Source organism: Stylophora pistillata, chromosome 1 (genome assembly GCF_964205215.1).
Source record: "Stylophora pistillata chromosome 1, jaStyPist1.2, whole genome shotgun sequence".
Classification (NCBI taxonomy): Eukaryota; Metazoa; Cnidaria; class Anthozoa; order Scleractinia; family Pocilloporidae; genus Stylophora; species Stylophora pistillata.
Window position 1 is genome coordinate 19,591,860 of NC_142519.1, and position 60,948 is coordinate 19,652,807.

The 60,948-nt window shown below is 37.9% G+C and overlaps 7 protein-coding genes, 2 long non-coding RNA genes and 1 pseudogene across 17 annotated transcripts; 5 read left to right on the forward strand and 5 right to left on the reverse strand.

Annotated features, from left to right (window-relative positions):
• The window catches only part of LOC148741577 (uncharacterized), a 1,351-nt pseudogene extending 948 nt beyond the window's left edge, over window positions 1–403 (forward strand).
• Window positions 404–423: 20 nt separating this feature from the next.
• Window positions 424–1,409, forward strand: LOC148741578 (uncharacterized). Its single transcript, XR_015994499.1, has 2 exons — window positions 424–736; window positions 975–1,409. It is a non-coding gene; the product is annotated as an uncharacterized LOC148741578 (long non-coding RNA).
• Window positions 1,410–3,456: 2,047 nt separating this feature from the next.
• Window positions 3,457–5,561, reverse strand: LOC148741579 (dopamine receptor D1-like). Its single transcript, XM_088742530.1, has one exon. It carries the CDS (start codon window positions 5,250–5,252, stop codon window positions 4,236–4,238), a length of 1,017 nt encoding a protein of 338 aa, XP_088598656.1. The 5' UTR covers window positions 5,253–5,561; the 3' UTR covers window positions 3,457–4,235.
• Window positions 5,562–6,767: 1,206 nt separating this feature from the next.
• LOC111337565 (dopamine receptor D1) lies at window positions 6,768–19,963 on the reverse strand. 9 transcript variants are annotated; one of them, XM_088742493.1, is made up of 3 exons: window positions 16,710–16,814; window positions 12,099–12,198; window positions 6,768–8,330 (listed from the first exon to the last, which is right to left on the reverse strand). In XM_088742493.1, exon 3 carries the CDS (start codon window positions 8,031–8,033, stop codon window positions 7,017–7,019), a length of 1,017 nt encoding a protein of 338 aa, XP_088598619.1. In that variant the 5' UTR covers window positions 8,034–8,330; window positions 12,099–12,198; window positions 16,710–16,814; the 3' UTR covers window positions 6,768–7,016. The 9 variants fall into 9 exon arrangements, with proteins under 9 accessions (XP_088598619.1, XP_088598628.1, XP_022799638.2 ...); XM_088742502.1 differs by lacking the exon at window positions 16,710–16,814 and adding an exon at window positions 12,920–13,015; XM_022943903.2 differs by lacking the exons at window positions 12,099–12,198; window positions 16,710–16,814 and adding an exon at window positions 19,865–19,963.
• A 4,390-nt stretch (window positions 19,964–24,353) lies between these two features.
• On the reverse strand, window positions 24,354–27,107 carry LOC111337554 (uncharacterized). The gene is made up of 2 exons (XM_022943893.2): window positions 26,939–27,107; window positions 24,354–26,053 (listed from the first exon to the last, which is right to left on the reverse strand). The coding sequence occupies exons 1-2, from the start codon at window positions 27,025–27,027 to the stop codon at window positions 25,153–25,155; spliced, it is 990 nt and encodes a 329-aa protein (XP_022799628.1). The 5' UTR covers window positions 27,028–27,107; the 3' UTR covers window positions 24,354–25,152.
• Window positions 27,108–32,889: 5,782 nt separating this feature from the next.
• Window positions 32,890–37,238, reverse strand: LOC111337547 (cystinosin homolog). Its single transcript, XM_022943884.2, has 2 exons — window positions 36,056–37,238; window positions 32,890–35,418 (listed from the first exon to the last, which is right to left on the reverse strand). The coding sequence occupies exons 1-2, from the start codon at window positions 36,536–36,538 to the stop codon at window positions 35,008–35,010; spliced, it is 894 nt and encodes a 297-aa protein (XP_022799619.1). The 5' UTR covers window positions 36,539–37,238; the 3' UTR covers window positions 32,890–35,007.
• A 152-nt stretch (window positions 37,239–37,390) lies between these two features.
• LOC111337546 (deoxyribose-phosphate aldolase) lies at window positions 37,391–47,712 on the reverse strand. Its single transcript, XM_022943883.2, has 5 exons — window positions 47,279–47,712; window positions 45,312–45,497; window positions 39,759–39,913; window positions 38,683–38,870; window positions 37,391–37,610 (listed from the first exon to the last, which is right to left on the reverse strand). The coding sequence occupies exons 1-5, from the start codon at window positions 47,679–47,681 to the stop codon at window positions 37,577–37,579; spliced, it is 966 nt and encodes a 321-aa protein (XP_022799618.2). The 5' UTR covers window positions 47,682–47,712; the 3' UTR covers window positions 37,391–37,576.
• On the forward strand, window positions 40,777–42,349 carry LOC148741580 (uncharacterized). Its single transcript, XR_015994497.1, has 3 exons — window positions 40,777–40,853; window positions 40,963–41,078; window positions 41,709–42,349. It is a non-coding gene; the product is annotated as an uncharacterized LOC148741580 (long non-coding RNA).
• A 136-nt stretch (window positions 47,713–47,848) lies between the features above and the next one.
• LOC111337549 (protein AMN1 homolog) lies at window positions 47,849–52,251 on the forward strand. The gene is made up of 5 exons (XM_022943887.2): window positions 47,849–48,158; window positions 48,894–49,038; window positions 49,250–49,467; window positions 49,935–49,991; window positions 51,980–52,251. The coding sequence occupies exons 1-5, from the start codon at window positions 47,988–47,990 to the stop codon at window positions 52,166–52,168; spliced, it is 780 nt and encodes a 259-aa protein (XP_022799622.2). The 5' UTR covers window positions 47,849–47,987; the 3' UTR covers window positions 52,169–52,251.
• Window positions 52,252–58,311: 6,060 nt separating this feature from the next.
• LOC111337548 (uncharacterized) lies at window positions 58,312–60,731 on the forward strand. The gene has a single exon (XM_022943886.2). It carries the CDS (start codon window positions 58,518–58,520, stop codon window positions 59,724–59,726), a length of 1,209 nt encoding a protein of 402 aa, XP_022799621.2. The 5' UTR covers window positions 58,312–58,517; the 3' UTR covers window positions 59,727–60,731.
• The last annotated feature ends 217 nt before the right edge of the window (window positions 60,732–60,948 follow it).

Below are 60,948 nucleotides of genomic sequence, written 5' to 3' on the forward strand. Positions count from 1 at the left end.
GAAAGTTTGAAAAGTTAAAATAGTTGAATAAGAAATAAAAAGACTCTTTGATTAGGGCATCTCAGTTCTTTGTCTTTATCCCATACTAGTAAAATTATTCCCTGTTTCAAACAATTCTTCAGTGAGGTGGGTTTCACCGACACTAAGGTGATACACTCCTTGACATCAAAAAGCGTTTACAATGAACTACGAGACCTATGGGCTTTATGGGTCAGATGTACATGATAACCACCATGATGGAAACTATGGAAGCTTTCGACTCTGAAACAAAATTATCATCATAAAAAGAGATTTCCCATGAATAATGAGAAAAGTAAATTTTTGATTATCTGTGCGAACATTTCCCATAAGGCCGTCGAGTGTCATCTTTCATGGATCATGCTTTTAAACTTTAAAATTTAAACTTTAACGATAAATACTCCCAAAAAAAGGTTTTTCAGTACCTATTTACAAATATGAATGCGAACTATATCTGACAAGCTATTGTTAAATTCTAAATTCTAACTGTCACTCGATCATTCGTTCATGGCAAGTCTCAGGACTTTCTTAAAGGCCTTTACAGATGTAACGTTTCTCAGGTCTTCGTCTAACATGTTCCACAGAGATACTGCTCTATAGGCAAAGGAACTTTGGCCGGTAGCTGATCTGAATAATGGAATGTCAATCTTCTCATTATTACGTGTTATGCGATTATGTACAGAAGATCGTTTTTTAAACTTAGCACATAGATATTCATGTAAAGATGAAACAATTTTTAGTGCAATAGAATTAATCCGAGCCCCAGATGGGACTTGAACCCACGACCCTCCGTGATCTAGTCGGATGCGGTTCCAGTCGAGGCCCACAAATTGACCCTTGCTCACCATAGAGTCTCCAGTAGCTCAGTGGTTAGAGCATCCGACTAGATCACGGAGGGTCGTGGGTTCAAGTCCCATCTGGGGCTCGGATTTTTTCTATTACACATAGATATTCAGGAGCTAAATTGTTGACACGCTTATGAGCTATAACAGCGTCTCTGAATTTGAGTATTTTGTCAACTGGAAGCCAGTTGAGTTCATCCAGTAATGGCGTTACATGGTCAAATTTCCGAGCGCCGCAGATGATTTTGCAGGCGAAATTCTGGATGAGTTTGCAGCTTTTGTATGTTCTTAGATGAGGTATTAGACCACACAGACGAACAGTAGAACATTTTGCTAAAGACAAGAGATGTAATAATTAAAACTAAAGTCTATCTATCGAAACAGTATTTCACGCAGTTGATCTGAACCAGTTTAGTCAAGCAAGAAGAGACTAGGTGGGAGATATGAGTGTCATAGGTCAGATGTGAATCTATGTATACTCCTGGATCTCTTGCCGATTCGACGGCCGTGAGAGTCCTTCCAATAAATGAAACAGTAAAATTAACAGAATGTTTACTTATCATTTGCTTAGTGCCGATCAACATGAACTTCGTTTTCCCAGGGTTTATTAACAAATCATTTGCGCAACACCAGTTGGCAACATTACGCAAATCATCTTCGAGCTTGAACTTAGCGTCAGTGACGTCGGCTGCGGGAAAAGAAAGCAAAACTTTAGAGTCATCGACGTATGACTCGAGGTGGCAGAATTGAGTAGCGTTTGGCAGATCATTTAAATAAATACAGAAGAGGAGCGGCGAAAGAATCGCTCCCTAGAGGACTCCGTGTGTGATTGGTAATGGATCTGATAACACAGAATCTATACGCACTGATTGGATCCGATCTGAAAGGTAGCTACGGAACCACTGAACTACGGCGGGTGAGGCACCTACAGCGGAGAGCTTCTGGAGTAACTTATGATGGCAAATACTGTCAAAAGCTTTTGAGAGGTCGAGTAAGACTAATGCGCTGATTTCCTTTTTGTCCATCGCCTCTAAAATTAGATCAGTAGTATAAATATTCAAGGTCTCAGTTGAAAGGAATGACTTATTGCCGCTTTGATGGACTAACAAACGGTTACGTGACGTTAGGTAGGTGATAAATTGTTCTAGAACAATTTTCTCACAAATTTCAGACATAACATTAAGTAGTGACAATGGCCGATTGTTCAGAGGTTCTTCGTGATCTCCCTTTTTTTAGGAGTGGGATGACCTCAGCGATCTTCCAGTCTGATGGAAAAGTAGAGGTAATGAGTGAGCAGTTAATTATCTCAGTAATAGGCCCGAGTATTACTTGTAGGGCGTCTTTGAAAACTCTAGCTTTGGTTTTGTCGGGTCCTGGTGCTCTGTTTAATGGAAAGGACAAGATGACACGCCTCACAATTTCGATGCTCACGGGAGTGAACTCGAAGCAATCATCGGAAGATGATATAAGATCTGGTGTAAATGAGTTTGAAGGGATGATATTATTTCCTAATGCCAACTTTGCAACAGCTTCAGCCGTGCGACTTCCTACGGATGAAAAATATCAATTAAACTCATTTGCCACGGTCTTGAGGTCTTTAGAATAGACAAGTTTCTCTTGTGTTTTCGATGGAATGATGTTGTTGATCACTTTCCAAAGGGATCTCGAATCATTCTTATCGTTTTGGACTTCTTGATATGTATGATGTTTTTCAGCTTCAAAGAGAGTTTTTTCACAATATTGCGGGAGGTTTTGTATTCTGCCCAGTCGAATTCATTGCGCGTTAAGAAAAAGCGACGATGAAGACGGTTTCTTATTTTCATAAGATCCTTGATCTCTTCGGTGACAAATGGGCATGGGCGGCTGCGAATTTTGACTGTCTTTACCGGAGCGTGTGCATCAAGTACTTGGCGACAAGCGTTATTAAAAATGTCTAACTTGCTGTTTACATCAGGTGCAGCAAACACTGAAAGTAAGGAGTCAGAATGAGACGCCAAGTCGAAGGTGAAATTTTCGGGATCATAGTTCTTATAGCTGCGCACCGTTATATAATGATCTTGGGAGATTTCAGTTTCAATACAACGTAAACTGGAAGGTGGTCACTAATTGGAAAATTAATGACACCACTCTTACGAACATAAGAAGGATCTGAAACTAAGATGACATCTAATAGTGACTCGGTAGTGGTCGTAATCCTGGTCGGTTCCTTTATTAACTGCTGTAGGTTCATTTCACGTGTGAAACTATTGATAGCTGCATACTCGTGACAAGAGCTGTCAAGCCCGTCGCAATTTAAGTCCCCAAGGATGATTATTGGCTTGTTCAACAACAAGGCTTGGGTGTAGATCGGTTTCAATATATCTTCTCATACCGGGCGGTATGCTACACAAAGCACGATCGACTTGGATTTTTTAAACTGAACACTAAGCCATAGTTGATGGAAATTGCGATCTGAAATACTTGAAAAATCTTTAAGTACCTTGGAAGCTCACAACGTACATAAGCACATACTCAACCTCCTCTTTTATGCAGCTTTTTACTCGTTGACAACGTTTTTACAGTTGCTTGCATACAAAACAAGCTGAACAATCAGCCCTGAGACCCAAAATTTGCTTTAATAAGTCAAATGTCGAATGTGTTAAGAATTTCTCGCGAAGGCAATGTAAGTGTTGCTAAAGGGTCTTGGGTAACAATGGGTCATGTAGCTGTTCAGTGATTCTTCCATCTAAGTCTGGTTAGGTTTGTTTGAATTTCATTTGGCAGCACTTGCGTCAAACATATGGAGTTAATTTAGGTTTTGACGTTGAGATCATGTCCTAAGAGATTAAATTTTGGCACGAATTACTGGCTTCACTCTTCTCTTACCTCGCCAGCGATGCCTTAACAAACAGCGACCTTACCATGGCTTCTGCTATTGTCTCGCAGTTTTCATTTACAAATGATCATCCCGTCTTGTTATGATTCAAAGAATAATCTGGGTTTTACAGCCACAAAAGTTGACAATGGTTGAGATGTCTCGTTGATACAGGAAGCATGGGAAGTTACTAGGAACGGAAAAAAGCTGACTGGCAACTTTGTGCGACATTCTAATCGTAGAGATACGTTTCACGAGCTTGAATAATATTATTATAGTTTGGAAAGGATGCTTTATTTTTTTCAACTCAGACATCATGCAGAAATGATTAAAGATGGAGTATACTTCTGCTTTACACTGATGTAAATCACGAATGTCTCTTAAAAGAAATAATGACTTTGTGATAATGATAATAATATCAATGTCACTATCAAATTTCTATCATATTATTCTTACTTCTTCACATTTTCAAGTGTTAATTACAATCAATGTCGTCTCCATCATTCTTCGAGTCTGTTTTGTTAGACGTCGCTCTCGATAGGATCGCTCCCTTTGCAAAATGCACCATTATGAACCAGAGATTCCTTTGCCTTCCTCGACACAATTGGTGTGGTGTTTGTTGCTCCAATGCTTGGCATTGACGATCTCTGAGATCTTCTCGCGTTCAGATAGGCTCGTTTTCCTCTTAGAATTTTCTTCAGGGCTCTACGAAAATCCGGTTTCATGAACGAGTACAAAATGGGATTAACAAGAGATCCAAACACCACGCAGAAAGGTGAGAAGTCTAGTAAAAGCATGGGAACCACTTCTTTATGGCCCACGGCATTCGCTGCCGACCAAAATAAAGTTGGAAAATAGCTCAACACAAACATCAACGATGCTACAGCGAAGACCCTTGCCACTTTAGCTTCAGAGGAAATCTTCCTCGGCGTGCATTTTTTTTTCGTATCCGCCTTCGAATTCGAAGCATGCAAGGAGATGCTCAGTTCTCGCTCGCGTCGCACACATTGCCTTACTAATCGAAAGATCTTATAATTTGCATAGACTATCAAGACGTAAGGAAGAGCTATGTAAATGGTAAGAAAGAAGACGATGTAAATTCTGGTGTGGAGAATAGTCGTATTTCCTTCCCACGTAAGCGGTATACATGCGACCACCACCGAGAAAATCCAAATTATTGGCACGACGATTTTGAAAACTTTCGTTATTGTTTCAGCGTATGAGAATGGGTGCAAAATGGCCAAATACCTGTCATAAGTCACTGCGCAGAGATTTGATGCCCCCACGAAAAGCACAATGGCGTACAAGACGTTAAGTGCTGCTCGAGACCATTCGTGGAGCTTGGCGTTGTATTGGATGAGGTAAGCAACACCTGTCACAATATCAGAAATGGCGAGCGATACTACAAATCCATTGGTATAGTTCCGCATTGATTTGACCTTGTACACCAACAAGCAGACAAGTGTGTTCGTTACTATAACACTCAGTGACAAAATGCTGAGTGGAATAACCAGTTTGAGAGAGTATGCTTGAGACATCTTGCGTTCTGAAAAGCTCAGTCGAGAGTCGCACTTTTGGCGTTGATGGTGGTTGAAGTGATATTCTCAACCGTCAGTCAGCGCTGATTATCCGACAGGCTGTTTAATGAAAAGTCTTCCTCTTATCTCGAAAATTTGCTTACTCTTGCGGTTTCGTAGACCCCAAGTCGAAAGTGAAATTTTTGGGATCATAGTTCTTATAGCTGCGTACTGTTATATAATGATCTTGGGAGATTTCAGTTTCAACACAACGTAAACTGGAAGGTGGTCACTAATTGGACAATTAATGACACCACTCTTACGAACATAAGAAGGGTCTGAAACTAAGATGACATCTAATAGTGACTCGGTGGTGGTCGCAATCCTGGTCGGTTCCTTATTAAATGCTGTAGGTTCATTTCACGTGTGAAACTATTGATAGCTGCATACTCGTGACAAGAGCTGTCAAGCCCGTCGCAATTTAAGTCCCCAAGGATGATTATTGGCTTGTTCAACAACAAGGCTTGGGTGTAGATCGGTTTCAATATATCTCCTCATACCGGGTGGTATGCTACACAAAGCACGATCAACTTGGATTTTTTAACCTGAACACTAAGCCATAGTTGATGGAAATTGCGATCTGAAATACTTGAAAAATCTTTAAGTACCTTGGAAGCTCACACCGTACATAAGCACATACTCAACCTCCTCTTTTATGCAGCTTTTTACTAGTTGACAACGTTTTTACAGTTGCTTGCATACAAAACAAGCTGAACAATCAGCAGACCCAAAATTTGCTTTAATAAGTCAAATGTCGAATGTGTTAAGAATTTCTCGCGAAGGCAATGTGAGTGTTGCTAAAGGGTCATGGGTAACAATGGGTCATGTAGCCGTTCAGTGATTCTTCCATCTAAGTCTGGTTAGGTTTGTTTGAATTTCATTTGGCAGCACTTGCGTCAAACATGTGGAGTTAATTTAGGTTTTGACGTTGAGATCATGTCTTAAGAGATTAAATTTTGGCACGAGTTACTGGCTTCCTTCTCTTACCTCGCCAGCGATGCCTTAACAAACAGCGACCTTACCATTTAGGCTTCTGCTATTGTCTCACAGTTTTCATTTACAAATGATCATCCCGTCTTCTTATGATTCAAAGAATAATCTGGGTTTTACAGCCACAAAAGTTGACAATGGTTGAGATGTCTCGTTGATACAGGAGGCATGGGAAGTTACTAGGAACAGTAAGAGTGAAGCCATTACTGGCTTCACTCTTCTCTTACCTCGCCAGCGATGCCTTAACAAACAGCGACCGTTTAGGCTTCTGCTATTGTCTCACAGTTTTCATTTACAAATGATCATCCCGTCTTGTTATGATTCAAAGAATAATCTGGGTTTTACAGCCACAAAAGTTGACAATGTTTGAGATGTCTCGTTGATACAGGAAGCATGGGAAGTTACTAGGAACGGAAAAAAGCTGACTGGCAACTTTGTGCGACATTCTAATCGTAGAGATACGTTTCACGAGCTTGAATAATATTATTATAGTTTGGAAAGGATGCTTTATTTTTTTCAACTCAAACATCATGCAGAAATGATTAAAGATGGAGTATACTTCTGCTTTACACAGATGTAAATCACGAATGTCTCTTAAAAGAAATAATGACTTTGTGATAATGATAATAATATCAATGTCACTATCAAATTTCTATCATATTATTCTTACTTCTTCACATTTTCAAGTGTTAATTACAATCAATGTCGTCTCCATCATTCTTCGAGTCTGTTTTGTTAGACGTTGCTCTCGATAGGATCGCTCCCTTTGCAAAATGCACCATTATGAACCAGAGTTTCCTTTGCCTTCCTCGACACAATTGGTGTGGTGTTTGTTGCTCCAATGCTTGGCATTGACGATCTCTGAGATCTTCTCGCGTTCAGATAGGCTCGTTTTCCTCTTAGAATTTTCTTCAGGGCTCTACGAAAATCCGGTTTCATGAACGAGTACAAAATGGGATTAACAAGAGATCCAAACACCACGCAGAAAGGTGAGAAGTCTAGTAAAAGCATGGGAACCACTTCTTTATGGCCCACGGCATTCGCTGCCGACCAAAATAAAGTTGGAAAATAGCTCAACACAAACATCAACGATGCTACAGCGAAGACCCTTGCCACTTTAGCTTCAGAGGAAATCTTCCTCGGCGTGCATTTTTTTTTCGTATCCGCCTTCGAATTCGAAGCATGCGAGGAGATGCTCAGTTCTCGCTCGCGTCGCACACATTGCCTTACTAATCGAAAGATCTTATAATTTGCATAGACTATCAAGACGTAAGGAAGAGCTATGCAAATGGTAAGAAAGAAGACGATGTAAATTCTGGTGTGGAGAATAGTCGTATTTCCTTCCCACGTAAGCGGTATACATGCGACCACCACCGAGAAAATCCAAATTATTGGCACGACGATTTTGAAAACTTTCGTTATTGTTTCAGCGTATGAGAATGGGTGCAAAATGGCCAAATACCTGTCATAAGTCACTGCGCAGAGATTTGATGCCCCCACGAAAAGCACAATGGCGTACAAGACGTTAAGTGCTGCTCGAGACCATACGTGGAGCTTGGCGTTGTATTGGATGAGGAAAGCAACACCTGTCACAATATCAGAAATGGCGAGCGATACTACAAATCCATTGGTATAGTTCCGCATTGATTTGACCTTGTACACCAACAAGCAGACAAGTGTGTTTGTTACTATAACACTCACTGACAAAATGCTGAGTGGAATAACCAGTTTGAGAGAGTATGCTTGAGACATCTTGCGTTCTGAAAAGCTCAGTCGAGAGTCGCACTTTTGGCGTTGATGGTGGTTGAAGTGATATTCTCAACCGTCAGTCAGCGCTGATTATCCGACAGGCTGTTTAATGAAAAGTCTTCCTCTTATCTCGAAAATTGCTTACTCTTGCGGTCAGTAAAATCTATTTAGTTGTAAACGAGTAAGATTGCAGTTGTTTCAACCAGTTTTAAATCAACGACTGCAGACGGTGACATCTTGATATTATTCCTGCATTTATGTAACAAAGGGTGTTTTTGTTTGCCTTGTTTCTCTGAAGCCCTGCAAATAGGAAAGAACACTTGTGAACGGATTGTAAGTAAAGAAGACTTGAAATGGAGTGTTCTTGAGAGCTCGCAATTCAAAAAAATCGCTGAATATGTTTTCGAAATGTTGTTTATGGCTGTGACAGTTTACCCAAAATCTGATATTTCTATTGTGGATATAGCAATTAGTAGTTGAATATATCAAGTTCTTCCCAGAACTGATATTTTGTTTTGCCGTATATTGGCTGTTCATAGCGGCTATATATTTTAGGTCCGATAGATTAATTTATTATCCACACGATCTCAAAACTTACCGACTGTACACATACATGAGGAGTACTTTTCCTTACATTGTGAACAGGTCACTGCACTAACAATACAACGATCCTAATGGCTCGACTATTGTGCTAAGGAACAATGTTCACTTGAAAATCGCAGTCCGTGTAGATGGTGTTTTTTTCTTTTTTCAATTATTAGTCTCTTAGAGAGACTAGCGCTATCCACCACCCGCAACGAAGAGGATTTGTTGAAGAGAAAACGCTTTTTTACGTTATTTGTGAAGTAACCAATATCCCCTAAAAGACTAAATTTACTTCCGAGAAAATTGCTTCTGACGCTCATTGTCCTATGATTTCCTTGCCAACCAAATAGGATTTCTTTCATCTTTATCAAATGCTCTTTCTTAGTCTCGCATCTTATATTTTCTTGAGTATCAGCTTTTTTGTTTTGTTTTTGTCATTTTTTATTATTATTTTCTTTTAAATTAAGTAATAGCCAAGCAAAAAAAGCAAACCACAGTACAATAACAGGAATAGATGTATGTTATGATGTTATTGTCTTGCCGGTGATGCGGATGTGGTTTTCACACTTTCGACTGAGCGCCAATCCAAATTGATCATTTTTAGGACGCAGCTGTCAAAGCAAAAAATCACGACAGACTGATCGCAAAGAAAACGGAAGAACTCAGTAGAATAACATTACCAGGAGCGTTTTGAACTCGTTCCTTACTTTCATGTGCTTCTCTAGCACATTTTGTTACTATTCAATGTTATAAAAATGGAGAGGAGGTAAATTTTACTGCTGCTCCGCAATAAGATCTGCACTTATCAATTTGGTGTTCTTATGTTCGGCGTCCGCATGATAACATGATTTTGCAAATTAATCAGGTTAATATCTTGGTTTGTTTGTTAGCATTGAATTTGCATTGACTAAGTGTCGGTTCTTTTAGACCAGTTTCTTTTATTTAACAACGAAATTAAGGACCCTCAGTTCGCGTTATTAGAAAAAAACTTCACTTGAAGGAAGTTATTCTCAACATTTACAATAAGCGGAAAATTTACAGTTCTATTTGAAATCATGTATGAATAAAAATATTTATCAAGATTTCACAGTGCAATTCTATGCTAAGCAACCACCATGAAAACCATCTTTTCTGTGTAATCTCAAAGAGATACTATCGACACGACTTTATCAAAGATTCCCCACGATTTCAAAGGAGAATGTTGCTAAATTGATATGCTGGGGAATTTTAACTGACGTTGCTCCATTTCAACATTATTCCGTTGTTTTTTTTTCTTAGCTTTAGACTCCAAATGTTTCAATGTCACGCACGACACAATTAACCCCTTAATTTACCTTCTCCTGAAAGAAAAATTGATTCTACTGAAAATATAACTATTATTTAAGTGAAACATAACTAAGCATCTAGAAGTGCCTCGTAGATATCTCCTCTCTGAAGATAGGATTGAGATGAGCCAAGATTTTCCAACTTTACAATTTGCGTTGATTTTGATACGCAATTCAGATAGATGGATTATCTTTAGTGCGTACAAAGCTGCAATCAACAAAACTTATAAGAGGACTGGACTTACACGCTAAAAACAATAATTAAAAAATGCTCTCGTTTTTTCAAAGTAGATTATCTATAATAAATAAAATATCTCCCAAAAATCTAAGTTCTGAAAATTTTTGCTGTCACCTTTTGCAATACTACACAGTAATTCAAAATGGGTAACCAAATCCGACTGTGTTAAGTTCTGGATCACGTGCTGTAGGGAATGAAATAAATCAATTTTTTGTGAGTAAGTATTACTTTAGAGAGTGACTTCACCTTAAACTTTGTGTGCCTTAATAAATTTTTACATGATATTTTTCATCCAATGAACGAGTGCAATAGTAACAACACGGATGGCAAAAGGAAACAAAATTTCTCGTAACATCAATCAGCATCCTAGCTGCCAAAAAACCCAAAACAGTTTATCGCTTTGATTTTGCAGTCAAATGTTAAAAAAGAAAAGAAGAAATGAAATGAAAAAAAAAAAAAATCCGAAGATATAAATAGATATTTTCAAAACACTGAATTGTCGGTCAAATCTAATGTCCTTCAACAAAGTAAATTTTTTGTCCATATGACAATGACAGGGATTGAAATGAAAGACTCGTTCTTACAAAGTTGCTTGAGCATAACGGTAGGTAAATTATTTTTGCTCTGTACATTTCGGACTTAAAAGATTCGAGCCATATGCCAATAAATTTGACGAAACAGATTCAGGGCAGATAATTTTGGAATCGGTCTGAATTAAAGCTACTCCTATAACTGAACTAGTTACTTACCACTGAATCGAAATCTGTCCATTCCTCTTCAGTCGTTTGAATTCATTTCTGATTACATGGTTGCGAAACACGAAAACTCATTAATTTTGAATGACTTCACCTTCTAAGCTAGCACTTTAATGTAAAATCCGAGAAAATACATGCTAAGCCAATGGATAGATGACAAAACCTTGTTACTTAGCCTCCGTTTTTTTTTGTTTTTTTTTTTTTGTTTTGTTTAGCTGCGAAATGTAATCAGGTGATAATTCATATATAGGTTACCAAAAATCATTATAGCCAGATTGGAAAAGGTTGTTTTTCTTTCCACTAAGTTAATAGGCATATTACCTTTCATTAATGTACTTTAATTCAATGATTACCAACATAACGCAACCAGTATCGAAATAAATCAGTGAAATTAGCGACAGAATCAGAGAAAGCGCTGTAAAAGAAACATTGTGCTCTAAACACTCAACGCTTAAATTGAACCACATGGATCATGAAACGGTGGAAAATCTGATCAACATTCATAAAAAGCTTTCCAACAAAAAACTCCTAAGAGCAATAAACAATTTTCCAAAAAATAATATTGGCGACCAGTAAACAATGTTTTCGAGTATACAACTAATTTTCCCACTCATGCAGAATGAAATTGGGTCCTCCGAGTTGAAAATAATATATTACATGTTAACTGCTTACAATTTTTCTTGTTGTATTCACAGCAATACTGTGAGGTGTTAATGCATCAAAATATAAACACATTGGACCGCCTGCACACGTAGCGGAAGGTAGTGGCATTAAAAGAAAGCCTACCGTAAATATATTTGTCATTTTGCTCCATAAGCTAAAGAAAGTAGCTAAGTCAAAACGATTGCATTTCCTCTTTCTTGAAGACGATTTTTTGAATTTTCTTCTTTCTAGAATCGACGTGGCCTTCATAAATCTTTAATGCGAGCGAGATTTCTACGGCTTTCTATCTTCCTAACTAAGGAGAACACTGCTAGCTGGCACAAAATTACCTTGAGAACCATCAGACGAGTAGAATAAGTGCATTTTCGTATCATTTGTTTCCTTAATATCCTGCCCTGAACTTGACGCTACATAGCTAGTAAACACTAAACTGGTCGTCGTCGCGAATCGCTGGCATTGAATAATTTAAGACAATGTCACCGTATCAAATAAAGGTAATTACCTCAAATCGGAACAAGGGTGCCCTGGATCTGATTCCGGTTTCCAGGGGAAAATCAGCTCATGTATTTTGTGACCTTCTTTCGCAAGGCCACGCAGTATTCCTGAAAGGCCGGAATAGCATGTTATTTCTGATTTGAAACATGTACAGGCCTGACTCTGGTATAAAACCGGACAAAACCATAGGAGATCAAGAAAAGAATGCTTTGCAGAGTTAAAAAACCGTGATCGATACTACTATGTTTGGCTTTTGCCGAATAACAAGAATTCTTCTGTAACCCAAGTAAACCTTTCCCATATAAAAACATTATCTCGACAATAACCAAATATATGAAACAGTTTCTTTAAAGTTAAAGGTGACCTTGGGAAACCGTACGGAGCGCAGAAACACTTCACTCTTTTTTTCCTTGAGATTGAAATAACATCTGTTTTTTTTTCTTTTTTTTTTTCGAAGAATATCACAAGACGTAATTAATTTTTGCGCTTGTGGCTGAATAGGTCAGGTATTTGGGCCTTTAATTTATGTAAGAAAATGTCATATCAAGCCTAGACGTACTCGCAGTTTTGTCATATTCCGTTCCACTTTTTACGTCATTATACAAATCTAACTATTTTACTGAAGGAAAGTCGATTTCGAGTTTTGATAAAGTCGCAGGTTGAACCAACGAATCCTCAAATTTTCCTTCACTGATATCTAGGGATATGTAAATAACTGAGCTAACCTTGATCTCTGCAAGTGGATCTCAGTCCTGGTTCCGTAATTACCAAGAAAATGATTACATAAAATATATCCGTTGTTACGTCTCAATTTAAAGATCGATTTACCTTTCTACGTTGGCTAGTTTTTGTAACCAATGATGGTAAATTTCATTCACCTCACGTACGCTGTACCGAACAAAGCCCAACAGCTAGGATAAAAACAGTGCGGTCAGCTGCTTAACACCGGACTATTAAACTTGAATCAGTCAGTGGACAATACCGGAAAAATTGAAATTTGGCAACCATCATAAAGGGACAGAAATGTCTTAGTTTTAATTTTACTACCTTGTTTGTTTTTATATGCCAGTATATTATCACCTCTTCCATGACATTGTATTTGCAATCGCCATCGTTCAAGATAAACATTTTTGAAAATACTCTCGATGCGAAGTGGCGCACAGGAAGAGTGATTACACTCATAGGTTGTGATAGATTGTTGAAATTTACGTTGCATTTTAGCTGAAGTCCTCCCATTCTTCCTTTAGAAAGGATCACATCAGGTTTCTTTTGTCTTAAATTAATTTTACAAAGGGATTTTTTAACGACCTACAAATGTCAGTTGGCCTGAATGGCTTTGTTCCACTGCCGTCAATGATCCTCTTGCAGTGGCACACAGAATATCTGTCGAGTGAATCTTTAATCAAGATACCTATCCCAAGTGAATTTTAATAATAAACTTTCTTGCCACCAACGAATAACTTATTCGCGTGATCGTCTTCCAATAGAAGTGAAAAACTTTTTCGCTTAATAAACCCTGTGATCAATTCATATTGAGCAGATGAATTTCTGTGCAAGTATTATTTTGTTTGATGGTCAGTGGCGCAAAATAATCAACATCATGACTGATTGAGCAAACTTTGAAAAGCCGGCAATAATGGAATAGACTCCAACTTTATTCATATAGGGTTAACAAGATCATTCCAAAGAAGGGACACAACAAAAGCTCAAGAATGAGACTAGACAATAGGAAAGTTAAACTTGAAATTCGGTATCTTTGCGATACCGGCGAAAGCTCTGCCGGCCATTAGGCACACGTTATATATTTTTGGATTCGAGCCGGGAAGACTGGCACATAAAATCGAGGCTCAGTGACAAACCTCCCGGCTACCCAGTTCCCGCGTAAAAAATTGCCCATGCTAGACAATTTTCTTTTGATGTTTCTTGATTGTTTTGTAACTTCTTGATTGTTTTGTAACTTCTCCGTTCTAGTTAACCTTTTAACTTCCATGGGAGGCCAAGACTGAATTTCTTCACAATATCAATATGACATCCAGCAAACAAGTGATGAGAATAATGAAAATTGTTATATACCTAGACTTTCACTCAACAAAATAAGCACCGTGATTGGTTCATTCTTCGTCACGTGCCCCTGATCAAATTCAAATGTATCCCGACCAGGAGACAATTGCGCAGTTGTTGCCCGCGTGCCGAAAACAGCAGCATTTTTTTTCCCGTAGGAATGTTTAAGGGAAAGTCTTAATATATAACAAAGCACTTAATGTATAGTCTCGAGGGAAAAAGCTAGTTTTGTTTTCCCATGAGTCCTGAAGTTTCCCGAGACTTGGTCATTAAGTGTCTAATATGGATTGGGGGATTACTAGTTGATTTAGATTCTTCTCGCTATCATCAAAAGAATTGTATGGCAGACAATAGGAAGAATTACTTATGAGATCTCGCTATCGAACGGGTTCATTCCTAAGTTTTTACTTGAGTAGTAAGGCTTTGTGAAAACAATAGTTAATAACTTTCCCCACCCATGATATTTCTCAAATTGCGAGCAATGCGAAATTTCCTAATTCGCGTCCAACTGTATTTAACGTGGCCTCTTGGCTCGGTGAAGTACAACATCTAGATTCGTCTAAGGTCTTTCAGGTAGGAAGGGCCGGTTCGCCCGTACAGGCCTGATTTTTTTCAGGTCTGATTTTCGCTATTGCATAAATAGCGCTCTCTACTGCGAGGATCGTGCATCATACGTATCTAATACCACAGTTCAAAATATATGAACTTCATATATACATTGTATCTGATTTATCATCACGGGTTTATTACGAATCAACTTAACGACCTGCTCCCAGTTGGCTTGTTAGCTCAATTGGTAGAGCGCTGCACTAGTATCGCAGAAGTCAGTGGTTCGAATCCCGTACAGGCCTAATTTTTTTTCAGGTCTGATTTTCGCTATTGCATAAATAGCGCTCTCTACTGCGAGGATCGTGCATCATACGTTTCGTTTGTTTGTTCGTACACAACGTTGACAATCTATCAGTCCCATCCCTATGCTCACACCGGGTCATAATATATGAAACGGCACGAATAACTTTATAATCGTTGTTTTGACATTTGTAGCATTTTTATATAAAGGCATTTGACGTAATTCTTTGTAAATGAGGATCTATGAGAATAAGAAATGAGACTGAAATATTTCATGTCTAACCTGTGCTTGTATCATGTAACATACATCGCTCATTTGCCTTTCCGGCACAAATAAGTTGTCGAACTCTATGACAACCTGGACGTGACTGCTATGACAGTTATTTTGGGATATGTATAACTATGTTTGTGCATTCTGGTGGGCGTGCTGTGATGAGGGGGTTTATTCACGCTGGGAAGCTTTCACTACTCTTTTTCAACAGAGAGAACAACGATGAGACCAGCCACGCGGCTTTCCACGCGCCCAGCTAACAAGGTCGAATTACCTCGTGCGTATCCACATGAGAGGCTGACCATGAAAACACAGCCTTAACCTTAACACAACAAACACGTGGCTATGACACGCGGGAAAAAAAAGTATCTTTAATCGCTAATTAGATCTTGTATCTTCTTTTTACACTTGTATCTTGTCTTATTTAAACTTTTTGGCTGTGTTACGTTTGACACTGCGAGAGACCACGATACTGTAGCATTTTTTTCTTACAAATTTATCCGTGGCGTGACGAGTTGGACAGACAAGATCCCTTATGATTTTGATGTGTATAAACAATCAGTTCGGATAACCTCAGAGCCCAAGTGAAATACCCGGTGAATCAATTTCATGCTCTACTCAACGCAATAAAACCGATAACCGTTTGTAAAATGTAAGGGCAACTTGGAGTGTAAATTGCCTTATTTCTCATTAACACTGCCCAATATGCAGAATTGATTGAATCATCTAAAACACCTGAACACACTGGAGCTTTTCGGACCAATAAACCACAACAAACACGCGATGGAAAATAAAACACCGTTATCAAACCAAACAAGAAAATTTGCAAAAGCGGTAATCCTGACTGAAGACAGCTTTAATTTAGCTGTGGTAAAACTCAATCAGTAGTAAAGCCTCAAAAAAGTACTATTTTCGGGTTGGTGTCGATTTACACACAAGGCTAGATTGAGGCAATACCTAAACCTCATAGTGATTTGGTTACAAAACATAGGAAAATAACCCCACAATACTCACCGTAAATGAGTTAAAACAAAAAAGAGAGGAGTTTGTAAGACTTACTTGCTACAATGTCTGGTTTATTAAGCCTCCTCTTCAAAGAGCTTTTGCTAAATCACGGTTCAGCTTTATTTTAGTCTCGGATTATCCAAACGGCAACTACATGTTAAAATCGACGACTTGTCGAGTCCAATATTCATTGTTTTGTTATTGCGTTTGTTCGCTATGTCCAAATAAGTAGCCAAGACGATTTTTTTTAATAACTTTCAAAACTTTTAGACAAGAATCGGAATAAACCATCTAATCTTCGGATAAATCCTTGGCCTTTTTTAGGGAGGCAGGGACGATATGACGTTACCAAAGATAAATCCTATTTGCTTATATTACAAAATTATCGACCAACGTCTTGGTTTGAGGTTTATTAATAAGAAAATTTCTTACCGCCTAGAAATCCAGAGACGTCATGGAATGATCCAGATGAAGATGATGGCGAGATGTGGGCTGCGCAGTGTTATGCAGAGAGCTCCACTGCGTGATTTCAACATGCGTAATTAGACATTTTTGTCGTGTTAAATTCTTTGACAAATAAAATCTGCTACTGATTGATTTTAATTGAATCAAGCGTCGCAGCAGGACATTTGATAATTAAATAGGACAAATATAAGCTTGACAATTAATCACTTGTGACAAAAGCAGGCATCGATAATGCTCCTTTTTTGTCAAATTCAAATAAGCCACAAGAGGAATGTCTAAGATCCTTCAAAAGTTTGAGGTGTATTGCAAGGAAATGAAAACATCTGAGATAAACTGTCTGAAGCACGATCAAACACGATCTTGCTTACGATAATTTTGATCCACTAAATGTTCAATATGCTTTAATTTTACTTTTGAAATTGATTTTGGCTTTCGATCCTCTTGGCTGTCTTCGGTTTATCTAAGCAGTTTGTATCACTGTTCACGAGGGACTTCGGACTGCGATTTCGCTTTTTAATGATTGATCAGCGTTTATTGTTTCTGAAAATATAGTATAGGAGATCCAATTGGCAAGTTTATTCCATTATTTAAAGCTGCATTAATTCACCTGTTCTAACTGTTTTTCATGTTAATCAATTTTTCACACAATTGTTGAACAAAGGTTTAACATTTCGACCGATTCCCGAAGAAAGGCGTAGAGAAGATTTGAGTTGGTGTCTTTCTATCCGTTAACATAAACAAAATAATCATGCCTTCTTTCTCTTTAGTTTGTTCATTTTGTTCCGAAACTTTTTTGGGAGTATGCTTTGTTGCACTGGCCCTCTTGTGGGCCCTTTTGTTGCAACTTGATATATGCCACGAGTAAGGATAGTAATCTTTAAATAGCATTTTTGTGAGTCAGGTCCAGGCACCTTGCCAACCAGGTTGTACACAAACGGATCAGTCGTAGAGGGTACGAAAAAGAAAGATAAAAAGCGCTCTCATCCTTATTTTACAAGTTCCTCCGAGAAAAAACATTCTTCGTCTTTTTCGAAAGAACTAGATGGACTGTAAGACAACTGCCCCAAGCTAAACAAGCCTTACTTCATCTAACAAATGAATCTAATGTATTTTACAAATGCCGATGATATATTGGCTTAGGTTGATAAGTGTATTACATTGTTTATAATGAGCGAGGTAATTGAATTTGACACCGAATAAGTCTTTGGTGACGGGAGATGACGGTGACGATCCAACTCAGACGAACGAAACACCGGTTTAGTTAGGAGGGAATTCAATGAGCCAGAACTTGCGATCAACCTTCAATTTAAAGGCTAAATATTTTGTTTGTAGATACACACGCACTTCAAGGGGAGAAACGACGGGCAAGATCTGTTAGTGTCCAAGAACCCAACGAAAAACCAACCTACATTCTGAAATTGAATTTAATAGAACCTTCCAACCCTTAAGGCGTATGATGAATTTCCAAATCATGAGGGTTAAAACAAGAGGTATCGAGGCATGCATTTGCTATTCATTCCAGAGAAGAGGACGGAAAATCTCCACAAGCCTTTTACTTCATTATCTTACTGTTTTGTTTCGTGTCACTGAGATTGGGCATAACAAAGGGCATTGCATATAAGCGATTTGACAAAGTGATATCAAGTTACTATAAAAAGAGGAACATCAGAAAGGATTGGTCATTTAAATGAATATAGAAATACTTTAATAGTTGAACCTGACAACTTATCGTTAAAAATTAAGTATTGAGGTTGCTCGACAGCTGGTTAAAATCATTAGGTTTCCGAACACTCGAGGTGAGACCACAATCAACTGACCCGGGGCGAGATGAAGATTATCGATCAGTTACAGCTAAGCTCATATTCTAACATCAGAACCAAACCAAGGCACTAAATTTAATAAATTTAAAACTATGATCACGAAAAGTGAGTAAGGCAACCCTAAAGCAACAATCTCTTGATATCATCTTGCAATGACTTAGCTGATGAAGTAGTGACTGTAACAGCAAACAATAGTATGGCTAACATCGTTAACTGAGGTACTGACTTGGATTTTCAAACAGGGGTCTGAGCGTCTTGCGAATTTACCATACGCTACCCATTGACGTTTAATTTCGGTAAGAATTGTATCATTTTTCCAGCGCGCGATTTCTATCCTTTTGTAGCCTCTTAATTTACACGGAGTACTGATATATTTTTTGAAACGGTTTAATCGCTTAATGTCATTCCTGCCAGTGAGCTCATTTTTAGCACCTTTTTTTTAGGCTCCACTTCCGTCAATAACTAAGCTGTAAGAGACCTTCTCGGCTCGTGGTCAACAAAATTAATAAACAAACTAGGAAAGAATATTCAAGAAAGGACATCGTATTGAGCTCTTTAATTTGCGGATACAACTAAAAGCTAGAACACGCCAGAGAGTCCTAGAACTATAATTTTCATCTCGAGCTGAAGACCTTTCACTTCCTTTCAAGTTTAGTGACAGCTGCAAACATGTCCGCTCGCATTAAGATCAAAGGTAGTAATCTACAATGCCTCAGTCACAGTGCCTTAGCAGAGTACATATTGACTACGATTTATAAACGCCGGAATTATGTGCTGATTAGTACAACTGTCAAAGATTACTTGACCCTATAATGAAACCATCGCTACAGAAAAACTTGGATAAGTTACTTGTCTCACGCACATGGTGTTTTACGAAAATTTGGTAGAAACTTAACCTTAAAAATATTTCAGAAAATTTATTCGGCAGCGAGCTTCATGTTTCAGATTTGATTTTCGTTTTTTGTGAAAAAAAAAGTCATAACCCTGGAGTACAAAACTCAGGGCCATTAATATTGTTGATTTTGCCACTTTCTTTTTCGTTTTATTTTTTTTTTTTAGTCAAATTCCGTTATCCATGGGGAATTATCCCCGAAACAAACGAGGTCACCTACCTTAAAGTACAAGGGACATCTCCCTTGCGTGGCTTTTCCAAATTGACGTTAGTTTTTAACTAACTGAGACCTATGCGTATTTAAACAGTTCCGATCACTTATGTAGATTCCCATTTTGAAAACTTTCTCCAATTAATATGAGCGACAAGAAACAACTTTGATTTTCACCTGTATACTGTCCATGACTCACCTTTGTACTCCAGATATCAAAAAACCTTGGACGGTCTACCGGCTTTGAATTTCTCTCGACTTAGCGTTATGGTCACAACTTTGTCTTAATGCTTTTATACGCTTCGTGAAATGATAGATGTGATAGGTACGGAAGACCGCTTGACGCCAATCTAAATTATTGATAAGTTGCTTTTGTCAATATAAGACGACGCATCTTCAAATTGATTTGTACACACATTTAGAAGATATTAGAATTATCACTTCAGTTTATGTTGTGCTTAATTGACTGGAAATTCTTAGACTTAATCACGCAAATTTCTATTTCTGCCTCAAAAACTCCAATCTACTCGCTCCTTTAGCTGTGGATTAAACACCACGAAACATCGATGTTGATTCTTGTCACACCGTAGAGAAGGATTGCGGGCGGTACTCATAACACAACTCTTACCCCTTAGCCGCCAAAGATAATTACTCCGGATTTTAAAGGTTAAGATTATGTTATCTCTTTATAAAATTAGTTTTTGGCTCTATGTTTTGCATTCTTTGCGGATGTTTTCAAAACCGTCTTAATAACATCTCAATCATTATACTCCCGAGAAAACTATATTTTGTCCAGTTTGACTTGTTATAGGTACTGATTTTAAGAGAACATATGCTAAGGAACCAACTTCCGAAGTAAAATGTCAAAATGCCGTGACCACAAGAAGTGATCTCATCAACGTTGTTCTAGAAACGATGTGTGACTGCCGTAGATAAATCGTTTCACAACATTTTACGGAACTAAGCCTTTCGATCACCCGAACCAATAATTTTCTCCGGCGTGGGCTAACGCAGTTAACTTAAGCTATTGCAATGAAGGAAAACGAAAATGAGCGAAAAATCAAATTGTTTGGCGGAAACTGCGAAAATTTATAGGGTTAGGTCATTATAACACATCGAACATATTGATTAAATAGTTTACAATCAGCTTGATAATTTTGAATGTAAAATCTGATAAAAGAAAAATCTCGAACCGTGCGACAGGCGGCCGTGGTATGAATTGATATGCGGTTAAGTGCGGATAAAGACATTATTTGTCAATGAAAAGAGAGTTCCACAGGATCATATTCCTCAAAAGGAACCTTACTAGCGACGAAACTTCACTTTTACCAGTTATGATACGATGATCTCAACAATTACTCTCTTAATGATTACCCTTTGCCCATGATTTTACATGCCACTAACGAACCGACTGAAGTCATACTATATTGCTGTCTTTGCTTTAGTCAACCTGAAAGCATAGTTTTGAAAATGTTTTCTCGATTCTTCCGAATCCTCCCCGGCTTTTGCGGACCGAGTAAAGGAAAGACCTCACTGGAAGCGAAGAGTGTTCCCGGATACCTAAAAAATTCTTAAAGAGGAAGAAATTTGAAAAAGTCATAATTGATGAAACCTATAGATAGTTATCATTTTATTATTACCTTATGACTGATTTTCCTAGTGCACCTCAATTCTCCTTAAGTTTTAAGGACATTTGTTGTTGGTTGTTCTTCGTTATCGTGCAAGTGATTGTAAATGCCACAGCCGTAATCGAAGACTTGCGTCATTGTGAGAGGTTTACATTTCCTCCCAGATATGCTGGAAGAAGAAAAATCATGATATGGTATTACAACCGTCCACTTAAGCCGAGCAATGTTTTATTTTCTCAAAGTAACTGTTTGTCATTAGTACATCCATATTTTAAATCGCTGGTATTCGAGCATTCTGACTGGTTCTCTGGAGAGGGATTTATTAACGAGTCGCACTAATTTTTGCCTTCATTCGAACCCTCTCCCCAGCGAAAAACAAATACAAACAGATTTCAGATTTCTACTGTGCGATTTATTTAGAACTCAAATCATTTTTTTCCTTTCTTATTATTGCTACTGGATCATTAAAATCTTGACAAAAGGCATGCAAGAGGCACGAGGCTAAGATATGTTTCAAGAAGGATTCATGTGTACTGAAATATGTGACACGCAATTCTAGATCTGTGTCAGTGAAGCTACCAGCTCGTTCAAATGTAATTACACCAATGATTTCTGACCACATTGGTCTACATTCCATGGAACTGTGCGCTGGACAAGTTTTGAAATCATGCGAATTATTTCAGATCACACTGAAGTAAACTTTAATAGTTAGATTTACATTCTCAATGAGACGTGAACGTATGTGGACCACATTGGTCTACATTCCATGGAACTGTGCGCTGGACAAGTTTTGAAATCGTGCGAATTATTTCAGATCACACTGAAGTAAACTTTAATAGTTAGATTTACATTCTCAATGAGACGTGAACGTATGTGGAGAGACGCGGTGACAAGGATCATTATAATCCCGAACAACTTCTATGATGGCTGAATCATAATCAGGGCACTGGCACAGCGTCAAAAGTGGTAGAAAGTTCCTTAAATTGTGAACCTCAGAAGACATGGAATTTGTGAGTTTCCTGCCAGTGACAGTTCCTATCTCCTCTTCATTGCTTGTAGATCCTGGTTTAGCTTCGAGTTTACGTGCATTTCCACATAAATTTTGGGCCCTTGCCTGTCGTGGTGTTTTAAGCAACGGTAAAGATTCACCTGTCTTCGCATTACCATTGTTTATTTTGCTCTGTACGTCCTTTGAGTGTTGAATTATTACCTTATCGTTTATAATAGTTCTGGATTTTGACTCTTCCAAAGTCTTGAGGCCTTCCCTCTTAGAGTGGGAAGAATGTGTTTCTTCCCTGTATCTTGGTAAAGCTGTTTCCATTTCCCGCGAGGAGTACTAAACCGAAAAAATTAGAGACCTCATCTTCGCTCACCTCGCGCAGATGGTTCCAGGCTTCACAAAGGACTAAATTGTTGGTTAGAAGCGATGAAAATTCAATCGTTTCGAAAGACAGTTAAGCAGTTAAGGCTTTTATACTCTGGTTATCCTTTAAGGAATCCCGGCTCTGTTGAGTCCCGAACTTTATCGGCACCCTTCTGTTTTGCATCGTCAATACCACAATTCAAGCTCATGCAGTCAAATTTATTTAATGAAGAGCGTGATCATGTTGGTTCTTAACCATCTCCAACATGGCTTGAGTTATCTTTCGATTTTTTTCTTTCAGACTCTACTTGATTTCCTTTGCCGCAAATGCCATTTTGCCGATAAAAGTTTACCTCATTTGCTACCCAACTAAAATCCGTAGATTCCATTTAGCGGGTAACTTTTCTCGCAATGGTGAAAGTGTGATAATTATTAAGGAACGTAGATGAATTAAATATTACTCTACTAATGGTGAGCTGGTCCAGAATGTTGACTAGACATGAAGCAGTCAATAACATGATTTTACCCAAGAGATAGTTTCCGAACTCATGACACCAAAGAGTATACAGGGACAGGTAGCAAGACAGTTGACACGGATTTACAAAGTTACGAATAATTCTTTGGGCCGATAGCGTATTCAAATTGAAGGTGATTTGGTTCATTAAAAATTCAAATGATTGACGAGCCTTTCTTGGCAGTGAAAAGAACGTGGACAGAAGACATGTTATTTGGCACGTTTATCGATTATCCTATGATTTCCAGAACATTCTTGATTAGTCCTTTGGGAAAGTTCTAGTGGTTTCGACATGAGTACGTGACGTCTATTTATGGAAACTCGAGTTGTTTACCGTAAATTCTGGAAAATTCTATGATGTAATGTTACTAAAAATAGTCGTATTGTAAATCTGTGAAATCTTCTAGAAAGATTGTAAGGAACTATATAAGAAGGTGCAGTAGGTTGTTGCGTTTAGAGGAAAAAGAAGAAAAAGAAGAGAAAAAGATAAAGGAAATAGAGGAGTTAGTGAAAACAATTCATTTAAGGTTTATCACGAGACCAGAACGGTTTAACGAATGAAAAAGCGAGATTAATCAGACAAAGAAAGAATGCATCTAAGGGCGGTTGGTAAAGTCCTGGGTCGCTTCTCCTGAAAGGATCGTTATTTAACCTATAAAAACTGGATGATTTTTATGTGAGAATAATTACAAAAAACCTTATCATATTGTGAGTTAACTTATGACAAATTCTCAATATGAACATAAAAAATAGTACTCGTAACATTGTCGTACAACAATGACTAACCGATCCAAGCGTTTACCAAAACTGAAACAACACAAAAAGTATAAGAAAAAGTATTTAAACTTTGTCTGAAGGAAAAAATTCTTGAACTAACTAATAAAACCTTAACTAAGAAGTATGAGGAAGTAAACTTCTCAGCTCAAAATTAGTATTATGCCCCCTTCAAAATTTTACAACTGAGATTTTGGGTCTCTTTTTAACGAGGCTGATCTCACCATAGAAAAAAAAAGATATCAGATAAAATCAACATTTAATTGTTCTCGTAAACGTAGGAGTGTTGAAGATGAAAAGAGGTCGGAATTCATAGAACAGAAATTTTATCACAATTGGCAATAATGTCGCAATCTGATTGGCCAATTTGTCGTTGTCGACATGAGTACAGACAAAGGTGTCACGCAACTTCTCAGGCACTGGAAAGAATCGTTTTATTTGATGTCGATATTGTGTTAAATAACAATCGAAAATGGTGAAGCCACACACGTACGCACCTACGCACACATGTACGCATGTACCTACGCACGTACGCAGGCACGCACGCATGTACGCACGTACGCAGGCACCTTCGCAGGCACCTTCAAACGCACGGACCTATACACCGAGTGTGCACCTTGTAATTTCGCAAAGTATTGACCACTGTGATGACGAATATCTTTGTCGATAAGAGTACACCACTGTCGATTTGTTATAAAAGGCTCTGTACCGTTCTTTATTGCACACTCCCATTAATCGCTCCGGAACAACCCCCCAATACGTTTCTATAATGAGACTTCAATAACCAAATATGGTAAGACATTACAGGCCCTTCACATTCAAATCACATGAAAGGTACTTGAAGGATGCGAAATGCAAATAGTAGTGAAAAGAAACCTTGCAGAATAAGTTTGGGAAGGATAAGGTGTAAAGAACGATAAGGTCAACTATGAGGAGCAAAAGAATCCAGAAAATACTCAACGTTATACGTTTTAAACCCAGAGACTCCCTTGTCGTTGTCATTATTCATTATTCCTCAGCAGCGTTCTTGGAAAGTTCTGTCTAGTTTTCTTTTCGAATAGCTCTGCAACCAGAAAGATTTACAACCTTGTAGATTTTCAGTATCATATACTCCAAATTTGCTTTTTGACTTTAGGGAATAACACATAAATGAATTAATCGAGCGTTTTTGCTCAGCTGACGTACCGAAACTCCAGTTTCAGTGCAAACTAGTGGACAATAACGGGAAAAGTAGTATTTCCTTTGAGTTTGAATCTACTGTAGCTAGCTTTGGACCTCTCAGTAAATTCAGTAACAAAAGTATCGTTCCTGCTGTTTCCTTGGAGACTTGGTAACTTGACGTGATCTGTGAAATAAGAATTTAACTTCGTCTGCGCAGGCTCCACATATAAAACCTCTCCCCTGGTGGGTAACAATCTTGAATGGAAAGGTTTAAATACGTCCTTTGTCGTAAAGAATGTCGCAGTTTGTCGTTTTTCTTTTTCATATTCTTGCTGTGGACAATCCCACGACCCTAAGCCGTCCAAGCAACCACACAGAGTGTGATAGGAACTGATGCGAACTAAAGGTAACTTTTCCATTCTGAAATTCCTCTCGTCTCGATAGTGGGCCAGATATTTTGATATTGGTAATAGATCGAACTTCTTCCCGTCTCGAACTCCCTTTGTTGCCCTATCTGTAGACAGCGTTTTTTCCGTGTACGGCGTTTGTGGAAGACCTCCAACCGGACTACCTTTGCAGAGTATTGGACTCTTCCTATGCGGTAAAGATTCATGAATCTTCTGATTTTCTACCCAAGACGCTTTTGTTTTTGCCATGCGAGATAAGATGTTCGTTCTAGGAACTCTATCCAGAGAAGCCTCTGAGTTGGAAAGGACAGACCGAGTGTCATCCAGTGCGCATGCGCTGGTTGGAGTGACATAATCGCGATAGTTGTTTGCGGTTTGGCGATAATCACTTGGTGCTGTCATTGAAGCATAATAATCCATCTTTGATGCTTCTGTCTCTTTTGCCAGAGTGTGCTCGATGGGCCTACATTTGCTAGGACTGTGTGGCACTTCAAAGATTTTGTTCCTGTCAAAGGCTACTGTGACAGTTTTGAGGTACACCCTGAAGAATATAAGGTTAAATTATTACACAATTGAGACGGAATTTATCTAAAGCGCAACCAAGAGAACCGGTCATGTAAGAGCTACTTTGATTGACTGAAGCGCGTCAAGGTACAGGTATTCCTTTCCTTCTGAAATTAAAATTTGATCCTAACCACGGTACAAAATAGTTTTCGCGGAAACAATGTACACATCTGCCATCCAGGTGCTTAAATTCTACGTTTTAGAAAATTCCGAAATCTTTTCTAAGAGCCACTTTAGAAGGGCACAAGTCGCTCTAATCAAGTTGTATATTCGACTTTCAGACATGATATAATGAGTTGATGAATATAGTTTCACCTTCGAACCAAATGATTACTAAATTGGTCGTTTAAGCACTCTGTTCAAGAACCCATCAATCATGGCCAACAGAAAAGATTCTTCGTTTCCGTTCCATTTCGTTTGTCTTTGAATTTTCTGAAATACTAAAACAGTTTTACCAAATTCCTCCTCAAATAAACGCATCGTCGGTCCCTGCTAATTTCTTAGTTCAACTCTGGAAGTGACAGAAACACTGGAGCACAAACACAAGACCACATACGGTGAATTATTTAACATCTTGCGCTGGCTGACCTTTTCTTTGTTTGAAATCAGTCGCAATCAGTATAGCCATATCACAATTCCAACCTGGTAAACATTTCGATCGCAAATTTCTCTCGACCCAACTTCGAACTATCTAATAACTAGTAACCTCGTTTGCTGGGACCCTGCTACCAAGTGATTGCAAACACCCGTAGGAGGACTAAGTTTTCTCCCGAGTAACAGCGACATTTTCATCAGCTTTTCGTTGATATACGATGAGAAATTTGAGTCAACACAAAACTTAACTCAATGCGTTGCCACTTACTTGTGTTGACAATCCACTTGAGAGGTACAGGGCCTCCATATGTCTTGTACATCTTGTAGCGTACACAAACGGCTACCTTTGTAGGCCATGAAAAGGAGAAAAAGATCGATCTGCGAGTGAAGTACTTTACTGTCACGACTACCGACGTGCGAATGCAACGAAGTGTTGCCGGGTAACAATACGAGTCATGGTTTGATTATGGAAAACAAATAGCCAGTCGTTGTGGCTGAGAACAATTGAATTTGATTCTTTGAATTATTTGCATATATCATTAATGGTTTGACATTAGCTTAATGAACAGTCAATGACACTTTGAGAGATCGTGTGGTTCTGGTCTCAAAAAGAGTAGGAGTAAGGACATGCCTCTGTTTGTTTCTTCAGTGGCATAGTTTCAACCTCATGAGAACTTACTAAATGAAAAAAAAGATGTGATCAAATTGAGCTTGGTCAAAGTTCATGCCTGGTCATTCAGTCTATTATTCAAACCTGGGCGGCAAAATTGACTGATTGTGTGACACTTCAAGGATTAAACGAAATATGAAATATGAGGGCTATCCAATAAAAGAGAGATAACACCAGTGCATAATTAGCAAAGAGAGTGATGTCTTCAGTAACCTTGTCAGTACAGCCATTTAACGCAAGCCGATCCCTTTTGTGAAAACTCCTGCAACTAATAGACAAACTTTTTTCTTGCGTCGGATACCTCATCTTACTATCACATACTCTACTGTTGTTTCCTGATCTCCGCGACCAACAAAAATATACGTATCTAGTATCATTGACACGCTCACTAATTATTGGAAATGACCAGAAGGATTAACAAGCACAACGTTTAATGAAAATCCAAAATTCAAACCTTAAACATCATCTAGACAACACTTGAAAAGGACTAAAATTTTCGTCAGTCATGTCCAAATTTAACTCAAAGTTAGGTAATATGTGGCCATTTGTTCGATATTCTTTGCCCAATTATGCGCAAACTTCTACAGAAAAGGTTAAATGATTCATTTTGAACCCCACCGTCAAATAAAGAAAATCATGTGGTTAATCCTCGCAATACGTAAGACGCATGAGGTATGTGAAGCTTTTCTATAACGTAGTTGATTTGGACTACCTAGATTTCAGGCCCGCAAAGAATGAATAACATATTTCTTTGTCAAACAGTATCTGGGCCAGTAACCCATACAGTCACCTGAGGCAATTTTACGTCTTACCCGACTCAGAAATGATCGGTACATATAAGTCATATAAACCTTGGCAAGATTAATGAATTTTCGGCAGACACTAAATTTGTTTAAAAAGTCAATCACTGACCCACTCGTCACTACCGCGGGCTTCGATGGCCAGGCCATCTTTCAGCCTAGCAACACCCTTATGTTGTCTCAAAAATTAGAACCCTTGAAAACTAGTCCGTAGAATTATGGAAAAGAGACACAATTCTATCTATGATAATACATTTACAAGGAATGAAATGATTCTTAGATCCTAGAAACAAATCAATTCCAAATAGATATTTCTTCCGTTGTCATTTTCATCTGAGCCTGAGAATTTCCGTTCTTCTGAAGTTGTTTATATTCATCTCGTGTACGGTCGAGTTTTGATTGAAAATTTTTTCATCGGCGCATCATAATCATAATCATTTGGTTCAAAACCAAGAACATTCCTGCTTGTTGTATTACGGTATCTTCCATATAAATTTAGGTTGTTTGGTCGCCGTTCTACTCTTGACGGCAAAGGCTCTGTAAGACGTATCGACCTTGGACAGTATCCATAAGGTCTTTTATCCCTGTCATATCCAAGGCAGGGGAACAAGGTATCCATTTTGTGATTGAATCTTTGCCTCAGTTTACCACCATTGCAGTCAATACACAAGTCTTTCCCAATAACCTCGCAAAATGCTTTTCTCATATTATTCCTACATAACTGATTTGAGGGCTTGACGTAAGTGTATGAGGGAACGCATCGGTCAAATCGCAGAGCGTCGTACTCAATATCATCAGAGTTTTCTGGCAGCAGAAAATAACTTCCCGGCTTGAATTCAGGAGAAGGAACAAACTTATAACTTGTCTTATTGGACGCTTCGATTTTTAGATCCCTCAGGAAGTTGCCAGTCTGTTGAAAGCGCCCAGTTTTAACTCGTTTTACATTACTGCATTCTTCGTTGATCCAAGCTTCCATTCTGCTGAATGATTTCGGTTCGCAATGCTTCTCACCAAAGATGAACAAGTCCCTGACACTTTTAACGTCGTCAGAGTTGGAACAATTTGTTCTATCTTGGGTCTGTTTACTTTTAATCTTGACAGAAGGTAGCATCGAGATCTTATTACTCCCTGATTTTATTTTATCGCGCTTTGAATCCGTCTGAGCCATATTTCCTTGAACTTCTCGACAAAAATAGAAAAACACTTAAGGCTGGTAACAACTGGGATCAAAATGTTTACAAGACAAAGACATCTTCAGCCGCCAGCGATGGTTGAAATTTTGATAATTTATTCATTCTTCGGCCGAATTTGAAAACACCTGCTCTCAAAATTTGTCCTTCTGTTTTAACATAAACAAAGTCCAGAATGAGTAATTTTATTTTCTTCGAGTAGCAGCATCAATCAAATCTGAAATTCCGAGGCAGTTACAAGTTACAGTTAAGAGAGCCTTGCCTGCTTGAGAAATTCACAATTAAACATCATTCTGATCTCAATCAAAATGTTTACATCAATTTAAAGAGGAAGTGCTCCGGCTGTATCGTTGATTGGAATACAACAAATCAACGGTTCTCCCATAACTACTATTACACTGTAGCTATTCGAAACGAGTGTGACAGATAAATAATAATAATAATAATAATAATAATAATAATAAGCTTTATTGTGTCGAATCAATAGCAGTTTCCCACTAAATAAGGACACAGACTAAAGTAATCTAATGTATATAAAACGCATAATATATGCAATCCTGCCCCGTATAGTTGACCCTATGTATATGTAATACCCTACCCTGTGTAATTAAAATTACCTAAAAGATTAGAAATACAATAATGATAATATAGAATATTAAGATTTACATAAAATACAGTTCTTGCAATTGTCCGAAGAAAATAAACTTTGTATATCTAATGTATGTAAGGCATTTTTAAATTCTTGTAGCGTTCTTACCGTTCTTGTTTTTCCATCTAACTTAGACCAGATTACTGGACCTAAGTACCTAAGAGAGTGCTTACCATAACGTGTTGGGCTTACTCTGGGAATAATGAAATCATTGTTTCTTAAATTATATCTATTATTATTATTGTCAAACAAGTTCTTAAAATTATTAGGGCACAGATCGTTTTTAACTTTATACATTAACACGGTTATATCGTGTAATCTTCTTTTATATAAGGTTGTTAATTTGGCCCTTTCAAGTGGATCGCCATATGATGATATGCTATCACAGCAAACAGCCCTAAGGCCCCGTTCCTGTACCCTCTCTAATTTTCTAGAATCACTAGCTTTACAACAATTCCATATAGTACTACAATAAGTTAAATAAGGCAGGAATAAACCATCAATTCATTCCAAGAAAAATTATGGAAAGAGAAATCAACGGTTATTCTGAAAAATTTTGACCGAAATAAAAAAAAATAATAATCATAATAATCATAATCATCATCATTATCATCATCATCATCATCATCATCATAATAAACCTTTAAGCTATGATGTATACATCAGTGATATGAGCCGACTGGGCTGTTTTGGCAGAGTGAAAGTATTGCAAAGAGCCTCATCAAACAAATCACGATGACAACCACGGACTCAAGAACATAAATTTATGTTGAAACGAAGGGAAAAAAAAAAAAAGAGACATAAATATGGGACCTATATGTACTTTATCGCTCGAAGGATTCCTTGTCCCTACAACCGATGGTCAACCTATTCTTAGATTACTTTGAAAGATTTAATTTGTCTCTTATACATGCACGTTTTTGTTTCGATCACATGCTTTTCCCTCACACTCACGATCGATAAACAAACGACTTGTGAAAGCTCAGAATTAAGAAGCTTTTTCTTCGCTTTGCTACAGGGTCTGTAGTGATCAAGTGCACTTCTAAGGAAGTGAGATGACATTTCGCATTTGAGTAACATTCAGACCTTCGTCTTTGGCTTTCTTCATTGTCGGCTTCCTTTCATTTGACTTGGAATGTTTTATGTCTGGTAAGACTTGGAAGCCTTTCACATTTATTCTTTTACTTAAACTTTCATTTGCCTGGTAAGCAACGAAAGATTCCAAGGAGAAAACTGAATCAAGCGACATCGAGCGATTATTCTTGAATTCATTTACCACTTGTGATTCGCTGACGACCAAAGTTGTCTTTCCCTCATTTTCGTTAGGGCGTGCAACGTTCATCGGTGCAGTCACGATGAGCTCCGGGGGCACCGAAGTGGATGACGATGTCAGATTGGGGAGCGAATCGCTCTTCGTAACAAGAGGAAGTAGCCACACCCGAAACTTGCTCCTATAGCGTTTTAACGCCGGTGGATAGGCTTTGTCCGGGAGAATAGCAGTCCCTTCTTTCTCACAATTATTTTCGTATCTTCTGCATGTGTTGCCGCCTTCAAAAGTTTCTTTTTTAATGTTGCTATCTTTTGTCCCTTTTAATTCCAAGCGTTCTTCGCATTTCATGTCTTTGGGCCTCCCGTTACCTTTGTCGCGTCTCGCTTCTTTCAACACGGTACGAGACACAACAGCATCGTCAAAAGAAGGCAATTTTTCTTTGCTCCCTCGGCTTGTTGGAAATGGTTTTCTTGTGTTATACAACGGCGGTATTCTTTGAGGTTTGTCCTTCCTCGGCCGGCTGTACGGATTAGTCCTTGTCGAAAATGGTGTCTCGGTCATGTCTCGCCCAAATTCCATGTTCCTGGTCGAAAGGCAACTTGTTAAACTCCTGTCCTGGAAGACTGACCAGATTTCCTTCCAAGGACTTGGGTTGAGGCTCCTTGGTGCCGCTTTAGCTGATCTTAATAAATTCACTCCACTTTCATTCTCTTGATCCCCGCGGTCAGATAACGTACTCGCACTTAGTTTAAATAAACTGCTCTCGCCCTGAGTGGTGTTCGTGCCGGTTTTACAACCGTGTTTGCTCGAACAAACGTTCTGTCCTTTTGGACCGGACTCCATGCAAACAGTTATGTGAGCGTCATCTGAGTCCTGAACAAAGTTGTTATAGTTGAGTGCAGTTCCTTCCACAAGTATTTCAGACTTATGGTTGCTCGGCCTTCTTGGAGAGTTCCTTATAAATTCCTTGAATGTCGCTACTTGAGGATCCTTTGTCGTAAAATATCCGTCAGATATTCCTCTTTCTGGCATTTCTTCGCCAGTTCTCTTGTCTTTTTCTCTGTTTGAGTCAATATTCCGTGACATCAAGCACTTCTGTAGATCTTCCATGTCATAGCCACTACTAGGCGAAGCCACGAACACCTTCCACATCGAAATCTCTTTTCTTGCCGTTATGAATTTTCCAATCATTACAAAGAAAAAATCTTCTACCTTCACTTCCAAGCGATTGCGAAAATGTCTGTAAGCCTCCTCACATAAAACGGTTTTGACTACCAATTAACGGTTCTTTCCAGGACAAAAGAGTTACGACAATTGGCCCGACATAAAGACATGTGGCAAACGGATGACAACATAATATCAGACCTGCAGCAGTATTGTTGAAGAGGTGTCAGGAAAGCATCCCAAGAGACTGCGACTAATAAAATGTTTTGAACTCAGTGGGCACTAATTATGGCTCTAAGAGGATTCTTGGACCACAAAAAGTATCTTGACAAGATTTTTGACAGGTTTGTAGACTGGGAAAAAAGAAAATGAGAAATTTTTACGACAACTTTGCATGAAATTAAAATTAGTCTACTGCGCGAGCTGACGAGCTTCTGGTCTGCTATCAATTAGAATAACCAATCAAACTTCAAAGCTAAAAATAACAAACAAACTTTATAAAGGACCGGTGCTAATCGAAGTAAACAACAAATCAAAATGATAGTTAATCTTAAAATATCGGTGAAAATTCCACGAGAACTTTTTCCTTATGAAATTTTGGCCCTTGTGGGACGAGAATTGTCAGTTTGTTACCTAGCTACTACTACCTTTTACGAGCATTTCTTTGTGCCCAATTTGCCATGAAATGAGTTTTCAAAGTAATTGTACGCTCCACTTAACCCTTTCCACCCCAACCTCAGTACGCATATTTTCCATAGTGTTCATGATAAGGGCACTCCTTAGGTGCTGACAAAAGAAATTTGTTCACCAATCATGCTAATATCTAGTCGGTGATCATTTCTTTTATTTTCATTACCCTCAGTATGCATATTTTCCATAGTGTTCATCATAAGGGCACTTCTTAGGTGCTGACGAAGAAATTTGTTCATCAATCATATGCTTATCTAGTTGGTGATCATTTCTTTTATTCTGATGACCTTAATGTTTGATTTGTGGTTAGCATTATAGGGAGAAATTAAATGCTTAGTCTAAAATCCCCTAAGAGGTCAGAGTTAATTCTACAACCTGATAGGGCAAAAAGTCATACTTTAAGATGTGAATTCTCTTAACTGTTTAAAATTCATGGAAGCAGATGCTTATAAAGAAAACCACCTCACTAGTAATCAGAAAATCAGAAGACAATTGCAATACATTAATCATTAAACCCAAAAGTGTTTCCATAACAGATAAGCTAAACATGAAACATGTTTAACTGAAAATGCTTCTATCATAGTACATAGCAGCATCATAGTACAAATTCCTTTTCATCATTCAAACCTTGTCATGGATATATTATCATTATCAGTATATCATCATCAAACACCTTTAGAAAATTGGATGCACTGTTCAATTATCCTCAGTGCTGTGAACTATCATCGCATATCCTTCCAGAAAAAAAAAAAGAGGGTAAGGAGCTCTGGAGTTCAATAACAATTAAAATACAGTGGAATCGCAATTTCTCAAACCTCCAGGGGAAACCCAAATTGGTTCAAGAAATTCGGAGTTTGATAAATCGGGGGTGAAATTACAAGTGAAGGAAAACCAAGGGAAACAAGGTTTGGTTCGAGATATCAGGAGGTTCGAGAAACCAAGGGTTCAAGAAATTGGGATTCTACTGTAAGTTTCTTTTAAAATGATTTTACTTGTTAATTCTAAGATAATTTTGTATCCATTTAACACGATTTTTGTGAGTGACAAAGATTTGCATGTATTTTTGTGCCTTCCATACTCTCACTGTTATATTTTGCATCGTTTAAAGATTGTGGTCCAAGCCTAAACATCAAATCTGCTCATTACATTCAGTGCATTTCTCTTATTTAACAATAAATATTTAATCATAAAAATCCCCAGAGTTGATGAAAATACTTATACAAATCAGGTGTTTACAATATATTTAATGTCTCACTTACTTACCAAAAACTCATTTACAGATTAAATCCCAACATTTGGGAAGCATCCCCTAGAAATTCACCAGTTGTAGTGACCAATACTTTCCTTCAAAAATATTTTTGCACTTATGATAATTAGGAAAGTTTCAATTCCTTTTAACTTCCTAAACATTCCTATTAAAATGTTATGTATGCAGGTTATAGAATTTTTACACAATTTTTTTTTTTTCAATTTTGGATCACAAGTAAAAATTTGGTGGTTGGGATGTGGTGTAATCCTGAATCAAACATTTCCAGGAACCAGCTTTCCAGAATTTGACTTCTCTGTATGTAAGTTGGAAGAATGTTTGTACAGTAGTTACAAAATACAATAACACTCCCTAGTATTTTAGCACTCAGACTTGACTTTTTTCCAATTAAGTTTCATGTTATTTAATTTAAAGGCGCACTTTCAATTCCAACAATTAAAGATTACTTTGTACAAAAATTCAATAAATAAAACATCTCAGGTACAGATAAAACTAGTACAATAGGTTATCAAATTATTAATTGTATTTGTTGACAAGTGCGCATATGTAAAAACAGATGAAGCCCCATTAAAATCAGAGTTAACTACTGTACTAAAGAACATTTGGGACTGACTCTTCCCCTTTTTTGGAAAAAATCCTACACCGAAGACTCCTGTGAACCAGTTGCACGTCGGGCTGTGCTCACCTCCTCTGGATCTTGTAAATTTATCACAAGATAATCTCCATCTTCAGCATTGACATTCACTGTGTAAAACTCATTTGACCTTTCACGGCCCAATAGAGGTTTTTTCTCACTAGAACTGTGTTCATTTCCTAAATAGAACACATAATGTTGCCATATGAGGATGATGTTGAATAAGAGTGTGGCAACAGCCAACGCCATCTTAGGAATGTTCCCTGTCAGCTGATCATTGCTGTGTTCAATGATGCAGTAAAGATCCATCTGCAACAGGCTAAGTACACCTCCTCCAAAATCTAGCAGCACTCCACCAATATGAAATCCCTCTGTGGATTTACGTTTGAAGTTAAGCCACACTTGAGGCGAATACTAAAATAAACATGTACACAATAAGTCACAAATTTATGTATTCCAGAAAAGTTCTTAATTGACAGCTTGGGGCATTATGGGGATTATGATGCTTTGCAGAAAGAATCTCATTCTTTGAAAGATTTATAAACACATTCTGACAGGCTTTAGAGAAAAGTCAAGTCAAATCAAGCCGCAGTAAATCAATAAATAAATAAAAATAGTGACACTGCAGAAATAAGGGGCACATTCTTATATATGCAGGAGTGAATGAGTAATAAGCCACCCTCAGTCAGCCTGCTCCACGTGTTTATTCCATGACCTCCCTCCCCTCTACGCCACGTCTGGCTCGTCTTGTTCAAACACAACATTGCGTCATTCATTATGCAAGATATTGGATATCGTCGAGCCAGACCACATGGCCTCAATTACAATAATAACGCCTACATTGTAAATATTACTTCTGAAATTTACATATCCCACCTGTTTTTGTATATATATATATATCCTACAATTTACCAAGCGGAACTAGATCTGTTATGAAAAATGCAGAACGGTTCAAGCATGGACCTGTAGATTATCTTCAACGATCTTATTAATGACAAAATTAGGAACGGTGGAATCGTTTAATAGTTGTCCACAATTTATTTGTACTCACCGTACCAAATGAAACGACCAACTTAACATATCCACAGTACTGAAGAACTAAAAACCACGAGCTAAGGATACCAAAAAGGTTGAGAACAGTTAATACCAAGAGGGCCAGTAAGCAACCAGCGCAAATGGCGATTGTGCTACGATTAATTTCCTGTGATCCCCGATCGTACATCAAGCACTGTATACCCTGAAAACTCGTACAGGCAAATGCTACGATAGAGAATACCACGTCTGTCATTTTAACCGGGTTATCTTCGTCTAAATTAGCCATGATTGTCTCCGGGTCGAAATAGACCGTCACATTGTAAATCAAGTAAGTAATGTAACTGAGAAAGAAGTAGGCCCACATGTCGAATGAAAAGCCAACCACACATTTTCGCCTCCAGTTTTCATAGATTTGTGGAAAAAACGATACAGTCCAAGACAAAAAATAACCCCAGCCAACTATATCGGCCAAGATAATAAGTGCCGCTGTGTTCATCATGCTTTGGCGAGTAGCGGCAAATAAAAGCAATTAGCAGTCGACAATTCTTCCGGATGGCTGTGACGCATCCTTTCTCTCAATCCCTTATTGATTGGTGCTTGTTTTGACCTCTGTTTTGTCTTCAGTTTGTGTGTAACACTAGTAATGTACAACGTGACTAGTGTTTCTTTAGATTGTTTCAACTGGGAGTCCACCAAAGGATGTCACGCAACGTGCGGAGCGCTGCGTTACTAACGTTGAACATTTTAAGGCGCACGCCCACTGATAGATCGAAAAAAGGACCTCACAGCTTGACAAAATCACACTCTTCGCCCTACATAAGAAAATAGAAGTGCAGTGATTTACTAATCACCTACAGAAAGTTATTTCTGTCAGTAACCAGAACAATTTTATTTTCTGACCAACTTAATACTCATCTCACCTTTTGTCGAGTTTGCTTTGCCATAAACAATTAATACTACAATATCTCAACAGTGAAAGAGCTGCAAATCAAGTGATCTTCAGGAAATAAGAATATATCTTCTTTTACCTTGAATAACATTTTCATCCTGGGAACCAAGATTAAAATTCAAAGGCTTAACCTTAAGTCACAAACTACTATAGAGGCTCTCAAGGGCATGTTTGAGCCCAAATTTTTCACAAACAGATTCCAAGAACAAGTTGAAAGGCATTATTTGTAGGGATATGATTTTACACATACTTTTCCACTGCTTTTACCTAACTTTTGCAATAACTTGCCAATAAAAAATGGAGAAAATCATTTTCAGTCTCTAAGTGAGAATATAAAACAAGTTGGGTAGTGTGTGTTTATGTTACCAATTTTAACATCTTAATGCAACTAACTGAAGGCAGTTTTGTCAATAAACCATATTTATTCAAAATTATGATGAAAAATTGGCCTTTTCCATAAGTGTGTATAATATTTCTTCAAGCGAATGCATTTTGTCCAATTACATTATGTCAAAGAATAATTCAGTCCTTTCCCTTTAAAATATCCATTGTATCCTCTAACACTGTGAAGCCTAAATGTACCATTCATCATGCCATGGGTATTTCATGTTGAGCAGCATATCTAAACAAAGTAAAATAATAAAAAAAGTTACTACAAGGGGCATTACTGGCACCTACTTTTAAGTAAAAAAACCTCTTCCAAATTTTTTTTTTTTCAAGGATCAACACGAGTTATTTGATAGTAAATAAATGTACACTGTGACTGTGAAATAAACAGGAAAATATAAACAACCTATGACTTAAATTACTGTTTAATTCTCAAAAGACTTTATAAGGGTGGAAAGAAATCATTGGCACATAAAAACTACCTGCTAAGAAAAATACATAAAATGCAAGCAGATAATTATATACAATATTATCGCACACGTATGACTTGAATCAAATATAATAATGACTGTAAGTTGCTTTACTTAATAGGAAATAGTTTACTTTTAAGTTCGACTAATGCTAACGATCTACACTGTGTAACAATTAAATCCAACATCATGTTTGTACTGGAGGTGGCGTGGCCAAGTGGTTAGGGTGCTGGACTTGTAATCCGGCGTCCCAGGTTCAAGTCCTCCACCCTGCCACTCACTGGATTTGTTCTCGGTTGCCCCTAGTTCAACTCCTCGGCTGCCCTCTGTAAATAGCTCACTGGTCTGCCTCCTGCCAGCAGGGATTTTTAGGCACTTAGTTAGCTTACATTGTGGCTGAAAAGCCCTTAAGGGGGAGCTTCAAATTATGTATTTATCATTATTAATATTATTTATTATTCATTATTATTTTATTAAATGAACTAGGACAACATATCAGAAAGGCAAATATTACTGAAGGTATGTGGTAAGGTAATGTCCATCATCAGTTTGAAACAGGAAGTATTGAGCAGTAATGTTACATTTAAACTGAAAAAGTTAAACTTGAACCACAACAGACACAATGTCTGCAACAAAAGAGAAACAAGTTGACAAACCTCCTTTCAACATGTGACATGTAAAAACCTTTTGGTATGAAAAAGAAAAATCAAAGAGACCTGAAAACTAATTATAAACCTTTTTCGATGATAAAAGTATCTGCTATTCCCCCTTCTCCTGTATAGTTAATAGGAGCCCCACTAATTTCAAATTAAGCACAAAATGAAAATTGTAACAAACCTTCCTGTTACAAAGTGGAAGAGTTGCCTCTCTATGTCTCCCAGCAGTGAACTGGCACCAATCCTAAAGAGATCTGGTCTTGTCCAATCATCTCCAAGTTCTTCCTTCATCAGAGAGAGCCATGTTAGAGCATCTTTAGCACTGCGGATTCCACCAGCTGGCTTAAAGCCTACCTTGTGACCTGTTTTCTATTTAAAAAAAAAAATTAGGAGAAAAAAAACACTGCTATACCCATATACCAAATGATGTCTCATTAAGTATATCAATGTTACACCCTCACTGGAGATCTTGAGAAGTTCTTGCAGCAATATTAACATTGTTCACTTTCATTTCAAAAGTACTGGTTTCTATTATAGCGATCTGGAATGATGGCAATTATATCAACCTTTTCTCCTTCCAATATTGATTCTTGTAAAATGCAGTCCTCACCATTTAAATATATAATCTAGCAAATAGTTAAGGATTAAAAATATATATATATATATATATCATTGGGGAATGGGGGAAGGTAACTTTACAATTAAGTTCCTAGGTCAGAGTAGAATGTTTCAATCTATAGGTTATTAACCAGACCTGGGAAGTTAAGTGGCTAAGTCATTAATCCACCTTGTAATCTTGCAACATTTTGAAGGCCTAAATAGAGATTCTGTGAATTATGTATGCCTATTAGCCCATGACTTTCACTGCTAATTCCTTTTTTTTTCTTTTAAAGTACATGTACATGACTGGTAACTCTATTCCTCCTTGATGGAATGCTTATCAATCACAAGTTACCCTCAGCATTTATCAGGTTTGTCTGACAGTTTCCCAGAAACCATAGATAATGCACCTCTGAGTAGAAAAAGACACTGAGAAATAAGTATTCAGCCCAAAAACAGGTCCTAATGATTGCATCAGAGTTTAAACCAGACTTTTGATCAAGAGTCTGGCAAGCTAGTCAGAGGACACTGTATCTTTCACAGCTTGTGTTGAGAGACACAGAATCAAATATTAACACTTTGCGCCTTTTACTATCTAGTGTCAAACATGATTGGGCAAACTATGACACATTGTAAATAAACAAAAATAAAAAGTACCTGGTAGTAATCCCTGACTGCCCGCACCATAACCAGTGCAACAGAAAATGTAGCATTTACTGACTCTTTACCAGTTGATGTTTTAATGAAGTCAGAACCAGCCATCATGCTAACCAGACTAGCTTTATAAACATTTGTCAGAGAGCCAAGTTCACCTAAGAAAAAGAGATATATCTTTACTGAATGCTTACCATAGGAATGCAGTGTAGATTTATATATATCATTATTGCTTTTACTGCCCATTTTAACATTAAAAATTATGATCAAATGTTCATAACACTCAAATAAGACAATAACAAAAGTTGCATTACATGCTCTCTATATACTCATTTGTTAAATTTCCTTCCTAATAGGTAATCTAGCATAACTATTAACAAGTAAGATGTAAAAGAGAGGATAAAAGTGGAAAATAAAAACCTATAATAGCTTAAGACAGGTCACCATAGGCCCCTTTAAAATAGTGTATCTTAATGAATCTCTTAAACATTATATCAAAATCAAATCTCTTTCCTAATATAGTCCAGTAAACCATTCCATATCTTTTGAGCAGCTGGAGTGAATGATCTGTCCCCAAGAGTGCATTTGAACTTAGTGGTAGGGCTTGCAAAATAACGTCCACATTACTCCCCAGGAACATTTATAAGATTAGTTCAATATGCAGGCCCCAGATTGTGAATAGCCTTGAAAGAGATCACAGCAATTTTAAAGCAAATTCGGAACTTCACCGGTAATCAGTGCAGTGCACGTAGCACTGGGGTAATATGACAGTACAGTATCTGGGTGTATGGGTGATAAGTCGCACAGCAGAATTGTTAAGACATTGCAATTTGGAAAGATGCACAGCTAGTACTCCATAGAGAAGACCAATATGTACAGCAAGAAATGCATGCCATGATCACCCCTTGTACAAGCAGTTTGGTGGAGGCAGGCATCAAGAACTTCCTTATTTGTCTGATATTATGTAGGTGATAGTAGACTGATTAACAAGTCTTAATTGTTAATCTGTTCTGTCATCTTAAGGTTAAAGTCAAACCACTAACCAAGGTTGCAGACGGCAGAACTTACAATTGGCGCTGATGCTTGACTGATCTCTAGGTATGCAATATTCACTTAATCAAGTAGTTGCTTAGTACCAATTAGAATGACCTCAGTTTTGTCTTGTCTGCCGCCATCCATGCCCTAATGTCTTCAAACAACTTACTAGTGTAGATTGTAAGCAGTAGGGGGCCAAGGCATGAACCTTGAGGAATACCATGGGGTAGGAAAAGACTTCCTAGAGCAGCAGCCTTCAACACAGACGCCCTGAGATCTTCTGTCAAGGTATGATTTAAACCAGCTAGGTGCAGTCCCAAATATTCCAAAGCTAGATTCTAATTGCTTGAGCAACACCTAGTGATTGACAGTGTCAAAGACCACAATTAGGTCAAGAAGTATCAGCAGTGTGACCCTCTGTTAAATAACCATGCTTAAACAGAATGTCATTGTGCACCTAATAAGCACAGCAGTCTCTGTGCTGTGACTGGTGCAGTAGGCAGATTGTAATGGATAAAGCTGGAACATCATCATACGCTCATTAACCTGATGCAAAAAACTGCACACTCAACAAGTTTTGATACAAACTGGAGGTTACTCACAGGTTGTAGGTTTGAGAACAAGATATCATTTCCACATTTTTTAAGATGTGGAACAATAAGAGCTTCTTTCCATAGAGGGGGAAAATGACCTGATCCCAAAGAAGAATTTAGTAAACATGTTATTACTGGAAGAGGTTCCTCTCAGCAGGCTACCACCATAGATGTTGGCATAGAGTCAAGGGTACACGTCTTTTTAGCTGACTTCTAGACAAGGCTGTAGAAATCTTCACAAGAGAGCTGACAAAACTCATAAATGCACTAATACTCCATTACTACAGGTCTGGATCATCTTTAACTTTGTCCTCTTCTTTCATAGCAGCTCTAACAATTCCAAGTTCATTTCGGACATTATTGATCTTGCAACAAAAGAATCCACCTATGTCATCAGCTAGAGCATGATTATCACAAAAGTCAGGAAAACAGAGACTATCCTTTGGCGTGAGGAGTGCTTTCATTCCACTGCACAGCTTCCCAAGATCACAGCTATTGTCATCTACAAAGTCCATATAAAAAGTTGTCCATGCTTTATGTATAATAAGGGAGACATAAAATCTCTTTTTCTTGAAATTTAGGAAGTCCACTGTTAACTTGGTCCTTCACCAGATCTTTTCTGCTTTATGTCTTTGTCTTTTTGCCAACATGATCTCGTCAGTGCACCAGGGAAGTTACAGCCTGGTTGTTAACCTCTTAGTCTTGATAGGTGCATGATGGTTAATCAGAAGGAATAGTGTTATTCCCTAGTATTCAACCAGCTTTTCCAGGTCATCAGCGGTATGCCTTTAACTGTAATCATTAGTGCAGGACTCAGAAGAGGCTAGATTGTCGTGAAGATCAGCCATGTTAACTTACAGATTTAAGCTTTCTAAACATGGCCATTTTGACTTTGGAGACAGGCCTTTTAATCCTAAGATAATGATTTCAGTTAACTTAGTATATCTATATTTTTATTTGAAATTATCTTTCATTAATTTAATGTAAATAAATATATATAATTTACGATTTTTATAGAAAGAATTGTATAATTTTAGTTATTAATTACTGTTGTGATGCGCTTTTGAATATTTTATAGAAAAGGTGCAATACAAATAATAAATGTTATTGTTATTGTTATAAGATCAAAAATAATGGAGGCATAATCAGAAAAGTAATGGTCCACCCTGGGTAATTTTTCAATGATAGTGCTTGTCTTATGAGTAATGATGATAATAACCTTTAGATTATTCAAAGCGGAAGGAGACACTATCCATTCTGAGTACTCAAATGACTCTAGCTGTACACAGTTGGATAAGGTGACCTTCAAAGAATCCTTTGAAAGGAGCGCAGTTCCACCAACCCCATAGCTCTCCCAAGGCTGAGCCAAAAACCAGTAGCCACAAGGACATAGCCGAGCTCATATAGCATCATCGTTCAGTTTTAACCTAGTCTCTTTGACTTCAACAAGATCGAATGCTTGTCCACAGATGTAATCCATGAAATTCCGTTTTGTTTCTGATAGATTGAGTGCTTATCAAGCATAAGGGCAGAGAATGGTTAATATCATTTAAAGAAGGCTCACAGCATAAGTTGATAAGGTTACCCAAATTATGCGATTGGGTTAAGAGCATCCTTTGTGATCTGTAACATTTTCTAACAATGGGATTGATTTGTCTGATTGTAGAGCTAGCATAATTTCTCTCTCTTGCTAAAGGTTCACAGCATATCTTGACAAGGTTAACTAGCAAAATTACATCCACAGTGTAGAAACAGGGGTTGAGGTTTATAGAACCCCAATGCAAAGAACCCAATGCTTGTCTTATGTGTAATGACAATGATAACCTTTAGATTATTCGAAGCAGAAGGAGACACTATCCATTCTGAGTACTCAAATGACTCTAGCTGTCCACAGTTGGATGAGGTGACCTTCAAAGAATCCTTATAAAGGAGTGCAGTTCAACCACCCCAGTAACCCTCCCAAGGTTTATCCGAAAGCCAGTGGCCACAAGGACATAGCTGAGTTTATATAGAATCATTGTTCGGTTTTAACCTAGTCTCTTTGATTGCAACAAGATCAAATGCTTGACCACAGACGTAATCCATGAAATTCCATGTTTTGTTTCTGATAGACTGAGTGCTCATCAAACATAAGGGCAGAGAATGATTAAAATCTTTTAAGAAGGCTCACAGCATATCATGGTAAGGTTGCCCAAATTATGCGATTGGGTTAACCCTTTCACTGGAAAACGCATGAATTCATACACACTGACCCTATCCATATTAAAAATCCTGGGGGACCCCCCACATAGTATTGTTTTGAGCTCGTAAAGATTATTATGGTTTATCAAGTCACATTTCTTCATTCGTAGCCGTATTTCTCGCTGTTTTCAGCCAAATTTGATCAGTTTTTTGCGAAAAAATTTGCACACGCAATACTATCCTTTTAAAAATGGCGTCTGCATGGATTCCAGTCGAGAAGGCATGGCAAATTGCATCAGAGGATGATCCTAATGAGGTTTTTGCCTCAGAGGATGATCCTAATGAGGTTTTATCCAGTGAGCAGGAGATTTCAGACCACCATGTAAGCAAATCAAGCAGAGAAAAAATTGTGGAATAGGATTTCATACTGCTTTTTTCCTGTGCAAACACTCCTGAAGGTTGCTAAGGAAGTTTAATTTTTTATAAGAACAGAACCATTTTTACCATATTGTCTATTTATGGATCTTTGTGTCCTTTATATATGGTTACTTTTTTGGTGATTTCAAGTGAAGCTAGCTAGTTGTTGCTCAAGTATAGTTCTGCAATATCACATGCCTTCTAATTTGCTAAGCTGAACCTTGACGAACAGTAAACGGCATAACTTTGGTTGCAATGAAGATAATTGGACAGAATAAAGAGTGTTTGGTTCCTGAAATAATATACTTTTGCATAATACAACAGTTATGCTCACAACTATGTTAATGCCTTGTCTTAGTAGACAAGGAAAAACAACAAACACTTCAAACATTTTGTAATGCTTGGGTTTTCTTGCCCCAATTTATGTGCACAAGGACCCATATGTAACAAAATAGTCTTAATAAAAGTAATTGTAAATATTTTGCTGATTAAAATGATATATAGTTTATTGGGGTTGAACTTAAAATATGATGAGCTGTGGCCTGATTTGTCAGCTTATATCTTAGAAAAACATTGAGTCCCCAGGAACCTGCCAGCGAAAGGGTTAAGAGCATCCTTTGTGGTCTGTAATATGTTCTTCTGATGGGATTGATTTTTCAGATTGTAGAGCTAGCATAATTTACCTCTCTTGCAAAAGGCTCACAGAATATCTTGATGAGATTAGCAAAATTACAAGCACAGTGTAGAAACAGGGGCTGAGGTTTATAGGTCCCCAAAGAGCCAAATGGCCTGCATTCTGGGAGCTCTCATGGGCATGAAGCAACTAGGAGTGTTGCTACCTGTTACAATCTTTCCTGTGCCCTCAGGTAGGGGGAGAGAGCAAAAGAGCAGGCTATTAAAATAACAAACAGTAGTTATGGTTACCAGAAAAACATTTTGTAGCTGTTTTTAGCAAAGATTGCTGGAAAAAAGGAAAAATACGCATATGACAATCTCGAAAGGTAATCTGGGTATCTGGTTATCAAAGAATTTTTAATAAGTCAATTAAATAATCAAACCTGTGATACTTCATATTCTAGAAATCCTATAGTCAAAGGGACATGACCTATAAATGACCCACAATTCCTTTCAGCATTGTCGCATGCACTTAATGCTTTTTTTCAACAACCCTTCCAGAAACAGCAAATATGATCAAAGTTATTGACAACACACATGGATACTACGTAACCATGATGTTGCATCTACTTAGGAGTGTATGGTTTCTCCTTCAAGACGGGTAAAAAACAGCAGTATCCTTTCCCCAAAATATAATTTCTTTAAGTTAGAATACCTGTGGCAATAATTGTCTTAAGATGAGCTTCTCCACAAGCTTTGCGCATTGCCTGTACTTCATTGTAAAGCGCTTCCCAGTTACCCTCTAGAACAAATGCTCTGCTGATCACAATGTCAATCTCTGTGGCACCTGTAGCTACTGCAGTTTCTATCTCTTCTAGTCTTTGCTTGAGGGGAGTCTGACCTGAAAAAAAAAAAAAAAAACATTTTAGTCATCATTAAATAAAAACAAAACCTTGACGACAAGATTAAGCATAATTCTGAAATACTCACCTTAGGAAAACAATGATGCATATTTTAAATCTAAAAAGGCCCTAACTATGGTAACCTTAGACTTAAGGGGGTAAGTTTCTGTGGTGCTGCATCAGTGGGAGTAACAAGGTAATTTTGGTTTTATCAACTGAGTTGAAAGCGTAAAGCTGACATTTCAAGCATTAGCCCTTCATCATTTGCTCTGACGAGGTGGGAGTAACGGGGCAATTTTGGTTTTATTAACTGAGTTGAAAATGTGAAGTTAACATTTCAAGCATTAGCCCTTCATCATTTGCTCTGACGAGGTGGGAGTAACAGGGCAATTTTGGTCTTATTAACTGAGTTGATAATGTAAAGCTGACATTTCAAGCAGTAGCCCTTTGTCACTCACTCTGACAAGGGGTTATCGATTGACATGTCAGCTTTGAAACTCTTTACTGTGGCCAATTTACAATAACAACTCGGATGATAACACCAAAATAACCTTGGACAACCCAATTCACCCCCTAAGCCTCACTTTCATGGGACACACCAGTGAATTGTAATAAAAAAAGTATTTCCAATTCACCAAAATCAAAACAATTTACCAAAGTGAAAACAACAAGAAAGTGGAAGAGATCCAAAAAAAGGTTTAGTGCAAATGAGACTTGCAAGTGAATTTTTGGTCAGTGACTGCATTGTTAAATAATTATTAAATTATTAGAGATTCATCTCACCTGGAATCGCATAATTGAATGAAATCTGACATTCTGCTTGGTTAACAAAGCGAGGTATTTAGCGTGGAATTGCAAGTTGAAAATGAGGCTGAGTGATATTGTTTCACATCTACATATATGTTGTAGTTCACTTTTATCCTTGATTCAAATTTTATTTACCTTTGTTTCAAACTCATTATCCTACATTAACACGACCGAGAACAAAGGAAAATAAAATTTGAACCAAGTATAAAATTGAACCACTACATATACATAACAATTACAAGTAACACTGTTTGCTTTTTTTTTTCTTATTCCTTTATGCGATTCAAGAATCTACTACTTGACTCATGAATTCCACATTAAATTGCACCTATATCACAAGAATCATGAAGTGAATTGTGCAATATCAGTTTTCACGTGCAATTTTATGTGAAATTCCTTCGTCAAGTGATGAATTTTCCTACAGAATTCCATGCCTCATTAAACACTCTTCCTAAAGCACGCCACTTTGGCTTGTTGCACAAAATGCAGGGGAGGGAGGGTGTGCAAGTAAATACAGCAGTTGTAAAATGCTGACTTTTTCCTTACAACTCCAAATATCACTATTGATTTCTCCCAAATTCATGAGATAAAAAAGAGAAGAAAACAACAGCTACAAAAAACAGTTGGGGATATTATTCATATATATATATATATATATTCGAGGTAATACAAGAAAGTTTTGATAATAAACACTAAATATGGGAAGTTCCAATGTTAAAAAAGGACTTCACCCAAAATCAAGGTCCCACATGATAATTCCTCAATAACTTTATTCATAACTTTATTCCTCAATAACTTTATTCATCAATATTTTGTTTGTTTGTTTGTTTCTGGAGGGGGTTGTACCTGGATAAAAAGTACATTTTTTAGAGGGATTTCCCATAACTTTATAAATTCCTGGTCTAGGTTAAGGTGTAAAACCACAGTACTTCATTTCAAGAAGCAGTCCCAACAATTTAACTTCGTTCTTCACCTGCTGGGAATCCTGCAGCAACTGAAGCGATTGGAATCTTGGAGTTAAGATTTTCTAGAGTCTTCACGGCGTCTGGAACTCGAGAAGGGTACACACAGATAGCACCTGTAGTTATACCCTTGCCTTCCATACCCATGTTTTCCAGTAAGTCTTTTCTAACTGGATTTTGCGCTTTGAAGCATAGTCGAGATACATTCGTCGCCGTGTCATCACCAGACAGAGTGGTAAGGTCGATACAAGTCACTGCCCTCAAAAGCCACGCCGCTTGCCATTGCTTCTTTACCGACCGGCGAGTCTTGAGTGTATCTGCCCGTCTTTTAACAGCCGGGAGGTTAACTCTTGTCCTACTCACCCATTCTAAATCGAGCGGAATGCCTGGATTACGCACTAAATGTGAAGACATTTCAGCCAACGTGAAGGAAGAGAAAATGAATGAGAGGAAGCTGGGTAGGAGGACTCTTAAAGACTGGGGCCAAGTTAATTTCGCATGGTTTTCATTGACTTTGATTGGAAAAAAAAAAAAAAAAGGAAAACCAGCTGTAAAAATTTTAAAACTATAATACAACCTTTTCGTAAAGTAATAGAAACTGCCGAAAGAAAAGTAAAATTGACGCAAAACCATTCCAAACCAAATAACTTGATTCCTAAATGAGCCCACATACAGCAAGGGAATTACTAGCGGTTATCACCCATCGTAACATTCCAAAATATGGCGGTTTTCGCAGCGGTGAGCAGTTTGCAAAACTATTGCCTGAGAGCAGTTGCTGGTCAGTTGCCAGATCATGAAACTTCCTTAGCCCAGCTTCCTGTCGAAATTAAGACGAAGCTGGTGAATTTGCTGTCAAAGCGAGGACTTTTAACGGACACAAATCTTGGAAGTGTGAGTAACGAATTGTCTTTGGATCTGGAAGAAGAAAACGGGGACTGGGATTTCCTCAAACTCTAGCTAAGAAAGTAGGATTTGACGATTGAAAATAGAGTAGAATTTAGACAAAGTGGAAAATATTTTATATTTTGTAACCAAAAGGTCACTAAAAGAACTAACACTTGCGTGGACACTGTGGCCGCCGCTTTTCTAAATCTGATCTGCAATCAGACCGACTACTGTAGCTTTGATATTTTTGCACAGTTTAAGAAGAATTGGTTGTCAGAATCATTTTCAAGGTGATAGCTTCTTATTGAAATGGCTGTACAAGAAATTAATTAACTAACATATGTACGTGCACTTCATTGAAGACATTTAAACTCAAAGTTTGAGAGATAAACAAGGTAAAATAATTATACGTGAGAGATTGTCTCTAGTCTCTTTGAGTAGTTCCACTTTAAGTGACTGTTCAATTTAGGTGAAGACAAATACAAACAGGTTGTTGAGACTCCATCTTGGCGACCATGGATGACCATGACCATCGAATTCCAGTAATTAAGGGAAAACATTTTTAGGACTAATTAGCAGCCAACCACTTAATACAGGGTGACTGCCTAATATGGTGCCAGGGTGACTGCCTAATATGGTGCCACTTAATACAGGGTGACTGCCTAATATGGTGCCACTTAATAAAGGTTCGACTGTAGTGTTTTTGATGTGATAAGTATTTCATTGTCACTGTTATTTAAGGTATTACACCCTGCACTAAGGAAGCTGGAGTTGTGTGAATGTGCAGTTTCAGACAGAGGACTCTCTTTCATCTGTGTTTGTAAAAACCTACGAAAATTAGACTTAAATGCTACCAAGAATTCCAGAGAGGATGTTTCCTCTGAAGGTATGTTGCCCCAGACTGTTGCCTTTTATACAAGGTTTTTTTTTTTTTAATGTTTTTTTTTTTAATTTGAAATGCATCGGGGCCTTTTGGAACATGTGATTAAATGATACTAATAATTACATCAAGAATAACTTCAAGCCACCGAATCTTACATTATTTTTGTGCTTGTATTTTTCATTTTTATTTTTTTGCAATATTATCTTCTCAACAGGTATAAGCAGAGTGTTTTCATCTTGTTGTTGCCTTCAGACAGTGTATCTCCGCAGATGTGTCAAACTTACAGATGATGCTGTTGCTGCTTTAACACAAAGCTGTTCTCGGTTGGAACATCTCAATTTGTGTGGATGCATCAAAATAACAGATATATCTCTTCAGCTCATAGCTCACAACTGTAGATTTCTTCAAAGTCTTAATCTCTCAAATACTAAGGTTAATACACAAGTTTATATAATTTCTGCAGAAGTAATCTCTTATTCTAAATTTTATGTAATAGTACAGTAGTGTGTGCATGAATGTACTGTAGAATCACGTGGTAGTTAAATAAGAAGTTAATAACTAGAGAATTTATTAGTATATTTCAAACGTTTTTTTCCATCTTTAAAGCAATGCAACTTTGTTAGAGAGTCAAGGTCTTTTTGTAATTATTGGAAGCTTTTCTTTATCTTACAGAAAAAACTTTATCTATATTACCTTTTCTTTGCTTACTGTGTGCACTTTTTCCAGATTTTTAAGGCTAAATTTTTATATCTGTGCATTTTTACTGCCTTTTGAAGTTAGATTTCCTCAGTTGATAATGATTGCTCCTTAACCTGCCATTTAGAAACAATTTGAAAACAGTCCTGAATTGTTTAAAAATGTTGCCTAAACTAAAGGAATTTTCTTTTGTTAAATTTTAGGTGACTGATAATGGTGTACTGTGCTTGACGAGTGGAAAATGTCAACATTCTATTAAAGTAAGCGTACAGTATTTCACATTCAATCAAACTTGTTGTTAATACCTACATTTATTACATCACTCACAGCACCCGTGGGCAAGATGAAGCAAGTCCGGTGTTCTGATTGGCTACCCAAGTGGGAAAAATGGACCAATCTTGCCCAATCAGGATTGTCCACATTGATCCTGCACACACAAAAAAAATAGAATTAGAACTACATTCATAATTCTTGGACAATTTTTGCATCGCAAAAAGTGGCAGAAGATAGTCAAAACAAAGAAAACAGAAATGACTGTTGAGTTTGTTGTGCTACAAACACAATTGGCTTTCTTTCCTGGCTCTCAAAGTAAACAAGTCTTTCTTAATTCTTAACAAAGCAAAATCTTTTTACAATATGATAAATCCTCTATTAACCAAGCTTGTTCGGTCAAGATGGCTGGATATTAACCTCATTCTTTTTTTTCGCATTTTTATGGACCTCGACTTTATCTTGGCAGGGTTGTAGCTAAGCGCTGGGTGCCAACAAAATTGGCTGGATGAAAAAGCAGTGATTGCCAGCTGAATTTTTGGCCAGCAATCAGTTGGTAAGGCATAACAGGCACTTCCAAGTTTATACACTTACAATTGTTCACCACCGTTGAGCCACCTCACTTGAAATTTTACCCAGCAGCATAATTTCTCAGCTACAACCCTGTCTTGGTCTGTAACAATGCACAAAAAAAAGAGAACCCAGCCAATATCCAGCCGTCTTGACCTCACACTTGGTTAATAACACATGCAGCAGTTATCTTGGACATGCACGTCAGCCTCTTGTGAGTAATATAACAATTCAGTGATTCTTGAGAGGAACAAAATGTGTCTTGAGAGAAATGAGACGTGTCTCATGAGAAAAAAGGCAAGAGGTGGAAACTTACTTTTGAGCGGCACTGTAGAGGACCACTTATCTATCATTAACAATTATTTGCGGAAGGCAAGGTGAATATCGTTGAATAATCCCCGAGATGAAGTCAAGGGGATTATTCAACAATATTCATCAAATTTGAGGCAAATAATTGTTTTAGTATAATTTCAGAGCTGAACAACAGAGAAATTTCTAAAAATGAATCATAACATTTTAGTAACATTTATTAACATTTTATTTTAATATTTTATATAAACTGCGTAGAGGGGTTTATATAGCATCATATAAGGAGCCACTCGACCAATCAGATTGCTGGAAACTCTTTGCTCAGCTCTGAAATCATACTAATTAACCATATTCAATGAGTTCCTTTAGTGTGATTACTTTTAAGTTCTGAGCATAGTAGCTTTTACTCTTAAAAGCAGTTTTAAAGTTTAAAAAATGCTTCAAAGAAAGTGTATATTTAAAATATTTTGTTTTACAGCAGGTCAAAGCTTCAAATCCCCCACACTACCTTCCACAAACAAAAGTCTCAGACTAAAAACATTTAAAGGAGCTAAGTCAGGGTATTACTGAGGTCCTTTTTTTGGGACATAACAAATTAAAGCAAAATGAAAAATTTATATCGCTGAAAACTGTTGGGGAGAAGATTTAGAGTTCTATAGCTTCTAAAGAGCAATTAGTCATTAAGAGTCCCAAGTTAGATTGCATTGGGTTTGCTCCACAGCACACCATGATTAGTAAAGGAAACTAACCAATCAGATGCGACCTGGTGGCACCTGTTTTCCTAAAAGTTTACGTTTTTCACTTCAATTTTCGTTAGCTACTTTTGACCTTTTCCTATGCTCTTTTTGGCTTGTGATTACTTTGGATTTCCTCTTTTATTACTCAATCAAAACCGGATTATTTCTCTGCTGAAGACTTCATAATTATGTAAATCCAGATTGAGATGAAAATGCCCCTATGACAAAGGTAAAGATTATTACTCTATCTCCTTAGGACTAAGGTCAGAATTCCAAACTGTGAACTTGTCATAAGGTAATAAAATATACCAAGAAATTTAATCGTAAAATTCATTAATTCTTGTGATTTTGGAATTTCCCAGGAGGTCCAACTGTCGCATTGCGTGAACATCTCAGATGACAGCATTGAAGCGTTACTCACGTGCTGTCCAAAAATAAACATTCTTATCTTTGATGGCTGCCCTAATGTCACAGACAGATCCCGTCAAGCTCTTGAGGAGGTCATGCTTCGCGGCGGCCGAATGAAACAATTATCATGGACGGTATATTGACTGTAGCTTGGAGCTGAATTTCGTGACCTGTATCATGTTAAATTACCGTATATCCTTGGATAAAACTTTTTTTTTTCCGTTGACTCACCACTCAATTCTATCTCCATGTGCTTACGTTTGCTTGCTTGAGTTCCTTTATGTGCGTAATCTGTTCTTTTCATTTTTGTCGAATTGCCGCGCTGTCGGTAAATGCTGTAAACTTCCCAAGAACGACTAAACCATTCCTTACCCTTCGAGATCCAGTAATTTCTACGATTTTAAAGTTGTTGGGATACGTTTGAAGAAAACAGTTAATAAGGAATGATAGCTCAGTCAGAATGTGACCAACAAGTTTTAAAATGTCCGCGCTATGCATATGGTTCACTTTGTGAGTTCCAATTGCATTTTCGTCATTCTTCTTCGCTTGGTCCCTGGCGTCTTTTAAGCAAATAAAGTCTATTCCCTTGGTTTAAGAAAACGAAAGATTTTAAGATTGGCTTAACGTCTGCGTGGATAATGATGTAGTTTTTGCTTTTCTTTTTAAGATTTAGCCAAAATAAAGATACATTTCGTTGAAACATGGGAAAACTTATAAGCGCCCCCCCTCGTTTAAGCGCCCCTCTTCAAGTAGGTGCCCCCCTTCCAGCCGAAATAGTCCATCTTACAGTTGTCTGCTTGGTTGCCAAGCCTTTGAATAGGAGTGAGGCTAGGGGTGACCTCGTCATGATACAAACCTTGCTGCCTTTCAAATGTAAATCACTTTGTTATCATGCTAACTAGATACAGGTCTCTATCACGTCAAGGTCACCTTCAGCCTCACTCCAAATCAAAGGCTTGGCAACTAAATACACAACTGTAAAATGGCTTATTTCTATGGGCGCCCGAGCACTTATTTGAGGAAATACGATGCTTGGCAACATTAACCTCGATGATATCGTAAAAAATGATAAAGAAATTACTCGTTTAATTGCGTTCTTCCCTATCGTGGTTAATTTTTCCTTGATTTTTTTCTTGTTACTGTTTTTTGTCCTTCTCAATTCATGTTTTCTCTTTGTTTCCAACTTTTCCTCTTTCTGTGTGTGTTTATAATTGTCAATGAACTTGACAGCTTTGACTGCAACGGTTTTTGCACTCATTTCTGTGAATTTCATCGTCTTTTTTTTCCGTCTTTTGAGCACTGCATAGTGTGGAGTGTACTAAATGTAGAGAATGAAATGAAATAAAAATTGTGTCTGTAGATGAATAACGTAAGTCTCTGTGATTCACCACCTTTCCCCACACCGCGGTGCGTTTGAATGGTCATCTTGTTTCCTTGTTTCTTAATAACAGTAAGTATGGCTGCTAAATAAGGAAAAAAACACAAACTAGTCCAGATAACACGAAAATTTAACGTTTTTGGAAACAACCAATTTTTTCTTATTTCATGTTGTATTGTACACTTATATGTCCGATTTTGCACACCAATGTCCAATTTTATACTTCTAAGTCCAATTTTAGACAGCAGTGTCCTAATAAAGACACTAGAGTCCGCTTTTCACTATATACTGTCCGATTTCAAACGTTAGTGTCCGACTGTAGGCACTCGTGTCCGACTGTAGGCACTCGTGTCCGATTTTAGATTCCAGCCAAACTGGCGTCCGATTTTGAACACTAAGGAGGGATTTTAGACGGTGCTCTCTGTTTTTATGCACTAGTGTCCATTTTTAGACACTAGTGTCCGAGTTTAGACACAATCGTATTTGATTTTCGAGTCAAGTGTTCGATTTTGGACACTAATGTGCGATTTGGGACTCGAGTGTCCGATTTTAGACACTTGTCGATTTTAGAAGTGTCCTTTTTGGACATTATTGTGTCCGCTTTTGAACGTTTGTGTCTTTATGATCTTTTACTTTGGGTCCAACTTTTGACACTGGTCACGGTGACTGTTTTAAGCCACTAGTGAATAAATTTTTTACACCATTGTCCAACTCTATAGTCTGTGATGTCTTTTGAAACACTCGTTAGCGATACTAGACCCTAGTGTTCGATTTTGAACACTAGGGTCTAGTATCGATAACGAGTGTAACGAGTATCGGTATTATCCAAATATTTAGTGACCGATTTTAAACACTAGTGTCCAATTTTAGACAAAAGTTTCTGATTTTAAAAACACAAGTGTCCGAATTCGGACTCTCCTTGTCAAATACCTCTGCCTTGGACCGTCAAAGTCAAGCAGACCTTTAAAGAAGTGCCCAATAAGGGGGAAACATAAAATGCTCAAATGCCTGTTTTCAATTTTAACTTAGAAATAATTGTCAGAGTATTTCTTGTCCACGTTTCTTTAATGATAAACGCCCACACAACTTGGTGCAATCATATGTCGCATGGAGCTAATAATCTTTAGCAATTGACCTAGTTATCAGCCATAATTATCATGATCATTACAACACATCTGCATTGTATGTTCCCACTTTATAGAAACTACTAGGTCTACTAGGGAACCAGGCAGTACATGTAATCGGGACGATGATGGTATGACGTAGCATTGCTTAAGCTAAGGGCTAGCCGCCGTCAGGGGTACTCTGATGACCATAACGCTTCAAAAATTATCTAAAAACACGGCATCATTTCAAGAAATGTTGACGAAACACCAACACCGCCAGATGTTGTATGCCCATTCAAGGGCGTAGCCAGGGGGGTACTGGGGTGCCCGTGACCCCCCCCCCCTTGGTAGGCCTTCTTTAGAGCAAAAAACCTACAATATTCAGGTGGCGAAAACGCCATGACAATATCTTGACCGTAAAAGCCATTGTTGAAAAGCCCACTTTTTTAAAATTTGTTTTTTTATAAAGTATTTTCTTCAACGACTCTTGTATTTAGTTAATATGGGCCTTAATGCCGCGATAATACGACTGAGCCCGCTGATACACGCGGGAGAGCAGCGGTGTAAATGGTGAGTAGCCTCAGTGACCCCCCCCCCCCCCCCTTTGAAAAATCCTAGCTACGCCCCTGGCCCATTCACGATTTACGCGCTCCAATGAACACGTCATTAAGCCGTACTACGAGGGGCGGGTTAACCGATAGCCGTAAATCGGCCCAAAAATTAGCCATAAGGCTAAAAGATTGACAAATTTTAACCGATAGTCCTAAAAAAGAGTTAATCGAAAAAAAAAAAATTTCTGTTGACAACAGTGAAATGATACCGTGAACCGTTAGCCGTAAAAGCCATCTCGCCATTGAGACCCTCTGCTAGCGCTACACATACACTTGTGCGTTTTGTAGAACTTTTTAAAACTGCACAAATAAAGCACATCGCAATACAGCAATGTGGGATTTCAATCACCAAAATGTCCCCCCTCCCCAAAAAAAGGGGGGGAAATTGAGCACCGCAAATCCCAATGTTCCCCTCTATTTGGCTTCATTCGAATGTGTTGTACAATCTAATCTCGTCACGACAATAGCCAGCATCTGGAGTGTCATAATTGTCAAACGATGATATCAGTTTATTCCTCAGCAAAGAACACCTTGGTTTGCACAAGTAATATTTGTTTAAGGGTCACCACCTCTGAGCTAACCACATAAAGTTTGTCCTGAAGATATCGTAACTCCTAATCCCTTTCACATGTGCAATGGCTTCCCTAAACAAGGTCTTGATCAGTTATTAGCCCTAAATGAAAAAACGCTGGATCGCTCATTAAGACACTGCAAATAGTCTCTTCCTGCCGGCTTTAAATCCTTCAATCATAGTATTTGTTTCCTATTTTCACCATGGCTGAAAAAGTCGCAACTGTTCCCTGGTTTTGGAAGGTCTTGCACGTTTATTTGGACCTTCTAACCTTTCCCACGATCAGCGCTGAATTTTTATCGGTTTAATAAAAATGGGGAATCCGATAACACGGTAAACAGCGAAGATAAAAACATGGGGATTAATGCAGTTAACCGAACTGCAGCGTATGTTAACTCTTATTTCAAAGTATAGTGAAGAATTATTTTCCACGTCAACTATGTTATTTTTCATCCAAACGTTTCGTCAATTAGTGGTTGCGCTGAGGAGTTTTCAAGCGGGTGTGGAAAGAAATTCGACTTTGTCCTGGTTTGCAGTGTACACGCCTTGTACTCAGTTTAAAAACACACGCACCTTGTCGACCAATCAGATGGAAAGTTAAAACTAATCGATGTGATTCCTTACAAAATAATTTTTTTTTGGTTTTGCAAATCTGACCTTACGACTACTAATTGAAAATCACTCTTAAAATACCGTCGCGCCCTGATTTATCAGAAGGGGCGGAGAAGATCAAAGAAGGGGAATCAATGAAGGGGAGCAAGGACGACGTCAGGTCTCGCATTCTGCTTCAATATTTGAGGATAAGAGTTATGAAGCCTTATTTTTGCTCATGGATACTCTTTTCAGTGATGCATATCTTTTTCCTTTCTGTGGCGACCTGATTTATCAGAACAAGCGAAGATCAATGAAGGGGAGCAAACGCGACGTCAGGTCCCGCATTCTGCTTCAATTTTTGAGGATGAGTTACGAGGCCTTGCTTGTATTTATGAATACTCTTTGCCGTGATTGATACATGTCCACAACTCTGATATTTTGGATTTTTCGCAGGGAGTGATTTTGTGAATTTTTTGCTTGGACAGAGGAAAATAATTTAAACTATTTGAAGCATTATGTTTTATCATTCCTACGCAAGAGACATATAGCGAGTTCTCGTGTACATGGAAGGAAAAGTTATCAAAAACTGGTTGAGATTCCTTACGTCCATCCTATCCCTGACCCTGTGGTCAACATGGTCCGATCATACAAACAATATGAAAAAAAAAGAAAGGCAAGACTCTTACATTCTCCCTGTAGTTGTGGCTAATCTTCTCAGCATTATCGAAGAATTTTCACTGATAAATGATAAATTGAGATCCAAGCAGATGGTCCAAGACACGATGACAGACTTCAACGCGCGAGAACATGTGACCCAAGTAATCTCTAAACCAGACCGTCTATTACCGATAATTAAGGATATTTAGAATTTACAATGCTTCTTTTATACCAAACCGAGTTATTATCAAGGATTTTTTTTTTTTTTTTAATAGTTGCCCGTTTAAGAAACGCATCAGCATGTTCACATTTTCTTATTCCCCGTTGGTCTGCACTGAAGGCCAATTCTGTCACTTTGAGGCTTAGCACAATGTCATCTGATTTGAATTCACTCCATTCTGTGAGAGCAAGATGTTCATAACTTCAGCACGATACATTCTAAAAACATTTTAAAGTATTCTAAAAGGAAAACCGGTGTTTGGTTCGTTGGGTTTTTAAGGCGTCTATTCTTTCGTCGCCAAACTCGTGAGCATTTCGTAACATAGCATCACTTTTCCTTTTTCTTTATAAAAATAGGCAGCAAAATTAAAAGCAGACAAAATGAGGTTTTAATTATCGCAAAGCATGTAACTTTTTCAATAAAATTTTCTGTTCCTAATAAGTTGCCTAATAATGTTTGTTTTTAGTTAAAAGAAACCGAGTGTAACAAAAAACGACAAGATAAGAGATACTAAGCATTAGATTACGCGTGAAGTGGATAACAGAACACATCTTGCTATGATCGCGATAACCATGTATCGACTGACCGATCAAAGTTTTATCCACATATTTGACCAAAATCAGCATCCCTGATTCTTTGTTGAAGCTTCTATACTCTTCCCAAAATGAAATCTTCAATGTTTCTGCCAATTAAGAATCAATTTTGAGATATCTTTGGAGATAACCATCGCGTGCTCAGTTCATACTGATTAGACAAAATTCAGCATTCCAGCTGACTATGGTCATTTAGCAAACTTGTAAACGAATGCTTGCTCAGGTTTTGCACGGTTGTGTAACAATTCCACTTTTCACCCAATTTGACACTAAAGGGTCAAGATTCTCTTGTCAACTTGGGAAAAGATTAAATAAGTGAAATTGTCCAGAAGAAGAAGATCGAAACAAACATCGGTGCGGCAATCGTTTACCAATGATGAAATTTCATTTCCTGTTGACGGTGGCAAACAGGAAAAAGATGCAAGCCCCTTTCCCGAGTTCGGGGTCACGCGAAAAAATGTTTCGCCAATAGGAAACACATGGTAGATCTTTAAGCACCCGATAATTGTTAAATAAACTAAATCCCCAATTGTTTGTACTTATTGTTTTTCAATAGCCCCAGCTCGAGGCAAGATTTGTTGAAGGCGTTTGCACAGTCGAGAAGAAAAACACACGGAACATCGCCGTTAGACGAGAACGCTAAATTCTCTCTATGTGAGATAATGGGAAAGTGTCAAGAAAACAGTAAGACCTCTTCAGAGCTCGTGCCTTAGTTACCCCCTACCAAATACCGCGCCACGAAACCTTACCCCTGCCCTTTATATGGTCGGCTTTTATACCAAGAGCATCCCACTTGAATTAAGAGCTTTGTGTTTGCAGCTGCAGCGACACGTTGAAAGTTTATCAAAAATGTGGCATAGTGAGTTTACAACAAATTGGCCCGGTATGGTTCAGCAGCAGATGCTTCCATCCAGTTACCTAGAAGACGATGACGACTCACACGTTAAAAGGCCGATGAATTCGTTCATGATTTGGGCAAAAATTATGAGAAGAAAGTTTGCTGAGGAGAACCCCAAACTACACAATGCAGAGATCAGCAAGCTGCTGGGAAAAGCTTGGAATGAACTAACCACGAAGGAAAAGCGTCCGTTTGTCGAGAAGGCAGAAAGGCTACGAATTCGTCACATGAAGGAGCATCCAAATTACAGGTACACGCCAAAGAGGCGATCGCAAGACAGGCGGCCTGGTCAGCGAACAAACTCCACTTACATGAACCCGAGCTTCATCAGCAACATTTCAAACGTTGTAATGAACAGTCAGGTATTTGGACTGCCCTCTACTCCAGATCTTAGTCCTAAAGAGAGACATTATGCTTCCACTCCGTACATGGACCATGCAGTGCAATACCACCCCTCAGGATATGAAGATTGGAACTACAATACGTACAGGGAATCGTTTGGAAGTCATCGTGATTATCATAGTTATCCTCCGACAAGGTTAGAAAAAGACCAAGGCAGACCTCATTTTAACGGTCCTTCAACCCCTGACTATCGTAATCCACAATTTAAAGGGGCCGTATGCTTCACATCAGATAGGAACACTTGTAGTTATAATGAGAGCCGACCTGGTACAAGCTCTGAACAGATGTTTTACCCTGAAAACGCAAGGAAAGATGTAACGTTTCCACCTTGCGCATATCAGTCCGGAAAGATAAAATCATCAGAGAATTATTATCTTAATGAGCCTCGTTCATCGATTGTCAAAACTGTAGTACATTCCGCAGGAAACGTTGGATCTACTTTGGCCATAGGCGAACAACAACAGTCTCAAAAAATCGTCAGAAGAACACGCTTAAGTTCTTGTAGATTTGCACAGCCTCAAGCAGTCGAAAATGATGAAGAAGAAGGTGAAGTGGATTATTCTGGACGGATGAGAGAAAATTCAGGGACAGTTTTAGAAAATTTCACTGAACTTTTAAGCGATGATTTAGATAGAGAGGAATTCAGTATGTACCTCGCCGAGGCGTACTGACTGAAAGAAGTTCTTCCACTGTTCTACGATCATCAGTTGTCAAGTTCCTCGTCAAAATTCAATGCATAATGGCAAAACAATGACGGATGAAGTACAATTTTGTATCCACCACGAAAGGGCGGCATTAAATTGATATTTGATTATCCTATCAGAAGGAGTCACGAGTGGTTAACGAGTTTAGAATGAGATTACATCAAACTAGTCGAGAGTGCTTTTGCTGTAAACGAACTGCTGTATGCTGCGTGTTTGGGAACCTGTTTTCTTTCACCTTCAGAGTTTCTCGAGGACTTGTGAACAGCGTATTTGCAGGCCGTTGATGGAGCCCTGCTATTATCCGTTCGTAGCGTTTGTGACGAAAACCTTTCGTTGTTCAGTTCGCCGGGGCCATAGCTGCATGCAATGATAAGGCGGTGAAAAAAGTCGAAGGTTATCTCTTGCGACTGATAGCTTACTTACTTTATTGTGTAAATACAAAGAGATGGAAACATTAGGAATTTACGTGCAATTTCGGTTAACCTTGTAGCATATGTCGCCTTTTAGTTTTGCATAATAGCCTCAGTGTTGAAGCAATTATACATGATAGCTTGGTCCAGACGGAAACGTGTTCATAAATCAAGTTCTCAGTGTGTCTTTTGTATCATACCCGCGAATCTAAACTGAGCTTCACTTTGCATGAGATCATTTTCAAAAGTTCATTTGTCATACTTGCGGGACTTTGTTGTAAAGAACAGAATTAGAAATTTCTTATGTAACTGATAAATGTTTGATGCTTTTTTTTCAAACATTCTCGTTCTTTACGTTCTTGAGGTTACTGATGTCCCCTGTGGCAAACTATCATAGCGATAGTTGTCGACAAAACCGCCTACTATGTGTGCTGCAGTTTGTAGATAACTCTACGAGGCGGTAAAATTACTCAAATTATTCTAGGAGCTGTTGACTGATTACGGCTTAAACACGATCTCGTTTGTTTCTGTGTTAAATACATTAAAATTTTCTCTGAAGCGAGTTGTTTTGCCATGGACGCTATTTGGAGACTTCTCAGAATTTATGAGCAAACTCACTAAGCATTGAACCAAAGGACTGAGGTCTGACCCACTATTGCAGAGGAATTTAAACAATACAATTTCTAAATTATTTGACGATGCCATTACCGGGGACTTCTGGTTCATTTTAGCCCGCGAAAAAAATTGATGACTTAGAATAAAAACTGAGATTTTTTTAT

Bases quoted from the DNA above. Each gene is read 5' to 3' on its own strand.
- LOC148741579 (XM_088742530.1), bottom strand. From the start codon at position 5,252: ATGTCTCAAGCATACTCTCTCAAACTGGTTATTCCACTCAGCATTTTG.
- LOC111337565 (XM_022943903.2), bottom strand. From the start codon at position 8,033: ATGTCTCAAGCATACTCTCTCAAACTGGTTATTCCACTCAGCATTTTG.
- LOC111337554 (XM_022943893.2), bottom strand. From the start codon at position 27,027: ATGGCCTACAAAGGTAGCCGTTTGTGTACGCTACAAGATGTACAAGAC. The intron at 26,054-26,938 runs GTAAGTGGCAAC...TATATTCTTCAG, and splicing joins CAAGTGGATTGTCAACACAA to GGTGTACCTCAAAACTGTCA.
- LOC111337547 (XM_022943884.2), bottom strand. From the start codon at position 36,538: ATGATGAACACAGCGGCACTTATTATCTTGGCCGATATAGTTGGCTGG. The intron at 35,419-36,055 runs GTGAGTACAAAT...TGTTTATTTTAG, and splicing joins TGGTCGTTTCATTTGGTACG to TATTCGCCTCAAGTGTGGCT.
- LOC111337546 (XM_022943883.2), bottom strand. From the start codon at position 47,681: ATGTCTTCACATTTAGTGCGTAATCCAGGCATTCCGCTCGATTTAGAA. The intron at 45,498-47,278 runs GTGAAGAACGAA...TTTTTTTTTCAG, and splicing joins TGCTGCAGGATTCCCAGCAG to GTCAGACTCCCCTCAAGCAA. The intron at 38,871-39,758 runs GTACTTTTTATT...TTTTTTAAATAG, and splicing joins CAGTCAGGGATTACTACCAG to AAAACAGGTCACAAGGTAGG.
- LOC111337549 (XM_022943887.2), top strand. From the start codon at position 47,988: ATGGCGGTTTTCGCAGCGGTGAGCAGTTTGCAAAACTATTGCCTGAGA. The intron at 49,468-49,934 runs GTTAATACACAA...GTTAAATTTTAG, and splicing joins TTAATCTCTCAAATACTAAG to GTGACTGATAATGGTGTACT. The intron at 49,992-51,979 runs GTAAGCGTACAG...GGAATTTCCCAG, and splicing joins AATGTCAACATTCTATTAAA to GAGGTCCAACTGTCGCATTG.
- LOC111337548 (XM_022943886.2), top strand. From the start codon at position 58,518: ATGGTCGGCTTTTATACCAAGAGCATCCCACTTGAATTAAGAGCTTTG.